We start from the raw sequence: 67,091 nt of genomic DNA, 5'->3' as shown, positions 1-67,091 counted from the left end.
ACCTATACCTTTTTGAATGAATATTTCCTTCAACTCAAGGCCGATTATTGCCAACTAAAACAACAACAACAAAAATAAGTATACTAGAATAATATCTGAATATTAAATCAAATTGAGTTTTTTAAATGGATTAAATCAAAATGATAGAAAGTGTGCATATTATTTTTATGTTTGGAAAGTTATCGAAATATTTTGCTTTATGATTCAATTTAAAAGATTGAACAAGTAGAATATTTGGAATTAATTAAAAATGTTGTTAAGTGAAATAAATTATATGATTGATTCTTTACCATTATTACTTATTATAACATAATCCAAAATATTTCATTTAAAATAGAAAAACATGCAATAGCTTTTAATATATGTAATCTATTTTCTCTAACAAATGAATTTCCCCTCTTTGAAATTTGTTGAGCCTTTCTCATTACCTTGTCCTTGTCCATGACCTCGTCCTCTTCCTCGATCTTCACTACAACCTCATCCTTGTTGGCTTCTATTATTTTGACTACTTTCTTTGTTGGTTGAATAAACATGTGTATTGAGTAGTTGTTCCATGATCCATTTCTTTTTTTAATAAGCTTGTAATGAGCCCAAAATTTGATCAATGGTTATAGCCTACAAATCTTTTGCTTCATCGATGATGGTGACAATATGTTTGAACTTTGGATCTAACGGTCTAAGAATTTTTTTCTCCATAATTTTTAGATCATCAATATTTTCACCATTTCTTTTAAGTTGATTTGTGAATGTTAAAATTCTAGAGAAATAGTCGGAGATGACTTCATTTTATTTCATATGCAACTGATAACTGCTAAATAATTGTGAATTTATAGGAGTTAAATAGTCAAATTTTGGCTTAAAATTAATTATTTAGCAGTTATTTGTAATTAAAAAAACTTCGTACCCCATTGCCCGGAAGCTCTTCGCTATGCGAAGGTATGGGGGAGGGATGTTGTACGCAGCCTTACCCTTGCATATGCAAAGAGGCTGTTTCCGGATTCGAACTCATGACCAACAAGTCACCAAGGCACAACTTTACCGCTGCACCAGGGCTCGCCCTCAGTTATTTGTAATTAAAAGTTGAGAAAATTAATTAAATTGAATTTCTGGTTGCAGATGCGAAAAATGAGGATACATTTAGCAAAAGTGGCAACAGAAAGGAAGAAAAAGAAGAAATTCTGAAGCAGGTCCAGCCCAACAGGGGCGCTAAGCGCGCATCAGGCGCTAAGCGAGCAACTAACTGCAGGCGCTGAGCGTGTCGTTAAGCACGAAGGCAGAAACCGTTACGCGCGCTAAGCCCAGCTAGGTGCCCAGCGCGCGATCCAACAGAAGCACAGGCCCAGCGTGCATGGCGCGCCCAGCGCGCGATCTGAACGCGCTAAGCGCGAGGTGTGGCACTGAGCGCGACTACGAAGGCCCATAAGCCCACTTCAGCAACTATAAATAGAGAGGTAGTCCCAAGGAAACATTATCCTGTCTCAGAGCACTACTCTCAGTACTTTAAGCCTGAGCTTTCCTTCCTCTCTTCTTATTCTTTGTTTTATTAGCCCATTCTTCCTTTCATCCCCAATTGTAAGCCCTCAATGACCATGAGTGGCTAATCCCCTAGCTAGGGCCTGGCAGGCCTAAAAAGCCAACGATGTACAATGAGCTTCAAGAGAGTTATCAATGCAAAGGAATTTATTCCAGGTTTTTCTGTTCTATTTCTTTTCTTGTATTCTTGCATTCATTTTTAGATCTCTTTTTGGGTTTTATTCGCTCGGGAGAGGGTAATTCCCAATAAATATTTAAGATTCAATGCATGCATCAGTTTTAGGGGTTATACGCTTGGGAAAGGGTAACACTTAATAGAACATCTTAAGAAAAGAATCCTTGGGTTAGCATTGCTAGGCATAGAATGATAACCCACTACCCATGCATTCAAACAACATCAAGAACTTAATCTTAATGCATTTTAATTATTGAATCTTCGCAAAGGCATTTGAGAGATAGGTAGTTAAAATAGGCTTGCCAACGTGAGGCATCAGGGGCAAGTAGTCAACAGATGTGGGTAGAACTAATACCATTTCATTGATAATGAATATCATATTTACATGCATCGTAGGTCAATTGGGTTTGTCTGGTCTTGGCATCTTTATCAATAGTTTTTCCTTTTTACGTAATTGTTTTTGCGATAACACTCTATTCCTACTTTCATTCCTGTTTTTACTATTTTACTTTCACTTACAAATTGAAAAGTATTTAATAAGTGCAATAAAATCCCTGTGGACACGATACTCGGACTTCCGAGGTTTACTACTTGTAACGATTTGGTGCACTTGCCAAAATTAATTAACAAGTTTTTGGCGCCGTTGCCGGGGATTTTATTTTCGCACTTAATTACTATCAGTTTGTAAGCCCAACTCTTCTTTTCTTGGCTTATTTTATCAGTGTTTTTCTCTTTACTTCTATTCTTTCCTTCTTTCTTCTATAATTGCACGGGTAGTGCCTTTTTGTTTTTATGCAACTTAGGACTGCATCTGGAGACGTAGTCCCTATCAACTTGGAAATTGAAGCCACTTGTCGGCGTAACAACGCTGCAAGAAGAAGAAGGGAACAAGACACCGAAGGAAGCAGTCGCACATCACCTCCTCTTTCTCCACATCACGCTGAAATGGACGGGGAACCGGCACGAAGAGTCACCTTAGAGGACTTCTCCAACACCGCCACTCCTCAGTTCTTCACGAGCATTGCAAGACCGGAGGTGCAAGCCGCAAATATCTCCTACTCGCATTCCCTTATTCAGTTAATCCAAGGGAATCTCTTCCATGGTCTTCCAAGCGAAGATCCATATGCTCACCTTGCCTCGTACATCGAAATATGCAACACCGTAAAGATCGCTGGAGTCCCAGAAGATGCGGTACGCCTTAACCTCTTCTCTTTTTCTCTAGCAGGAGAGGCAAAACGATGGTTGCACTCTTTCAAAGGCAACAGCTTAAGAACCTGGGAAGAAGTAGTGGAAAAGTTTTTAAAGAAGTACTTCCCAGAGTCGAAGACCGCCGAAGGGAAAATGGAGATTTCCTCTTTCCACCAATTCCCGGATGAGTCCCTCAGCGAAGCACTAGACCGTTTCCATGGGCTGTTACGAAAGACACCGACACACGGATACAGCGAGCCGGTACAATTGAATATATTCATCAATGGCTTGCGACCTCACTCGAAACAGCTACTAGACGCGTCTGCAGGGGGAAAAATCAAACTGAAGACTCCAGAAGAAGCAATGGAGCTAATTGAGAACATGGCGGCCAGTGATCAATTAACAAGTTTTTGGCGCCGTTGTTAATTGATTTTGGCAAGTGCACCAAATCGTTACAAGTAGTAAACCTCGGAAGTCCGAGTATCGTGTCTACAAGGATTTTATTGCACTTATTAAATACTTCTCAATTTGTAAGTGAAAGTAAAATAGTAAAAACAGGAATGAAAGTAGGAATAGAGTGTTATCGCAAAAACAATTACGTAAAAAGGAAAAACTATTGATAAAGATGCCAAGACCAGACAAACCCAATTGGTCTACGATGCATGTAAATATGATATTCATTATCAATGAAATGGTATTAGTTCTACCCACATCTGTTGACTACTTGCCCCTGGTGCCTCACGTTGGCAAACCTATTTTAACTACCTATCTCCCAAATGCCTTTGCGAAGATTCAATAATTAAAATGCATTAAGATTAAGTTCTAGATGTTGTTTGAATGCATGGGCAGTGGGTTATCATTCTATGCCTAGCAATGCTAACCCAAGGATTCTTTTCTTAAGATGTTCTATTAGGTGTTACCCTTTCCCAAGCATATAACCCCTAAAACTGATGCATGCATTGAATCTTAAATATTTATTGGGAATTACCCTCTCCCGAGCGAATAAAACCCAAAAAGAGATCTAAGAATGAATGCAAGAATACAAGAAAAGAAATAGAACAGAAAAACCTGGAATAAATTCTTTTGCATTGATAACTCTCTTGAAGCTCATTGTACATCGTTGGCTTTTTAGGCCTGCCAGGCCCTAGCTAGGGGATTAGCCACTCATGGCCATTGAAGGCTTACAACTGGGGATGAAAGGAAGAATGGGCTAATAAAACAAAGAATAAGAAGAGAGGAAGGAAAGCTCAGGCTTAAAGTACTGAGAGTAGTGCTCTGAGACGGGATGATGTTTCCTTGGGACTGCCTTTCTATTTATAGTTGCTGAAGTGGGCTTATGGGCCTTCATAGTCGCGCTCAGCGCCACACCTCGCGCTTAGCGCGTTCAGATCGCGCGCCATGCACGCTGGGCCTGTGCTTCTGTTGGATCGCGCGCTGGGCGCCTAGCTGGGCTTAGCGCACGTAACGGTTTCTGCCTTTGTGCTTAACGCCACGCTTAGCGCCTGCAGTTAGTTGCTCACTTAGCGCCTGATGCGCGCTTAGCGCCCCTGTTGGGCTGGGCCTGCTTCAAAATTTCTTCTTTTTCTTCCTTTCTGTTGCCACTTTTGCTAAATGTATCCTCATTTTTCGCATCTGCAACCAGAAATTCAATTTAATTAATTTTCTCAACTTTTAATTACAAATAACTGCTAAATAATTAATTTTAAGCCAAAATTTGACTATTTAACTCCTATAAATTCACAATTATTTAGCAGTTATCAACAACGTTTCAAACTTGGCTCTTAATGTTTGTGGTTTGAAGCTTCTCCCATGCTTCTTTTGCCAACTTTCCTTTTGAAACCTTCTCAAAAGCATTGTCATCCAATACTTGATAGATTAGATAGAAAGGCTTCTTGTCTCTCTTTCTTGAGTTTCTCAAACCATCCTTTTGCGTTTGAGAGACTACCCTTATTCCTTGGCTCGGTGTGGCCTTTCTCTATTATCTCCTAAACATCTTGTGTGCCAAGGAGAGCCTTCATCTTCATGCTCATATTGTCATTGTTTCTCTTGTTGAGCATTGGTAACTTGGAATGGAACCATGCTGTTACTTGCCATCTCCTTATAAAGGGCCTTCTAGCTTTGATGCCTATTTGTTGAAATGAAATTTTACTAGTGTAGGAAATATTTGAGAATGGGAGAGATTAGAAATTTTGGAAGAAGAGACTATTTGTATAAATGATTGTTGATTTTTGGCTTGATTTGATTTGATACAAACTCTAAGACATCACCCCTATTTATATTTGAGGCTCCTCCTATACCGATGGTTAGGATTTTGTCAACGCACACTTAATCTAATGACTGCAAATGATTCTCTATAAGTTTCTTCGTAGATACAATCTTACTCACAAATTATAGATCATTCTATATGCTACTTTAGAATTATCTTTTAAAATAGATTTCTCTAGAACATTCTTGTAGAATTTGGCCTAAGGATGTTTCTAGAAATTGGGCCTTTAGACTAATAAGGCTCAAAATCAAGTTTATATTTCAACATCTCATGGGTGAATACATATACTAAACATTCTCCATCAGGGGTTTGTCTTTGATGGAAACTTGAGAAGAAGCATCAGTGAGCTGGTTAGGTAACAAAGGAATTTGCATTCTATTTGAGATCGTAGATTGGGTTACAGAAAAGTGTATATAAATGGCATCGTAGAATATGATGGGGAAGTCATTTCTCTCGGTGGCGTAAACAAGTTGGATGTGAGAGGAGTGTTTGAGGAGTTAAATAGTGGTGGTGTTGGAAAGGAAAAAAGGCTATTGAAATTAATGGAGTAGCCATCGGTGAGTTGAAGTTCTTGATTAGGGGCAGTAGTTGTGGAATTGGGACTAAAGGGAATAAATGTCGAAGGTGGCTATGCCAAGTGTGGTGAAGATTCATAAAAAAAAAATTATTCTTCATCATTCAAAATTAAGATCTAATTTGTCCCAATTTTTTCTATTAAGTTTTTCTTTAATTCTTGTATTTTTTTTCCTGCATTTGTGGGGGGTTTTATTGTGTGTTGATTCTTGTATTTTTTTTTTGGGAATTTATGACAATTTTTAACCTCCATAAATTGTATTTTAAAATTTAAATTAAAAAAATTCACATAGGTTCATATTTATTCAAACCTAATTCCAAGCCAAAAAGTAGTACACTAAAGTTTTACAAGGATGAAAATTTTTTTTGCAAGGACTAAATCCAAACTATGGTAACTTTTCAGGGACGAAAAATATATTTTAACCTTATATTTTCCTATCAAGTAGTACTCATGAAGTGTTATCTTGTTTTACTTTCTTCTTTATATAAAATTATACCTTGTGTGTAACATGCGGAAATCATGAAATTGTTGTGGGAAGATAAAATTGGAGTCATAAGAGAGTTGGATGTTAGTTATTTCATATGCATACTACATGACGATGATGTTTGATGGATGAATCACGGTGATGATGATTGATTCACTCATAATGATGATTGTGTTTAATGATTGAATCTTGATATGATATTGACGAGGTGGTGATTGTTATGATTTTCTTTGATATGTGGATTATGAGACTTATGCTTTGTGTAAGATTTTAACATATTATGTTATATGTGTGATGATGGTAGATTACACATGCTTTAATTGTGAAGTTTTATCTTATTTTAATATACTCCTTTAGCCTTTAAACACAAGAGCTAGAAAATTTATTTAAAGTTTAACAATTAAATCAAACAAATAATATAAAATAATCATATTAAATATTAATTACATGAACCAAATAAAAATCCTTTGTACTCTCTTAAAGTATGTCAACAAACGATAAAAAGTCAAAGGAAACCTTCTATATATATGAGTCTCCAACCGTGAGTTTTGTGGCCATGATAAAAGTAAATCTTTATTTATACTTTTTCGGCTTAAATATCCGGTCTAGGAAAGTTAGTATGAAATTTTCCATCAAATAAACATTGTCTTTTTTTATATATATTTTCAAAAATCATAAAAAAGGCTAGACTTCATAGTAGCTTAAACATGACAATTTTTATTTAAAAACATGTAAAGTGAAAAACGGGATAGATACAACATAGTGAAGACTTATTTTTTTTAATTGCTTATTTATTTTAAGTAAGATTTTAAAAAATAATTACTAATATGTTAGTAATCTATTATTTTTACTCCAATTTTTTTTTATTTAGGGGGGGGGGGGGGTTGGGAAACTTACTAAATAAAATTTTTGAAAAAATTGATGGATCATTGAAAAATTACCCGTCAATTGTTTAGACATGATTCAAAACATAAATATCCCATTGGCTAATATTAAAAATGAATTAAGTTTCATTTTTCTATAAGATTAATTTTTTTTTGTTACGTATGAAAATTTTATTTAAAGACAACTATTTCATTTATAATATTTTTAATTAACAAGGTATTGATTTTGATAATTCATATTTTTATTCATCTGTTGCATAGGTAATCAGATTAGTACAAATTTATTTGAGTGATATTTTTATAATAATTGAAATTTTAATGTAAAGAGACTCTTAGATATTTATAATTAAATTAATGAATAAATTTTTTATAAGAATGATGTTTTTATTTCTTTTTATATCAAAATATCTTCATATTTTTAATGAGTCGTCTATAAAAAATTATATTTTTTAATCATTAATATACTCTTTTTATGTTGCATTAATTCATCTTTATGTTCATTTATGTCACCGAATAATTATATTAGGGTAAATTCATTTGAATGATTAATTTTTTTTAATAACCTTGGGTAATTATATTAGGGCATATTTATATTTAAATTTAATTCATACAACTCTTATATGAATGATATCTAAATTTCTTTTTATACCAAAACATCATTCTTTTTTTAGTTTGAAATTATAAAAATTATATTTTATAAACTATTATATATTATATTTATATTATCCTAATTCATATCTATATTTATCATGAGTATCCATTCAAAATCAAATTTATTAGGATGATTATATATATATATATATATATATATATATATATATATATATATATATATATATATATATATATATATATATATATATATATATAATCATTTGGGTTTTTTATTGCAAGAGTCTTACATATTTCATATTTTAATTTATGTTTCTCTTTATACGAAAACACCTTTCATTTTTTTTTCAATTTAAAGTATAAAAAAATATTTTTTGAATTATTATATATTTTATTTATGTTACATTAGTCCATATTTATATCCATCTATCTAGATAACCATATACTAAGACAAATTCCTTGGGTCTCTTTTGTATTTCTTAATTTGAGGATATAAAAAATTATATTTTTAAACTATTATATATTTTATTTATGCCACGCTAATCCATATTTATATTCGTGTATTACATGGGTGATCATATTAGAATTTATCGATTTGAGTAAATATTTTTTTTTATGATCAAAGATCCCTAGAAGTTAATACAATATTTCATTATTCCATTATATTCATGGATGAAAAAAAAGTATCTTAAAGATGTTATTAGTTTAAATTCACAAGCCTAAGAAGTAATATTTTTAATTAGAAAAGTAGTAGTTGTAATAGTAATTATAAGATAAGTATATTTAAATATACTTATTTTATTGACCCAAAATTTTAGATGTCTCATTGATAAATATTTCAAAACTAATAAAGATTGAAACTATTTACAAGTAAACACATGTATAAATGCTTTTTTGATTTCAATATTAAGCTAAATGGCATCATTGGTGAAAAACAATGTTTCTCTAGTAGAGAATTTCATGTTGTAACAAATAAATTCCATATTATACAAAACTTAAGAGATAACATCACTTTTAACTATAGTAAACTTTTATGATATAAGAAAAATAATTATCTCATTAGAAGTAAACTCTTCATATGGTTGAACAATATATATTTTTATGGGAGTGGTTGGGAAGCTTATCTTTTCTTTAAAGAAAATTTGAATAGATATATTTTTCAAAAAGCTCTTAAAAAATCAAGCAAATAGTTTTAGGGAAAAAAAATTAGGAACTAAACTTTTAGGGAAAATCATTGGATGACTCAAAAATTACACGTCAATTATTAAAACATGATTCAAAATATCGATATACCATTGGTTGTTATTAACAAGGAATTAAATTCCATTTGTTTATAAATTTAAAGTTTTTTTTATTTCTATTGTTAAATGTGAAAAATTTATTTAAAGAAAAATATTTATTCATAATTTTTTGTTATATTTTTTTAATTAACAAGATATTGATCTCAATAATTCATATTTTTATTCATCCGCTGTATAGGTCATTTTATTAGGATAAATTTATTTGAGTGATTTTTTTATTTTAATGTCAAGAGACTCTTAGATATTTATACTTAAATTAATGTATAAATTTTTTATAGGAACGATGTTTATATTTCTTTTTATATTAAAATATCCTTCATATTTTTAATATGAATCTATAAAAAATTATACTTTTTAAATAATTATATATTTTTCTTTTCTTGCATTAATTCATCTTTATATTCTTTATGCACTCAGGGTAACCATACTAAAATAAACTTATTTTGATGATTAATTTTTTTTAATAATCATTGTGTTTTTTATATATTTAGAAACTATAAAATATTTATATTTATATCTTATAAGCTATTATATATTATATTTATGTTATCCTAATTCATACTTATATTTATCTATTACATGAGTATCATACAAAATTATTTGGACTTTTTATTGCAAGAGTCTTAGATATTTATGATATTTTGGTTTATGTTTATTTTTATATTAAAACACCTTTTATTTTCTTTTCAAATTGAAAGTATAAAAAGTTGTATTTTTAAAATTGTTATATAACCTATTTATGTTACATTAATTCACATTTATATCCATCTATTATTAGATAACCATAGACCAAGATAAATCGGTTACAATGTTTAAACTTTCTTGTATCAAAATATTTTCTTAATTTGATTATATAAAAAATTATATTTTTAAATTATTATTTATTTTATTTTTATTATGTTAATCCATATTTGTATTCATATATTACATAGGTAATTATATTAAAATTTATGGATTTGAATAAAAAAATTATAATAAAAGATTTATGAAAATCAATACAATATTTTATTATATAATAAAAATATATATTTTAAAGAAGTTATTAGTTAAAACTCACAGAGGCACTCTAATGATTCCAAAATGCACGAATCCAAGGTAGGCAATCTTTGGCCAGTCTTCGCCTCCTGGTTTCTGGCAACGGTGCTCGAGGTTGGGGCAGCCATTAATCTTAAGACGTGAAATGGATATGGGAAGACCCTCCTCTGGTAGCTGTTGGAGGTTGGGGCACTCCTGAAGACTCAATTGCTTGAGAGAGGAGAGCTGACAGAGCCCCTTGTAGTCCAGTTTTTTTAGATTTGGAAAATCATTGATCCATAGACAAGTAAGAGAGAGTGGCAGCAAACCTTCATCGGGAAAAGATTCCGCATCCAGCTTACTTATCCACAACATTTCCAGAGAGGGATTGTCTCCCGAAGCCCCTTTCAGTGAGGCCATGAGTCCGGACGAGCATCTCATGAGTTGCATATTTTTTAGATTTGATGGCAAACCTCCTTCAGGGAACGACTCAACTCTTGGACAATCAGATATCCTTAGCTTCTTGAGAGATGGAAGGTGCATATGCATGCTTCCAGGCAATGATTCTAATTGAGGGCACTTTCTGATTGTCAGATCTTGAAGATGATTAAGGGTGTGATCCTGTGTAAACATCTGTAGATTACGAAAGCCACTGAGACAAAGGGTCCTGAGTGCTGGGAAGAAATCTAGCGGAAAAGTCTTTAGAGAGTCACGGCCATCATCACTCATTCCACAATCGCAACACATTTCATCTATCGGGCAACAATAAATATACAGTTTTTTCAAAGTATCAGACTTTTCCAGCAACAATGCTTCCATGCTGTGTCCGCCCATGCTGAGCATTTTCAAAGTAGCCCAGTCAAGTTGCAGTTGCAGCTTTCCAGTGTCTTTCAGGTCTAGTACTAGAGCCCTGGGAGCTGAAGCCTCAAGTTGTTTGCACTCACTAATTTCTAGCTTCTTTAAAGGAAGAAGTTGCTCTGGGAGGTCACCTTTCAGCTTGGGACAATACCTTATAGAAAGATATTGAAGACATGGAAAAGCACCTGTCACAGCTTGACATTCCCATTTTTCCCATGCTTTCATAAAGGAGAACTTCAATGTTTGCAACGATGGAAATGAAGAAGTGCTATTCCCATGAAAATCAGCGCCAATGCTCACTATCCCATCAAGACTTGAAATCTCAAGCTTCTTGAGAATTGGCAAAAGTCCAAGGGAAGGCAAACGTTGGCAAGATTGACAGTTGCGCAACACTAAGGACACCACATTTGATAAAGAATTATCGGATAACCAATTTGGGAATTGTTTACCACCATAGTTGATGATTGATAACTCCTTCAGGTGTTTGGAAGGTTGTAGATTCTCAATTACAACTACATCCCTTTCTTTGGCGTGATCATCAGGGTTCCGGTGCGAATTCCATCCAAACTCTAGTTTCACAAGGTCTGTTTTATTTTTCAAATCTGCAGCTAATGCATCTGAGGAATTCTCAATATTCTGCAGCTCGCTAAATGATAATCTTCCATGAAGATTGAGCTCTCCTAATTGCTGAATAGTGAACTCGCTACTTTTGCCAACATCAAAAGAACTCATGGATACTTGAAGATTCTTCAGCTTTCCCAGATGCGGTGGCACCTTTATAATGTCAGTAATTACAAATTCAAGGCGATGCAAATTGGTGAGTTCATGCAAATTCGAGGGCAGCTCCTTCAAATATATACAACCATTCAGCTTCAGTATTTGCAAGTTGGAGAGCGAACATGTTGAATCAGGTAGTTTTTGTATACAAGTACGGGAAAGGTCTAATGAACGAAGATGTTTAAGATCACCTACAGAGTTGGGCACTTGTGTAAGAAAAGAACACGAATCCAAAGATAAAACACACAAATTGGTGAGTTCATGCAAATTCGAGGGCAGCTCCTTCAATTTTCTACAATAGTTCAGCTTCAGTATTTGCAAGTTGGAGAGTGAACATGTTGAATCAGGTAGTTTTTGTATACAAGTACGGGAAAGGTCTAATGAACGAAGATGTTTAAGATCACCTACAGAGTTGGGCACTTGTGTAAGAAAAGAACACGAATCCAAAGATAAAACACACAAATTGGTGAGTTCATGCAAATTCGAGGGCAGCTCCTTCAATTTTCTACAATAGTTCAGCTTCAGTATTTGCAAGTTGGAGAGTGAACATGTGGATTCAAGTAGTTTTTTAATGCCAGTCTCGGAAAGGTCTAACGAACGAAGATGTTTAAAATTGCAAACAGAGTCAGGCAGCTCTATAATGTTTGAGTCAGACAGAGATAAGACGCGTAAGAACTTTAACTTGGAGAACAATTCATGTATCGACATCTTGCAATTCCAACTCCAGCAAGTTTCATTCATTCTCCTGCTTGTTGGCATAAATGTACGCAATTTTTTAGTATCACATGAAGTTCCAAACTCATCAAAATCTCCTTTGGTAATCACTGAAAATGAAAAATGACGGGTTGTTTTCTGTGTACTTTTTTCTCGATCAACTCCCAACCTGAAATAGATGTCCCCACAAACATATTTTGCCAAATCATTTAGAAGGTCATGCATGACAAATCCTTCTTTATATTTGCTTGATTGTTGAAAGAAGGACCTTGATAATAAATCATTGAAGTACAGCTGGCCAACTTCTTCTGGACTCTTACTGCCTTGATGGCAGTTTAGGAAATTTTCAGCCATCCACAACTGAATTAAACACTCCCTGTCAAACTCATAATCCTTGGGGAATAAAGCACAGTATGCAAAGCATGTCTTGAGATGGAGAGGAAGGTGGTGATAGCTCAATGCTAAAGCAGGAACAATACCACTGTCCTTTAATTCCCATATTTCGCTTTTCAACATGCTTTCCCATTCCCAGGCAGATGGTTTGTTGTGTAATAGACTTCCCATTGACTTCAAGGCCAGAGGAAGTCCTTTACATTTTTTAACAATCTTCATACCAATCACTGGGCATCCTGGATCTCGTGGAAGATTATCATCTCTGAATGCATGTTTTGCGAACAATTGCCAGCAATAATCTTCTTGTAATTGCTCCAGCTTGTGTTCTTTTGACCTCATGGTAGAAGCAACTTCCTCATTGCGTGTTGTGACAAGGATCCTACTTCCCTGAGCTCCACAAACAAGAGCATTCTGCACAGCTTCCCATTTAGGCCTGCTTTCGTTCCAAACGTCATCCAAAACGACGAGAAATTTTTTATCTGCCAATTTTTCTTTTAGTCTTCTCTGAACTATTTCTAGCTCTCTACCATGATCAGTCGAATCAGTAATCGTGTCAAGAATTGCTCTTGATACGTTGAAAACATCAAATTCCTCTGAAACACAGATCCAAGCTTTGACATCAAACTTACTCACTATTCTTGGGTCATTGTATACAAGTTGGGCAAGCGTGGTCTTACCCAACCCGCCCATGCCCACGATAGAAAGTATTGATAGCTTTTCATCAGTGTCAGAAGTGATCCAGTCCAAGATCAATTTTTTGTCATCATCTCTGCCATAAATATCACTTTCTACCACCGAAGATGTTGATGGCAATTTCTCTAACACTTTACTACCCGATCCTGATCCAACCCCAACACCACTGGTCCTTGTCAAACCTAGATAACGACTTTGGCTTTCAAGATCATCCAGGTCATCAAGGATTTGTTCCATCCTTGATTCAATTTCCTTGTCAAAAGAGCTCAAAGAAGAAGGTCTGAAGAAATTGCTCACCTGGTTAAGAATGGGCTGGGATTCAGCTTCTACTTGGCATTTGGAGAGTTCATAGTCTATATCAGCCAAGAGATCCTCTACTTCAAACACTACATCTTTGGCCTTAAAAAGCCAATCTCTGACCCATGTATCTCTGAACTGCTTAAGTTCTGCATCATCGGCAAGAACATCGATGGCTAGTAGCTTCACCTTCAAGCTGCTCAGCAGCTTCTTATTGAGTTTTCTTCCACGAAAGTAGTCCACAAAACGAGAAGCCAAACTGTCAATTGTCATCTGAACGAAAGTAGAAACAAGAGCACCAGCAACCATTTCTGCTGCCATGGTAGGAATGAAAGTAGATGAATGGAAATGAGTAATTTGAAAAGAGCAGTTTATGCCAATGACAAAGTGCAGGGAAGGGTCAAAATATTTTGGTGAAATGAGTAATAAGATTTTCTATGAATGATGGTTGGCTTTACTTGAGGAAGGCGGCCGAAAAATTAACATTTTTTTCTTTGATGACCAATAACTGTTGAGTCTTCCGGATAAGACAAAAAAATGTGCATTCCACCCTTCCTATTTATTAAATTATCAAGTTATACATCATTGTACTTTTATATTTAGGAAACAACATAGAGAAAGAGAGGAGGTCTTATTTTTATTTTTAAGTGTATTTTCCAAATTTTCAATTTCTTGAATATTCTCTGACTTGATAAGGATTTCTTATTCAGATATAATATATTACATGCAAATTTGTTTGATATCCTTACTTTATTCACTTAATTAAAGATTTAATTAAGCAAGTTTAGCATATTTAGTCAAATAGTATATTTAAATTTGATGATTTAATTATTATGTCCAATAAATGGTATTAATTTCTTGGAAGTTGGTAGCTCTTTAGTTATGTCTGATTTTGGCTAATTAATGAAAACTTTAGTCTCTCTAGTCAATTTCAGTGGCTAAAATATCATACATGTATATTTAAGTCATAACAGCCTATATATACTGCATCTCAATAGAGGATAGAAACTCTGATCGAATTAATTAAATAACTCAATAAAAAAACTAATTGAATAAATCATTTATTTTTTTCATTTCCCAACCATTTTTCTTTTGGTATATTTTGTTATTTTTATCACATTTTTTCCATCCTTTTTTTCATTTTCTTAATTTTTCATTCACTCTTATTAAGTTTATAAATTAGGGCTGGCCAAACTCAGTGGAGGGTTAATGTACTGATGAAATGTGTAAAAACTAACAAGCTATTTTATGAATGAATGTGTGACTATTATTCTAAGAGGGTAACTTTTGGGATATTTTCCATGACTTGATTAGAAAGGGTTTTGTTTGTACGTACTGTGTGTAACACGTTTCTGTACGATGGCCTGAGATTTTTTTATTTGTGGCAGTCAACCATAGTCTTCCCTAGAAAAAAAGAATTAACTGAAAGTTTGGGTAAAAACTAATCCTGCATTTGCAAGTTCTAAGAATTGTAGTAGGGTTAGACTGAGCAGAATAAGGACCTTTAACACTGATTTGCATTCCCTGAAGACCAAGCTCATTCATGCAGGGTCGATGTACTGATGAAATAAGTAATAAGCTATTTTTATGAACAAGCTTTCCGAGCAAATACAGTAGCATGCATTTTTTTTTTAATTTTTTTAACCAGCAAATATTTTGTTGTTAATTAGTTAATTTTTTTAGTCAGAGGACTCGAATTCATATTCCTCCTTATAGCATGCATTTTTTTATTTTTTAACCCGCAAATATTTAGTTGTTAATTAGTTTTTTTTTTTTTTTTTGTGAGAGGATTCGAATTCATATTCCTCCTTTCCTTCGTCTTTTAGCATATATGCATGTAATGTAGGTGTGAGCTGTATTCCACGAATGAATGGCTATGATTCTGCAAATGGTAGATTTTAGGATATTTTCCATGACTTGTTATTCCAAAGGTGGTTGTGTGTCACACGTTTCTTTACCATTGCTTTAATTTGGGTTGGTGAACATCTTTAATTTTCTCTGATGGCCAGTCAACCATAGAGTCTTCCCTACAATACTTACATTAACAGCAGCTAGCTGTATTTTTCCAGGAATGAATGAAAACAGTTAATTATTTTCTTTACAGTTAAATCAAAAGTTGTTGAAGTAATATAATAAATTATCAAAATAGTTAAATGGGTGATATTGTTATAACTTGAACATGAATACTAAAATTTTACACTCATTTTCTCAAAATCATTAAAACATAGTTTGTATGTGATTATTTGCTAATATTTTTTCTCCAATAATAATCATCACCCCTATTGAGTAAGAGAAATTAATATTTATGAAATGGAATAAGATTGTAGAACAATGATTGCTTTATACAAAATAGAAATAATATGATATTAGATTGTTTGAAAAAAATGACAAAAAAATCTAGATGAAATTAAACCCAACAATTATAATTAAAAGAAGACAAATTAAACAATGAATAAATCGAAGACTAATTAATGTATATAAAACACAAAATAAACCATGAATAAAATACAAATCAAACCCAAAAATTATAATTGAAAGAAAAAAAAAAGGAAACTCGCCTAAATTATAAATAATGTAGGATCACCTAAACTCACCTAAAAAGAAAAAAGAAAACCCACCTAAAGCAAACATGAGTACTGTATCTAATGACTACCAAAACCATATCCAATCTTAATATAACTTAGGTTATTTTATGATTCGACTTGGTAAATATTTTTCTAAATTTTAATGCGCAATAAAAAAATTTAAAACACCAAATGAAATAAAAAAAATGTTGCTTATAGAATAAAAATACTTTTGACCTCTCACAACTTTAACCAAACATGTATTTAAATATACCATAATGATCTTATCTTACTTGACCATGATTTACATACATTTTATTTACTTTGCTCATTCAAGTACAATATATAGAAATAAAGCTGCTTTATTGGGAAGGTAGGGAATAAATTGCACATTCAGTTCCATGTTTGCTTGTCATCTTGCATTTTCATGTCACTAAGCAGATTTTAAGTCTTCAATCAACTATCGGGTCTCTAAAATAATATAGATTACTTTACATGATTTCTGAGCAAAGTTTATTATTATTATTATTATTATTATTATTATTATTATTATTATTATAATAGCCAGTCCCATCAAGCTCGGTTAATATTCATTTTGCATAATTTATGTTGTGACAGAAAATTTATTATTCATAATGAATATTATTGATATTATGTTTATTATAAATTATTTTTGTAAATTATTTTTTAAGTGGTTGTTGTGATGTTATGCTTGTAAAGATAAAAAAATATAAAAAGTCTATTATGATATTATGTTTATTATAAATTATTTTTACAAATTATTTTTTAAGTGATTATTGTGATGTTATGTTTGTAATGATAAAAAAATATAAAAAAACTATTATAAAATTATATTTTATCTATATAAAATGAAATTATTAACATTGTCGTAAAAAATTAGTGATTATTTTCATCCAAATGACCAAAATATATCACAAAATTGACATTTTATTCCAAAAAAAAATACTGACATTTAAGTCCAAATTAAATTACTCACAAATCCATCCACACAAAAAAATTACTAGCAATTTCATGCATAAAATTTTTACTAACGTTTATGTCCAAAAATGATTTTTGGATTGAGATTTCCATCCAATCTAGTCATGGCAATCAATTCTATGATAAATTTATCCTTGTGTGTCACATAGGTAACTTTTTTTAATGGTAACGAAAGAAAGTTAACGGCATAATATTTTTGTCACACTTTTGATAACTAAATTTTGTAGTTAGATATTTCAAGAACATATTTGTGTGAATTATACTTTTAGAGATAAAAATGACTATTTATCCTAATATTTAATAGTATTAGTGATTACAATAATTTTTTTATACACACATGTTACTATAATTAATTTTTTGAATTTCTAACAAATTAACAAAAGTGTTGAAAAATATTTTTTATTATTTTTTAAAACTTTATTTTTTCCATTTTTATATTAATAAAACAAGGAAAAACTCATATTAAAGTAATGAAGTTTAAAAAATTTAATTCAATATATAAAAAATACTTACCGATTCATGAGGTATGTATAAGTAAAATTGTGTAATTTTTTATTATAAAAGATAATCTAATATTTGCCATTGTTTCTCAATAGAACACAATTGATTAGATAAAAAAATTTATTATATGAATTGATTCATTATTTATAATATATATATATATATATATATATATATATATATATTATGTATTAATTGTCTACTAAGTGAAGAAATCTTAACTTTTGAAATTGTTTAGTTTAAATGACGTTTATTTTCTTTCATTTACACACCAATAATATATTTCTAATATCACCCTCACCTATTAATAAATATCATACATTACTGTTTTTTTTCATATTCTTATTAAGGTCAATTAAAACTTTTTTTCACATTTACTTACCAAAAATATATTTCTAATACTGCTCCACCTATATATATATATAAAGATACATCATTCACATAATTTGTATAAATAATATAATATTATTTTTACAAATGTTAATTTTATAGTATAATTTCAACAAATATTTTTACGCTTTTTATTCATATAATTTAATAAAATATTTATATTTTTTCAATACTTTGAATATTTTCAAATTATATCACAGAAAAATATTACCTTACAAATAATCTATGCAATGGATATATTTTATTTTAAATATGTTTTTTTATGCGTAATTCCAACAAACATTTTACATTGAATTACTTTTATAATTTAATGTAATATTTTTTTTAAATATTCAAAATATATATCTCAAAATTATAGCATTTAGATTATTTATAAGTTTAAATATATTTTTATTCCTAATAAATACCTGATTTTTATGTAACAATTTTATTTTATTCATTGATAAATTAAAAAAAATGTATTTGTTCTTTCATAAATTAATAAATTTTGTTTTAATCTTGACTATTAATAAATAAAAATAATTTATTAGAAAAAATATATAATTCACTAATTTATGATAGATTAAAAGAATGTATTAATGACCAAAAACAAAATATATTCAAACCTTATTTATAAACCCAGACAACGGGTGGTTCAATACTTCATTTAAATAATTCTGATAAAAAATGAAAAAATGGGCGGCAACGGATATTCACATATAGCTAACATGAAAATGAAAATTTTGCTGGCCCCTTTTGTTGTACACACTGTTAGCTCATTTAAATAAATTCAAGATATCTAACATCTTACACATATTTAATAAAGACTTTAGTGTGTTTAGTCAATTTCGGTGACTGAATTATTGATAGGGTGCTGAGAAATAAGAAGGAAGCTTCCTGTATGAGGTTAGGAAGGATACCTCTAGAAAACAAGAAAGAAACAGACAAGTTTGTTTGGTAAAATTTCGACATGAAAATTGCCACAATTATGACCCTTTATTTTGACATGAAAATAAATTAAAATTATGGCCATCAACAAAATTTGGTATCCAAACCATCTGTATTATATTTTCACATGAAAAAAAAAAAAGAAACATTAAAAATAATGCTAAATTTATGTATGAAATTATAGTAAAATTAGAAATCAGTAAATATTTCGAAACACTTTCACATAATAATTTTTTAATTTTTTATCACATTTACATTTTCAATTTTATATAAAATATTTTTATAATAGAATTAATTGTGCAATTATCTGATTCAAAATAAATATAATTTCCTTTCGTATATTTACTAGTGTAAAATCTAAAGAAATGTTTATATACATGAAGTGTGTAATTTTTAATTTATAATCTAATGAAAATCATATGGCCTAATCATAAAGTATACCTTTTAGTATAATTAGAATTTAATTTTATTACATATATATATATATATATATATATATATATATATATATATATATATATATATAACAAATGTATAATTAGAATTTACTTTTCTTACATATATACTTATTATTATAAAGAATACCTTTTTCCTATATATTATTTTATAATAAAAATCGGTGAGAACATTACAAATTGATAAAATAATTTATAAATCTTTATTTTTATTTTATTATTCCATCCAACAATATAATTTATCATAATAAAAAAAAATAATCAACGTTTCACATTGTATATTAGTTTAATTCTTATAAAAAAATTACATTTTTCTCTAATAATAATATTGCAGAACATCACAAATTAGTAAAATACTTCATAATTTTTTATTTTTAATTCATACTTAAATCCAATAATATGATTTATCTTAGTAAAAAAATTAATATAACCTTCCACACTCTACACTAATTTAATTCTTAAATTAAATATTGTAATTATTAGAGAAATTAAGGTTATCTTTAAATACAAATTAAATTAGTAAATGAAACAATTGTCTGAAATATGATTTAATAATACTTTAATAAGCATTAAATATCCATCAAATGATCCAATTTAAATTACATGAATAAAATTTATTGTTACATTAAATTATATTAAAAACACTATTTTTAAATATCATAATTTCAATTTTTAAAATATTTATTATTAAAAATATAAAATTCATCCTAATTCAAAATTTTAATTAATTTATATTAATTGTATTTACGTCAAACTTAATTTCTGATAATAAAAACCAATTAGAAAGTTTTTTAATATTAAATTGAATTTGAATATATGAATTTTAAAGAGTAATATTTTGTTATAATGCTAAAAACTTTTAAATTTTATATTCTACAAATTAAAAATAAATATTTTTTCCATTTAACAAATTAAATTGAATTTGTAAAATATATTTTTTATAACTATTTTATTATACTATTTTAGAAAAATTAGAAATCATGGATATTTTTTAAGAAAAATGTGTATTGAGTTAGGATTTTAAAAAAAAATTACATGAACAAATGAGACATATCATAAATAATGATAAATTTAAGTTCATTAGTGACACAAAATTAGACTAAAATTTTGCAATCAATAAAATATTAGAAATGCTTATAACTTATGTACCTAGAAATATTTGTAAAATTGAATTTTTTATTTTGATTTTGATTTAGTTGTAATTTCTTATTAAAATTATAAACATATCTTCTATATTAAACATTATCAAAACTCTAACGAATAATAAATAATTCAAATATTTTATTGTTCACGATGCATTTTTTCTATTTTTAATTAAATTTTAAATTTTATTCAGAATAATAAGTATAAAACAAATTATTGAAGATTTCGATCCTTATATAAACTTATATAAAATTATTTTATAATAACTTTAAATTTGCAATTATCTCATTCAAAATTTAAACATGCTAAACAATATAAAGTTAAATTTTAAAATATTTATTCATATAAATATAGAATTGATAGTAATTCAAACTTAATGAAGTCAAAATAAATTTATCATTTAAATAATAAGAAACATATAAAGATGATAAATGATTTAAATTTAAATTTTAAAAATATTTATTAATTCAATCAATTTAAATTGTTGTTACATACTTATGTAGCTGGGTATCCTCTTAGATCCATGCCTAAAAGTTGTTATACATTCCAATTATAAAACGAATTATATGTGGAAAATGAAAAAGGTAAAATAATTAAAAATAAAATGAGGATATGTCTTATTTAAAAATCGAAAAAGGAATGATGACATGATATGAGCATATGATTTTATATATTAAAAATTTAACGAATAGATGTATGTTAACCTAGCTTAAATGAATCGATTTTGGTAAAAAAAATAAAAGTCTTTCTCTTCAAATACCATTATCAGATATTAAACTTTAAGATAACAATAGAAAAACATTTTTCTTTAAATATTTTGGATGAAAAATAATGTTTTGATTAGAGTTTTGTACACTGTCTCATTTGGATGAAAAATAGTGTAACATAAAATAAAACCAGAAGTTTTCTTATGTCTATCGATATTTAAATAATTAATCGGAAAAAGTTCAATGATTCAAATGATATTTTTATGTTCATTAATTACTATTAATGTTAATGTTTTTGATATTTTGATTTCATTCAATTTTTCTAATCAGTTATTTTTCTGTTAACCTTTTTATTTGACCGTCACATCCATTAACATATATGGTATTTTATTTTTCATATTCTAATTAAGAAAGCAACATAGATGGAGGATGTCTTATTTTTTAAGTGTATTTCTCAAATTTCCAACTTCTTGGATATTCTGTGACTTGGTAGAATTTCTTAATCCGATATAATATATTATATTGCATGCATATTTGTTTGATATCCTTACTTTATTCACTTAATGAAAGATTTAATTAAGTAAGTTTAGCACATTTAGTCTGATAGTATGTTTGAATTTGATGATTTAATTATTATGTCCAAAAAATGGTATTAATTACTTGGTAGTTGGTAGCTCTTAAGTTATGTGTGATCTTGATTAATTAATGAAAAATTTAGTCTGTCTAGTCAATTTCAGTGGCTAAAACACTGTACATGTATATTTAAGTCATAACAGTGTACGGTTATATATACCGCAACTCAAGAATAGAAACTCTGATCGAATTAATTAAATAATTCAATAAAAAAAACTAATTAAATAAATCATTTATTTATTTTTCATTTCCCGACCATTTTTCTTCTAATACATTTAGTTATTTTTATCACTTTTTTTTTTCATTTTTCTTTCATTTTCTTAATTTTTCGTTCACTCTTATTAAGTTTATAGATTAGGGCTGGCCATACTCAGTGGAGGGTTAATGTACTGATAACAGTAGTAGATAACATGTTAGGCTTGTCGGTTTGAATAGTATTTTACATGAATGAATGAGTGGCTATTATTCTGAGAGGGTAGCTTTTGGGATATTTTCCATTATTTGATTAGAAAGGATTTTGTTTGTGTGTCTCATTATAACCCAACATAAATTGAATAGATTTATTTTTTGAAATAATTCAAGAAAAAAGAAATGCTTTGATTTATTAAAGAAATTCAATTAACAAAATTATTTGTACAACGAAATTGGTTAACTAAACTAGTTTTCATTTGAATATTTTATTTGAAAATCAGTTTGAAATTAATCCGATCCTTATAATTAGTTTAAAATTAATTAAAAATCAATTCAGAATTAATTTTTTAAAATTAATTGGATTCTGAACTAATTTCTAAATTAATTTAATTATTTAAATATAAAATTGAACTAAAATAATTTAAAACTAATTCAATTCGAGTTTTTTTTTTTATCAAACTACTTATTGCATACTCGTGAAGTCTGATCCCTTATGCTGATTCCCACTCCAACCTCACCTTTGGGACCAAAAACAGCACTCTGTTAGGCGGTTTTTCCCATTCGGCAGGTTGCAACTGCTTATTAGAACCTAATTAAGAATTATTAATAGAATAAGAACATGAAGAACGAGGGTTTTCCACTCTCTAAAGCCATTTTTAGCTCTCTGCACAACTGCAAAAGGGGTCTGAACTTTGCTTTCCCAAATCATAACAACCTCAATCAACTTTGGCTTCGGATGGACTTAAAATTATAGTACTGTCACACCCACTATAATGTTTTAAAGAAAAAATATCTAAAATAAATGCAAAAGAGACAAAATTTTAATATTATAGAAATGTATTTATACTTATATTAATTTATTATTAATATTAAATTTCACTTGTGCAGAGCACGAGTCACTAGCTAGTTTAATCTTAATGCCCTGTCCATATATGTTTCTTCTATTAGTTAAGTAGCTTAAAACTTTATATTGCCATATCATGAAAAAAAAAGATGAGAGTTTTGAAAAATGTATGAGAGTGTCACTTATATAATCATGAAAACAATATAATCTTTATACCTAACATCATACATTTATATTGAAGCTATGAGAGTGTGTCACTTATATAATCATGAAAACAATAATTAAAAATGTATGTGCAAAAAGAAAAAAAAAACTACATCTTAAATAGTTCGACAGAGCATAGCAAACTCTGATCAAACTAATTATATAACTCAAATATAAACCATTAAGTTTATATATTGGAGGAGGCCAGATTCAGTGCAGGGTCGATGTACTGATGAAATAAGTAATAAGCTATTTTTATGAACAAGCTTTCCTAGCAAATACAATAGCATTCCTCCTTTCCTTGTCCTTTTAGCATGCATGTAATGTAGGTGTGAGCTGTATTTCACGAATGAATGAGTGGCTATGATTCTGCAAATGGTAGCTTTTAGGATATTTTCCATGACTTGTTATTCTAAAGGTTGTGTGTCACACGTTTCTGTACCATTGTTTTAATTTGGGTTGGTGAACATCTTTTTCTCTGACGGCCAGTCAACCATAGAGTCTTTCATACAATACTTACATTAACAGCAGCTAGCTGTATTTTTCCAGGAATGAATGAAAACATTTTATTATTTTCTTTACAGTTAAATCAAAAGTTGTTGAAGTAATATAATAAATTATCAAAATTGTTAAATGGGTGATATTATTATAACTACACAGTTGATTGATGTGATTATTTACTAATATTTTTTTTCCTAATAATAACCATCACTCCTACCTAGCAAAAGAGAAACTAATGTTAATGAAATAGAGTAAGATTGTAAAAGAATGATTTTCCTATATAGAATAGAAATAATATGATATTAGATTGTTTGAAAAAAATGATAAAAAATCGAAATGAAATCAAACCCAACCATTATAATTGAAAGAAGACAAATTAAACAATGAATAAATCGAAGATTAATGTATATAAAACACAAACTAAACCATGAATAAAACAAATACCAAACCCAAAAATTGCAATTGAAAGAAAAAAGAAAATTCACCTAAATTGTAAATAATGTAATATTTCTAGAAACACCGTTGGAAGAATTAAAAAAAAAATCAGAAGATAACACAAATTTAAAAATTCTTTAAAATCAAATTTATTCAAATTTATTTACCTATAGTCGTGCTAAGGTGGAAAGCGTGAGCTACTAAGATGGACAAATTGAGGAACCATGGGCCTCAAAAAGAGAGTGCTAAAACTAAAAGTCACTCTATAATTTCCACTTATATTTGGTTATAGTAGAAAGACATTAATGATAATATTTAATAGTATTAGTGATTACAACAATTTTTTATACACAGTGGTTACTATAATTAATTTTTGAATTTCTAAAAAATTAACTAGAGTGTTGAAAAATATTTTTTATTTTTTTCAACTTCATTTTTTCTGTTTTTATATTAAAACAAACAGGAAAATTTTCATATTAAAGTAATGAAGATAAAAAAATTAAATTTGATAAATAAAAAATAATTACTAATTCATGAGACACATACAAGTAAAATTTTGTGTAATTTTTTTATTATAAAAGATTATTCAACACTTGTCATGACATCTCAATAGAATATTTGACTAAATGAAAAAAAGAATAAAATCATGATTGATTATATTGATTGGTTCGCTATTTATAATAAAAATAATATATATAGAGAGTGAAGAAAACTTAACTTTTCAATTTTTATTAATTTAAATGTCGTTCATTTTTGTCATTTATTCACCAAAAATATTAAGAAAAAAAAACGACTTTTTTATTACAAAACAAATATAAATCTTAGATATACATGAAGAAACACCAACATAGTTAACCTAATTAAATCAAAGATATCTAACATCTTACACATATTTAATTTAATGAAGACTTTAGTGTTTTTAGTCAATTTTGATGACTGACTTATCATTAAAGAAATTCAAAAAACCTAAAATCATATATATAGAGAGAGTTTAATGACAGTACGCCAATGCATAGCAATAATAATTTAAAATGTATGTGTAAAAAAAAACTTAAATAGTTCAGCAGAGCATGGTCAAATCTGATCAAACTAATTAAATAACTCAAATGTACACCATTAAGTTTATATATTGGGGCTGGCCAGACTCAGTGCAGGGTTAATGTAGTGATGAAATTAAGTAATAAGCTATTTTTACAAACGATCTTTGCTAGCAAATACAGTAGCACATGTTAGGAATGTCAGTGTGAGCTTTATTCCATGAATGAATCAGTGGCTATAATTCTACAAAGGGTAGCTTCTGGGATATTTTCCATGACTTTGTGTAATCACTGTGTGTCACGCGTTTGAGTACGATTGCTTTAATTTGGGTTGGTGAACATCATTTTATATGCTGGCCCGTCAACTGTTACCATAGTCTTCCCTACAATATATAATACTGATATTAACAACAGCTGTATTTTGCTTACTGTCTTGACACTTCGGGATATTTTCGGAAAATAATGAACATACTATATTTTATATTTTATTTAGGAGAAAGGTTACTCCAAAACAAACATGAGTTTTGCATCTAATTATTCATAAAATTTTCTGTTTTAATAATTAATGTGAGTTAATATTATAAGATAATTATATTAGTTATTTATTATTAGTGAATTTTATTGTATGTGATCAAATTAAGTAAATTTGTTAGATAACCAAATCAGATAATATGAATTTAAATGAATATATGTGAGTGTTGATTCACTAGGAGATAATGAAAATCCTATTAAATTAACACATTATAAGAAGGTTATGGTCCCTAGTATATCAAGCCGTCGACACACAGATAGTTTTTGTTTTTCCCATTTGAAGAGTTATGAAAGTTCTATGAAGGATTAAAGAGATTCGATTGAGGAAGAACCATGAAACTATTGATTACGCGGTTAGCATTGTGTAACAGGTCCTACAAAGAACATATAGATAAGAAATCACATAAGAATTTAGATTCCGCTCGTTTGTTTCATCAATCATGATGAATTAGGTATTCCTAAAACTCTTGATAATATGTTCTTAGTGGTTATATTTTATTGGTATTTTATAAGAATTCCCTAAAAATTTGCAACAAATGGTATCAGAACCACTATTACTGTTAGATTATTGGGATTAAAGTATAGAGTGTATTTTACATTAATCCCTCTTTTAAATTTTATGAACCCTAAATTAATTCTTTGGGGATTTTTTTTTCTCAACCTCACTTTTGTGCACAATTTTTTTTTTGTGTGTTCGTGCTTACTGCCTCTATGCACTGTTTTTTTTTTATTGGCACTTATGCCGGTGCCTTTGGTATTTTTTTGTGTTTGTGCCAATGGATCCATGCTTCTTTTGTAAGATGAATATTGGAAGGAGGCCATAGAAATTATTATTGTATGGATTTGAATTTGGCATTGAGATCAGAATGATCGACTTTCACTTCAGAAATCTCTAATAAGGAAAAAATTGAAGAATGAGATTGTTCCAATCGAATGTGTGTTATGATCATGAAAGACTATATTATAAAAGTGTTTCTGAGCAACATTTACTTTGCCAAAAATGAGAAGACAGGAACAAGTAACCTTTTGGCTAAACTCATCTCCATGATCTTTAAGGGCAAAAGTTATATAAGGAAGTTTTTGCTCATGTAATTTTTGTTTTTGTTTTATTTATTATTATTATTGTTGTTGTTTTTTTGTAAAAAAAAAAGGGGGAAACTAAGGGTGTTGTGAGCAAAAGATACAAAAGAAAGATGCAATATTTACTTGGGGTATTTTTTAGTACAAATCAATGATAACATTAAATATAATTTAAGGATATTATTGTAATTAATGTTTTCTTTTTTATTTTGCTATCATGATGGAAGTTAACTTAACAGTTCATCTCCATTTATTTGCATATCTAGTGATTTTTTTAATTAAATTGATTGTCATGATATATTGTCAAAGTAATCCCTATTGTGAATATTGATTTGATTAAAATTACATAAATTTTTGTATAAAATTATTTATGTGAATTGTGTTCGGACCAAAGGAAGATGCAATTTGACCAAATAATATTTTATACCTGTGATGACAAATGTGTGACAATTATAAGGTGTTTTCATGTGAATAATAGTCGATCCAAAGAAAGACTATTATTTGACATAATTTATTATTAATATTTGATCATTGCATTGAGAGTACCAATTACAATTTAATTTCTCTAGAAATTAATGTTGTGGTAGGTATCTTGTGGTGGGTGTGTTCTATAAAATATTTACATTCTCTTATATATATTTTTTATATAACTAAATTATATGTGAAAGTTGTGTAATTTTAAGACCTCATTTATTATATTAAATTGTCTTGTATTTTTTTTTGTTAAATTGATTGAAACAACATGTTGTCAAAGTAACATTTGTTGCAGAATTTGATTTGATTGAATTTACATGGATGTTGCATAAAATTATTCATGCGAATTGTGCTTGGCCCAAAGGAAAACACAATTTAGCAAAATAATTACATGCTTGCAATGACAAACATGTGGTGATTATAAATAGTTTGATTTTCCAAGTGAATAATGAAATATTAAAAGACAATCATTATTTGACGGAGATAATTATCATATAAGTTTTTCATGTGAGCAGTGGAGTGTCCAAAGACAACATTTGTTTGACAGGACTTATCACCAATGTTTGATCAATGCGTTGAGAGTACCACTTGCAGTTATTTTTTTTGATCCAAAGATTGAGGATTAATGGTGCGTTAGATATCCTGTTTGACTCTTGAAATTTACCATAAAGATTATTTTTGTATTGTATGTTTATTTTCTTTTCTTTAATTGTTGTTGTTACTAATATGCTTTAAATTAATCATATTATTTAAATCCCAAATATGCATGTATAAAATAATTTTTGTGAAAGTCCTAAGGTGATATATGATTAATCTTGGTATGCAAAACTACAAAGTAGTACAACACATTATGCGTTAATTGAAGAGAACAAGAAGTCACATGTTTTCATATCAAAAGCATAGAAGTTTAGAGATCATTGAGTATTCTGACTTTGATTTTTTCGAAATGTCTTAATAGCAATCACTCCACATAAGGATCCACATTTAATCGTGTTGGTGAAGTTAATATTTAGGTATGAGACATCATACTATAATCTATGGCTGCTAAATTATTGTAACTCGCTTGCTTGTTGTTGTCAACACTAAGTAGCCATCGAATGTTTATTGGGACAATATCTTAGCGATGCAATTAAGGATTCAACTATGTACAAGTTTGTTGATATAAAATATTTGATTCTTAAATAAAGAATTCAGAAAATACAGATTTGTATAGAACATATAGGAACTCATTCCATGATAGCTGATTCACTTACTAAAGGTATGACCCTTAAAGTTTTTCATGAGCACATTGTTCATATGAGTGTAATTTCTGATAGTTCCTTAGTTTAGTGAGAGTCTTACTTATGTTCTATATCTTACGGTTTACAAGCATGTTGTGCTTGGATTGATCTATATAAATAATAAAGTTTGAACCAGTTAGAAATAGACATGACTAAGATCACATTGCATGTAATTTTCATGTTCCTTATCCATGTTGACCTATGTCATTGAGTGTATTGATGTGTGGTCATTGAGTTTTAGTTACATTTGTTGTAGTGACGAAAGTCACAATGATTCCATTATTGATACATGAGATGGACCAGGTTGTTAAGGTGAAAGTTTAAAAATAAATAACATACATATGCACGCTTAAGGATTTTTTATATAATTTTTACAATATGTAGTCCAAGTGGGAGATTCTTGAAAATTTCTATTTCAATAATTAATGTGCATTAATATTATAAGATAATTATATTAGTTATTTATCATTAGTGAGTTTTATTTTATGTGATCAAATCAAGTGAGTCCTTTAGACAACCAAATCATATTATATGAACTTAAATGAATAAATGTTAGTGTTGACCCTTAGAGGATAATGACAACCCTATTAGGTTAACACATTATAAGAAGATTATGGTCCTCAATATACCAAGCTACTGCAGATAGTTTCTCTTTTCGCCTGAAGAGTTACGAAGGTCCAATTAAGGAATAAAGAAGTTTCGGTTGAGGAAGAAACATGAAACTACCGGTTACATTGTTAGCATTTTGTAACAGGTCATCCTACGAATAACACATAGATAAGAAATTACATAAGGATTCAAATTTTGTCGCGTTTGTTTCATCAATCATGATGGACCCAGATATTCTTAAAATTCTTCCTGATAATCTAAGATAATGTGTTTTTGATATATTTTATTGGTATTTTATAAAAATCCCTCAAAATTAACAGCTATCACTACCAAAATCAAAACCAATATATCCAATCTTAATATAACTTGGGTTATCTTAGGATTGGAGTTGGTAAATATTTTTCTCAATTTTAATGCACAATAAAAAAAATTAATACACCAAATGAAATAAGAAAAAATGTTGCTTATAGAATAAAAATAATTTAAACCTCTCATAACTTTAACCAAACATGCATTTAAATATACCATGACGATCTTATCTTACTACATGATTTACATACATATTGGTTACTCTGCTCATTCAAGTGCAATATATATATAGAAATAAAACTGTTTTATTAGGAAGTTAGGGAATAAATTGCACATTCAGTTTTCAACTTGCTTGTCATCTTGCATTTTCATGCCACTCGCAGATTTCAAATCTTCATTCAACATTTTCTATATCATTAATAAATTATAGCCCATCCCATAAAGCTCCGTTAAAGTCAATTATAAAACCAATTGTATGTGGGAAATGAAAAAGATAAAATAATTGGAAAATATGTCTTATTAAAAAATTAAAGAATGGTTGTAGGTTAAATAGAAGGAAAAAAAAATTCCAATCAATGTTTTTTGGCATCTACCCAATCTTTTCATTTCACCATCACATCCATTAACATATATCATGTGTTATTTTTCATATTCTAATTAAGACTCATTAAAGCCTATTGATTTTTTTTCTTTCACTTATTTGCCAAAAATATATTTCCAATAATATTCTCATGCACATACTTCCTTTACATACATACATATATATATATATATAATATACCTATTAAACAAAAAATATATATCGTAAATTTAAGATATAAAATAAAAGTAAAATTATTATAAGATATAATATTTATAGTATAGTAGTAAAAGTACAAATATAATAACAAAAAGATTATACAAGATAAAATATCAACAAAATGACAAAAAAAGAACAAAAAATGTAATTAAATCAAATGTTGTTGAATTCAAAATTATTTACTTATAGTCGTGTTAGGGTTGAAAGCCTAAGCCACTAAAAGAGGAGAGAAATCGAGGTATAAAAGGGAGTGCTGAAACTAAAAGGCAGGGTATAATTTCCCCTTATATTAGTGTATAGTAGAGAGACATTAATTATAATATTTAATAGTATAAGTGATTACAACAATTTTTTTTTATACACAAAGGTTACTATAATTAATTTTTTGAATTTCTAACAAATTAACTAAAGTGTGAAGAATATTTTTTTTTATTTTTTAAAACTTTATTTTTTCCATTATATATTAAAACAAACAAGGAAAATCTCTTATTAAACTAATGATGTTTAAAAAATTAAATTCAATATATAAGAAATACTTACTGATTCATCGGGTATGAGTAAAATTTTATGTAATTTTTTATCATAAAAGATTATCCAACATTTGACATTGCCTCTCAATGAAATAAAATTGACTAGATGAAAAAAAACATAATTGATTATATGAATTGATTTTCTATTTATAATGAAAATAAAAATATATATAAAAATAAAATCTTATTCTTATGTATTAATTATCTATTCAGTGAAGAAAACTTAACATTTCAAATGTTTTAATTTAAATGATATTTATTTTATTTCATTTAGGCACCAATAATGTATTTCCAATATCACCCTCACCCATTAACAAATATCATACATTATTTTTTTTCATATTCTAATTATGGTCAATTAAAACTTTTTTTTCACATTTACTTACCAAAAACATATATTTCTAACACTGCTCCACCTAATTTCTGTGATATATATAAACAATATTATTTTGACAAATGCTAATTTATAGTATAATTTCAACAAATATTTTTACACTTTTTATTGATATAATTTAATAAATTATTTTTTTTCTTCAATAATTTTAAGTTTTTCAAATTATATCACATACAAATATTAATTTATAAATAATTTATACAATGGATATATTTTATCTTAAATATATTTTTTATGCGTAATTCCAACAAACATTTTACATTGAATTACTATTATAATTTAATGTAATATTTTTTAAAATATTCAAATATATATCTCAAAATTATATCATTTAAATTATTTATAAGTTTAAATATATTTTTATTCGTAATAAATATCTGATTTTTATGTTTATTTCCTAATAAAACAACAATTTTATTTTTCGCCCTTCTCATATTTTATTTTAGTCTTTTGATTAATAATTTTTTTTATGTTTGTTCTTTGATTAATTAATAAATTTTGTTTTACTTTTGACTATTAAGAAAAGAAAATAGTTTATTAGAGAACAAAAATAAAACTTACTAATTTATCATAAATTAAAAGAAAGTAACAACCACCCAAAAACATTATTTTATCAAGTACCAGTGCAAAGAAAAAATTTAGAAGAAAATAAATTCAATTATTTTTATTTACTAAGAATCCAAAATATATTTAAACCTTATTTTAAACCCACGGGTGGGCCAATACCTAATTTAAATAATTCTGATAAAAAATGAAAAATTGGCAGCAACCGATATTCACTAATTAAAGCTAGCATCAAAATGAAAATTTTGCTGGTCCCTTTTGTTGTACACTCTGTTAGCTCTATGCAGAAGACCGAGTATTTTGTGTTGCTTCGCATAATTTTCTTAATAGAATTTGGAATCAGTTTCAGTTTGATTTTGCCACCTTGCTTTTTTATGCCTCCGGCAGATTTTAAGTCTTCGATCAACTCTCGGGTCTGCAAAATAATATCGATCATTTTACATGCTTTCTAAGACGATTGTTGCATGAAGATATTTTCTCTCATTAAAAAGAACAATTTTTTATTATAAGAAAACAAATATAAATCCCAAATTTACATAAAGGAACATGAACATAATTTAGTCTAAATAAATCTAAGATATCTAACCTCTTACGCATATTTAATGAAGACTTTAGTGTGTTTAGTCAATTTCAATGACTGACTAATAGACTAATTGATAGGGTGCTGAAAAATAAGAAGGAAGTTTCCGGTGTGAGGTCAGGAAGGATACCTCTAGAAAAAGAGAGAAACAAACAAGTTTGTTTGGTAAATTTTCGATATCCCTTCTGTCAATTTCATTCATATATCATATATGTATAGCTCTACACACTTAGACATAAAACAGAAAAGCTCTAACACATCCTATCATTGCTTGACACCTGTACCACTATGTGATCCCTTAATACAGAAAGCAAAGATGATGCAATTCCACTTATTTAGCACTACTAGAGTAATTGCATAGAGTAACAGCCTAGTGAATGTATTCCTCCCCATCCGTGGGCTTTCGGCTAGTGCGACTGGGCCTCTGGTGCTGAGTGCTGTCACTTACCAATAAAGAAATTCAAGAAATCTAATGGTCAATTAAATTTGCTAAAAATTTCAGACTTTCATGTGAATCCACATAAAATATGGTGAGCGATGCTTGTTAACAGACATTTAAAAACCTTTTAAGTGAATCCACATTTAATATTTCATGTGGTATTTTAATTTCTGTATTTAAAAACTAATTCTGAAATTTAAATTTCATTTTTTATAATTAAGAATTTAAACATATTAAATCTATGTAGCAATTCAATCTAATTCATACAACATACTAATACTTACCACAAACATAGATATCTGTGTGGATGATCCAATTGCTACTCCTAAGGAAATGTCCTGCAGAAATGAAACTCATTAAAATAAATATATGTGCGCAAATATTTGAGTACAAGAACTGAAACCTCACAAGTTTATCTTTCATGCAAATGTCATAAAATCAACAATACAAGAAATTTCATATAAAAATAAACATTTAATGATATCTTAGAGAAGTCATCTTTCTTTTAAAAATATACAAAGGACAAATGACATTTCATTTGAAAAGCAAACCAAAAACTTGAATGACCTCAAATAGGTAAACACAAAGGCAAAGATGAGCGGATTTGATACTTAGACAAACCATTTGACAGATAAATTTGAGACTGAAATGGACTCATATTAAGCTGCAAAAGTAGACGAGTGGACTTATGTTTTTTTAAAAGGAAAATCAATCCAATGAAGCATCATTATCAGAGGAAGGTTTAGTAGAGCCACCGATTGTGATGCAAAGTTTTACAGATTATGAAATACATGGAGATGGCTTTCACGGGAGGAAATATCGGCAGAAGGTGGTGAAGGGAAATCCATATCCCAGGTTTATACTTGTTCCTGTTCTATGCTCTCATAAAGTAATTATTTTAAATTATTTGCTTCAATATCGCTTTGAAAGGAATAATTTTGGATTCAGCCATGCATTGCCTTATTCCCCTATTTCATAATGTTTTCTAATAGCACCAACTAATTTGTCTTGCAGAAGTTACTATAGATGTACTAATATCAGATGTAATGTTCGCAAACATGTGGACATCATGCTAGCGGGTTAAGGGGGCAATTAAAAAAAGCTAGACCACATGAAATACAACCGCTGCATGTAAACCTGGACCAAGATATTTGCTTGACATGCTCCACCACTGCATCAAAATCAGGGGTCTTCTGAAAAATAATAGAATTTGTATGTAGCCATAAACACCACCAAGTGGCGTGCCATATCAGTTTCAGATTGGTAATGTTTTGATTGAAGGAAAGAACCATTTGAGAAACTAATGAACCTTATACCAATATGCTTTATTCTTCCATAATTATTTAATCTTAGATTGACTCTGGTTCTTTCTGAAATTTGTGTCATGTTTACAAGAAGCAATGTTCATTCATGAAACTCCAATTGCCACTGATTCAAAGTGCACAAAAGTTAATGGACAGTCAACAAAGAAGCTATTTTGTTAATTACTTTAGCTATAGTTAAGATGGACATGCATACTGAACAATTTAGGTGCCAAAGCTTATGCACAAGTTAAGTAGATACTATCTAAAAAGTAATATAAGAAAAAAAAAAGATAGAAATCAGGCATACTTCTCATTCACTCCTTTTGTATTAGATATCTATGACATTCACGAGATTGTTGGAATCATATGTAACATGATGTGGTGTGTGGCTCAAAATCACAAAAGGCACAAGTGGGAAGGTTTCAAGTGGTGCTGTCATAACTAACTTCAGTTATTGAATTCAGTTATTATAACTGAATTCAGTTGTCATAACTAAATTGGTTTTTTGGCACCATAAAAAAGCTTGGCTCCTAGAGTTAGGAGAGAGGTTTTTCCTGATCATGTTATTCTTGGAGAAGAGTTTTTTTGCAGCAGAAAAACAGAGAGAGTTCAATGGAGAAAGAGAGCTAGGAGATTGTGAGAGGTTTTGTAAAAGAGAAACCAAGAGAGATCAAGCTAGCTGCTGCTTGTATTGAACTTGTAATATTTCACGATCAATGTGATGATGATGAGCTGCCATTTCTCGTGGATGTAGGCACATTGCTGAACCACGTAAATTCGGTGTAGATTCTTGCTTATTGTTTTGTTGTGTTTTCTGTTTTATTGGTCTTGTGTAGGTTCTATTGGTGTAAAGAACTGATAAAAGAACCAACAAGTGGCGCCGTCTGTGGGAACAAGATCAAGATCAAGATCAAGAAAGATGGGAACAACAAAGTACGATATTGAGAAGTTCTCAGGGGGAAATGACTTTGGGTTATGGAGGATCAAGATGGAAGCAATCTTGATTCAACATGGCTGTGCAAAAGCTCTTAAAGGAGAAGAAAAATGTCTGAATCTCTAAGCTCAAAGGAGAAATCAGAAATGATTGATAGAGCTAGAAGTGCAATCATATTATGCCTTGGAGATAAAGCTTTAAGAGAAGTTGCAAGAGAAAGGACAACAACCTCAATGAGGTTGAAACTGGAATCCTTGTATACGACAAAGTCTCTTGCAAATTGGCTATGCTTTAAGCAACAATTGTACACCTTCAAGATGATAGAATCAAGAATAGCCACTGAGCAATTGGCTGATTTCAATAAGATCCTTGATGATTTGCAAAATAATGAAGTAAAGCTTGAAAAGGAGGATAAAGCTCTTTTGCTTCTTAATTCCTTACCAAAATCCTTTGAACATTTCAAGGATGCAATCCTTTATGGCAAAGATCAAGACATTGCCCTAGAAGAAGTCCAGACCTCAATAAGGACCAAGGAGATGCAGAAACAACAAACTCCAAATCTGAGGATAATGGTGAAAGCCTAAATATTTGAAGGGGGAGGACTAGAAAGAAGGGACCAAGAGGAAAGAAGTTCAAATCAAGGTCAAAAGATTCGAAGAATGGGCAAAAAACAAAGTTCAAATGCTTTAATTGTCACAAGAATGGTCATTTCAAGAAAGACTGCCGTCGCAGGATCAAGAAAGGATCTATGGACTCTGCTGACATAGTTGAAGCTTCTGAAGGTTATGAGAGTGCAAGTGTTTTAGTAGCTTCAAATACCAAAACACAAACAGAATGGATTATGGATTCTGGATGCTCATATCACAGCAGCCTGAGAAAGGACTATTTTGAAACCTTGGAACTGAAACCAGCAGGAGCTGTACTGCTATGAGACAACTACCCCTGCAAGGTACAAGACATTGTAATTGTGAGACTAAAGATGTTTGATTACAGAGAGTACTTATTGAAAAATGTAAGGTACATTCCTGAACTTAAAAGAAATCTTATCTCCATAAACATGTTTGATGATCTAGGATATTCAACTAGAATTTTGAATGGTGTTCTTAAGATTTCAAATGGATCTTTAGTCATAGCTAAGGGTAACAAGAACGAAAGTAATGGCTTGTTTATTCTTGAAGGTTCCACTATTATTGGACATGTATCAGTAGATACATTGATTGATAAAGCTAAACTTTGGCATTTGAGATTAAGTCATGTTAGTGAAAGGGGATTACATGACCTTAAGAAACAAAATTTGTTAGGAGGTGATAAACTAGATAAACTTGAATTTTGTGATGATTGTGTGCTTGGTAAATCACATAGAATAAGCTTTGGCATTGGTATTCATGTTTCATCTAGGTCTTTTGAGTATGTGCATTATGATTTATGGGGACCATCTAGAGTGAAAACTGATGGTGGAAGCTCATACTTTCTCACCATAGTAGATGATTTCTCAAAAAGAGTATGGATGTATGTTTTGAAAAAGAAATCATAATCGTTTCAAAAATTCAAAGAGTGGCATACTCTTATTGGAAATCAACTTGGTACAAAACTAAAAGTTTTAAGGATTGACAATGGCCTGGAGTTTGTTTCAGAGCAATTTAATGAATTTTGCAGGAAAATAGGTATCAAAAGGCATAAAATAGTCCCTCACACACCACAGCAGAATGGATTAGCAAAAAGAATGAATATAACCATTTTGGAAAGAGTGAGGTGCATGCTGCTAAGTGCAGGGCTGCCCAAGACCTTTTAGGGTGAAGCTGCAAACACAACATCCTATATAATTAACAGATGTCCTTCATCAGCTTTTGACTTCAAGACACCAATGGAAGCTTGGAGTGGTGAACTGCCTGATTACTCAGGATTGAAGGTGTTTGGATCACTGACTTTTGCTCATGTTAAGCAAGGAAAGCTGGATGCAAGGGTTGTAAAGTGTTTGTTCATTGGCTATCTTGAAGGAGTTAAAGGGTACAAGCTATGGAAATTGAAATCTCGTGAGACAAGATGCATCATCAGCAGAGATGTAACCTTTGATGAGAGCAGAATGACAATGCTAAGCAAGGAGGAGAAGCATAACAACTCAAGTAGTGAGAGTACCAATTTTGAGGTGGAGCATTCTGAGATTTCAGATCATGGTAGTAGATATGCTATTGATCACACTGATCAAGCAGAAACTAGAGATAATGAAGAGCTGACTACTCAGCATGACTTGTCCAATTATCAATTAACTAGAGATAGAGCAAAAAGGGTGACAATGTAGACAAAGGGTCAAGCTGAATGTTTTGATGAGAGGATCAAGCTGAATGTTTTGATGATGCCAAAGGATCACATGGATCACATGCTTCTCAAAGATTTATTAAAGACAAAGAAATTAAAGATATTCAAGATGGATGATCAAGACAGTCTCTAAGAGTCTTAGGAAGGGTATATTAAATAGGAAGGGAATTCCTAAATGAAGTAGCAAAAGGTTTGGCCAAGAAATTTAAGTTAAAAAGGTTTTTTCAACAGATTTACTCTCTGGTAATCGATTACCAGAGGATGTAATCGATTACCAGTGGCCAAAAACGATTTACAACAGCTATTAAAATTTGAATTCAAAATTTGCACTGTGTAATCGATTACACATATATGGTAATCGATTACCAGCAGTTATTGAACGTTTTAATTCAAATTTTAAAGCTTGTAATCGGTTACACACATACTGTAATCGATTACCAGAGAAGTTTTTCAGAAAATATTCTCAACAGTCACATCTTTTTACTTGATTCTTGAATGGCCATCAAAGGCCTATATATGTGTGACTTGGGACACGAATTTGCTAAGATATTTTCAGAACAAAAAGGTCTTATCCTCTTAAAAAGCAAAATCGTTTTATCCTCTTTCAAATTCCTTGGCCAAAACACTTGTGATTCAATAAGGAATTATTTGAGTGCTCAAATTGTTCAATCTATCTCTTTCAAGAGAGATTTCTTCTTCTCTTCTTCTTTATTCTGAAAAGGGATTAAGAGACCGAGGGTCTCTTTTTGTAAAAGAATTCTAAACACAAAGGAAGGATTGTCCTTGTGTGTTTAGAACTTGTAAAAGGAATTTACAAGATAGTGAAACTCTCAAGCGGGTTGCTTGAGGACTGGACGTAGGCATAAGGGTGTGGCCGAACCAGTATAAATCTAAGTTTGCACTTTCTCTTCTCTTAAACTTCTTTATTTATTATTGTTTTATATTCATATTCAAATTTTTCTATTTGAATCAATATTTAAGAAGTTCATTATTAAGGGAATTTATAACTTGATAGAATTTTAATTGGGGAAATAGTTTGTAACATCTTAATTCAACCCCCCTTCTTAAGATATCTGAGGCCACTTGTCTAACAAGTGGTATCAGAGCTTCATTCTTGTATAAAGTTTAGAAGCTTCAAGAAAAATGGCCTCAGCAAACTCCTTATTTCCAGAAGGAAATTCTATCAATAGACCTCCAATTTTTAATGGAGAGGGTTACCACTACTGGAAAACCCGAATGCAAATTTTTTATTGAGGCAATAGACTTAAATATTTGGGAAGCCATAGAAATAGGGCCTTATATACCCACCACAGTAGAAAGAGTTACAATAGATGGTAGTTCATCAAGTGAAAGCATAACAATAGAAAAACCTAGAGATAGATGGTCCGAAGAGGATAGAAGACGAGTACAATACAATTTAAAAGCCAAAAACATAATAACATCTGCCCTGGGAATGGATGAATATTTCAGGGTTTCAAATTGTAAGAGTGCTAAGAAAATGTGGGACACTCTACAATTAACACATGAAGGAACTACGGATGTTAAAAGATCTAGGATAAACGCACTAACTCATGAGTATGAACTGTTTAGAAAGAATGCAAATGAAAGCATTCAAAACATGCAAAAGAGATTTACACATATAGTAAATCATCTAGCAGCCTTAGGTAAAGAATTTCAAAATGAGGATCTCATAAACAAAGTGTTAAGATGTTTAAGTAGAGAATGACAACCTAAAGTAACGGCCATTACTGAATCAAGAGATTTATCTAACATGTCTCTTGCCACTTTATTTGGAAAGTTACAGGAACACGAGATGGAATTATTGAGATTACACCAACATGAAGAAAATGACAAGAAAAAGAAAGGAAATGCTCTTAAAGCATCATCCTCAACTCAAGAAGAAAGTGATCAGGAAAATGATCCAGATGATGATGATGATCTAAGTCTTTTTGTAAAAAGATTCAACAAGTTTCTTAAAGTAAGAGGAAATCAAAGGCGACCCAATTTTAAATCTAAGAGAAGGACATAAACTTCATCCTCTACTTTAAAATGCTTTGAGTGCAATCAACCTCGACATCTGAGGGTTGATTGTCCCATCTTCAAGAAAAAGATGGAGAAGTCTGAAAAGAAAAATCTTAGTGAAAAGAAATTGAAGAAGGCATACATCACATGGGATGAAAACGATATGGAATCTTCTGAAGATTCAGAAAATGAAGAGATAAATCTCTGCCTTATGGCTAAAAGTTATGAAAGTGATGAAGAGGTAACATCTTCAAATAACTTATCTATTTCTTTTGATGAATTGCAAGATGCATTTGCTGATCTGCATAAAGAATCAATTAAACTTGCAAAGTTAGTTTCATCTTCTAAGAAAACAATTTCAAATTTAGAAAATGAAATTTCAAAATTAAACAAAGAATTAGATCATCTTAGAAAGGAAGTCTCAATTTCTAAAACAAATGAAAAAGCTCATATCTCTACTATTTTTGACAAGAAAATATCAGATTCTTGTAGTTGTTGTGAAAAATATGAAAAAGAAATTAAAGAGTTGAAAAACTCACTTGCAAAATTTTCTTATAGTAAAAATAATTTAGATATCATATTAGGTAAACAAAGATATGTTTCCAATAAGACTGGACTAGGGTATAAATTTGAAAAACAAAAAAAGTTTCATAAAAACTTCTCCACTTCCACACAAAAATATAATTCTAATTCTATCACTTGTTTTTACTGTGGAAGAAAAGGACATGGCATATCTACTTGCTACTTTAAGAAAAATTACAGCAACATTAAAATGATATGGGTCCCAAAAGGATCCTCAGTTTATACTAACATACAAGGACCCAATAAAGTTTGGGTACCTAAGTTAAAAACTTGATTATGTAGGTGTCTTTGAGGAAGAAGTGGTACATAGATAGTGGATGCTCAAAACATATGACTGGAGATGCATCAAATTTTACACATATCTCTCCAAAGAAAAGCGGGCATGTAACATATGGTGACAACAACAAAGGTAGAATCCTTGGAGTTGGTAAAATAGGTACAAATTCTTCAAACTCCATTGAAAATGTTCTACTTGTTGAAGGCCTTAAGCACAACCTGCTTAGCGTTAGTCAATTATGCGACAAAGGCTATCTAGTATCATTTGATTCTCAGAAATGTCTTATAGAACATAAGCATGACATTAATATAAAGCATGTAGGACATAGAGTAAATAATGTTCACATGATAGACTTAAGCCTAAAACTAGAAAACAATCATTGCTTTCTTAGCAAAGATGATGATCCATGGTTATGGCATAAAAGAATTGCTCACATAAACATGGATCACTTAAATAAATTAATTTCAAAAGATTTAGTAGTTGGTTTGCCTAAATTAAAATTTGAAAAAGATAAATTATGCGATGCATGTCAAAAGGGCAAAAAAACAAGAGTCTCATTCAAACCTAAAAATGTTGTTTCAACCACTCAACCCTTACAATTATTGCATATGGATTTATTTGGTCCGTCTAGAACCATGAGTTTTGGAGGAAATTACTATGCCCTAGTTATAGTTGATGATTTCTCTAGATATACTTGGACATTATTTATTACACATAAAAGTGAGGCATTCCAAGCATTTAGAAAACTTGCTAAAGTTATACAAAACATGAAAAATCTTAAGATAGCATCCATTAGAAGTGATCATGGGGGTGAGTTTGAAAACAAAGATTTTGAATCATTCTGTGATGAACATGGTATTGAACACAATTTTTCTGCACCAAGAACCCCTCAACAAAATGGAGTTGTTGAGAGGAAAAATAGGTCATTGGAAGAAAATGCTAGAACTTTATTAAATGATACTTTTCTTCCAAAGTATTTTTGGGCTGAAGCGGTCAGTACTGCATGTTACATCATGAATAGGGCCTTAATAAGACCCATTTTAAAGAAAACCCCATACGAGTTATATAATGGTAGAAAACCTAACATTTCTCATCTACATGTTTTTGGTTGCAAATGCTTTGTGCTCAATAATGGTAAAGATAATCTAGGAAAATTTGATGCAAAATCTGATGAAGGTATTTTTCTTGGATATTCATTACAAAGCAAAGCATATAGGATATATAATAAAAGAACTATGAATATTGAGGAATCCATTCATGTTACCTTTGATGAATCTAATGCTATCTTGTCAAGGAAGACTATGCTAGATGACATTGCAGATTCTTTAGAACAAATGCATATTCATGGACAAGATTCTAAAGGAAATGATAAAGGAAACAATGAAGATCCTCCAGAAGAAGTCAAATCCAATGATGAACTTCCAAGAGAATGGAAAGACTCAAGAGATCATCCCCTCGACAACATTATTGGTGATATTTCAAAAGGGGTAACAACTAGACATTCTCTTAAAGATTTATGCAATAATATGGCTTTTGTATCTATGATTGAACCTAAAAATATAAAAGAAGCCATAGTAGATGATAACTGGATCATTGCCATGCAAGAAGAACTGAATCAATTTGAAAGAAACAATGTATGGAAACTAGTAGAAAAACCTGAAAATTATCCTGTCATAGGAACAAAATGGGTTTTCAGAAATAAATTAGATGAACATGGCATAATTATTAGAAATAAGGCTAGGTTAGTAGCAAAAGGGTATAATCAAGAAGAGGGAATAGACTATGAAGAAACATATGCTCCTGTTGCAAGATTAGAAGCCATTAGAATGCTCTTAGCATATGCATCCATAATGGATTTTAAGCTTTATCAAATGGATGTTAAAAGTGCTTTTCTAAATGGCTTAATTCAAGAAGAAGTATATGTTGAACAACCCCCTGGTTTTGAAATCCCGGATAAACCAAATCATGTTTATAAATTGCAAAAGGCTCTTTATGGTTTGAAACAAGCCCCTAGGACGTGGTATGAACGATTAAGCAATTTTCTCCTAGAAAAAGAATTTTCTAGAGGAAAAGTGGATACCACATTGTTCATAAAGAGAAAGCATAATGATGTTTTGTTGGTTCAAATATATGTTGATGATATAATTTTTGGATCCACTAATGATTTATTGTGCAAGGAGTTTTCCCTTGATATGCAAAGTGAATTTGAAATGTCAATGATGGGAGAACTAAAGTACTTCCTGGGATTACAAATCAAGCAAACTCAAGGAGGTATATTCATCAATCAAGCCAAGTACTGCAAGGAATTGATCAAAATATTTGGGATGGAAAGTGCAAAACACATGGCTACGCCGATGAGCACTAGCTGTTACTTAGATAAAGATGAATCTGGTCAGTCTATAGACATAAAACAGTATCGAGGTATGATCGGATCTCTTCTCTATTTATCTGCTAGTAGACCTGATATTATGTTTAGTGTATGCATGTGTGCTAGGTTTCAATCCAACCCCAAACAATCACATTTGAGTGCAGTAAAGAGAATCATGAGATATCTATTGGGTACAATCAATTTAGGATTATGGTATCCTAAGAATTCAACATGTAACTTAATAGGATATTCTGATTCTGATTTTGCCGGATCTAAAATTGATAGAAAAAGCACAAGTGGAACTTTTCAATTCATTGGATCGGCTCTTGTCTCATGGCATAGTAAGAAACAAAACAATGTTGCTTTATCCACTGCTGAAGCGGAGTATATCTCTGCCGACAGTTGTTGTGCACAGATTTTATGGATGAAGCAACAATTGTCTGACTATGGCATCCTTCTTGATTGCATACCTATTAGGTGTGATAATACTAGTGCCATAAATCTATCCAAAAACCCTGTACAACACTCTAGGACGAAACATATAGAAATTAGGCACCATTTTCTAAGAGACCATGTTCTAAAGGGAGATTGTTTGCTAGAGTTTGTTGATACAAAGAATCAGCTTGCTGATATCTTTACAAAACCTCTCCCAAAGGATATATTCTTTTCAATAAGAAGAGAATTAGGACTTTTAGACCTTAGTGATTTGGATAGGTAAAGTTTATGATTGATTGCTTGTGTTTTGATTAAGTATGATGCTTGTTTCTGTTTTGATTGATTGATTGTTTGTAGTTTAATTTAGTTTACTTTTCTTATTAGTATAATTAACTCTTAAGATAGTATAAGTTTTTAGACTTAAAAATAAGTTTTCCTTTAGGAAAAGGCTATTGTTTTGTTCTGGTAATCGATTACATGAATACTGTAATCGATTACACTAGAACAGATGGCCTGTAATCGATTACAATATTCATGTAATCGATTACCAGTAGGCTGCCTCCACCTGTAATCGATTACCATTACTTGTAATCGATTACAATGCGTCCGGATCTATAAATATCACGTTTTTTAGAAACCCCTGCGCAGCCCCTTCCTCCTTGCGACGTTCCTCCATTCCCAAACCTTCAATCCTTCCTATCTTACTCATTTCTTCATCAAATTGACTCCCGTAACTTGCAATCTTCCTCATTTTCAATTTTCTTTTGATTTCACCGATTGAAATCTGCAAAAACTCCATCATATGGCATAATCATCAAAGAAACGTAAGGGTTCATCCGCCTCCGCTTCGGCTTCAAGAGCTCATCGTTCCGAAACCGCTAGCGCATCCACAGCACCAATTCCACCCTCATTATCCTCTTCCAAACTGTTTTCTTCCGAGGAACAGCAGAAACGGTACTCAAACCTTTTCTCATCTCGTTCCATTATCGACCCTAAGTTCATAGATATGGAATTCTTTTCTGCTGAAAGCTTTGATTGCATTCAAGCATTTCAGAACTTAGGTCTCATACCTTTCATGTCATTACAATTGCCTATTTATCCTGAATTAGTTAAAGCTTTTTATTGTAATCTTGAAATTCAGGACAACTATTTGATTTATGAGGTTTTTGGGATAAAAATGGTCATTGACCAATCCCTTTTCCATGACTTAACCCAATTGTTCAGTGATGGTGTACCATTTGAAGGTACACTGAATGACGACTAGAAATTTGATTTCTCTGCACATGATGCCCGCCAGTTGGTTTGCACCAACCATGCGGATATGACCGGACGCCTTCTTTCCAGTTCATTGGCTTTTGAAAGCCGCATCCTTCACTATTTAATTGTGCGTATTCTGCTTCCATGATCTTCCAACCTTGCCTAGGTTTCTGAGGAAGATCTTGTTATCATGTGGGCCTTTCATACAGGGCGTTAACTTGACTGGGCACACTTAGTCAGATATCGCATGCTTAAGGCATTGCGATTAAATGCTCCATTGCCATATCCACAGCTTGTTACTCTCTTTCTTCGCCATTTTGGAATTCCTCTTGATTCTGAACCTTATGTTCCAATCAAGAGATCCTTTTTAATTGGTGCTGCTATGATTGCCTCTTTTGGTTACCGCAAAGAGCATGATGGCTCTTGGGTCAAAAAGGGTGCTCAACCTGCTGATGATGAAGGCAACCTACAAGTTGAAGATAATTCCTCTCTTATTCGAAGGCTTATGGACAAGTTCGATGGTCTTCAGACTTTTGTTGGTGACAAGTTTGATGCCATGGAATTGCAAGTCGACATGAGGTTCGATGCCATGGAATCAAGAATTACCAAGGTTGAAGAAGATGTCTCCTTCATCCGTACTTGCTTTGATCCACCACCACCGCCTCCATCATCCTCTTAGCTTATTTGTTATTATTATGATTAAGTATTATTAGTACTTAGTTTTATCGCCGTGTATTTGGCTTTTTGCTGCTTAAATTATCGTACTCTTGCACTTTTATTATATTTTTCGCCTTTGCTTTGGTTGTTTATGACAATGTATGGACTTCTTTTGGTTTAATGTTTGGCTTTATTTGATATTGATTGTTTTGCTTAGTTCTTTTTGATGTTGCCAAAGGGGGAGAGAACTTAGAACTTGGGTTAGAAATCAATTAAATCATTAAAGTTAGGCATACATGCCAAAAGATAGGGGGAGTACGGGTTATGTGAACGTGCTATCATCTTGTATATAGCTTGTCTTGATTTCAGGGATTGTCATCATAAAAAAGGGGGACATTGTAGACAAAGGGTCAAGCTGAATGTTTTGATGAGAGGATCAAGCTGAATGTTTTGATGATGCCAAAGGATCACATGGATCACATGCTTCTCAAAGATTTATTCAAGACAAAGAAATTAAAGATATTCAAGATGGATGATCAAGACAGTCTCTAAGAGTCTTAGGAAGGGTATATTAAATAGGAAGGGAATTCCTAAATGAAGTAGCAAAAGGTTTGGCCAAGAAATTTAAGTTAAAAAGGTTTTTTCAACAGATTTACTCTCTGGTAATCGATTACCAGAGGATGTAATCGATTACCAGTGGCCAAAAACGATTTACAACAGCTATTAAAATTTGAATTCAAAATTTGCACTGTGTAATCGATTACACATATATGGTAATCGATTACCAGCAGTTATTGAACGTTTTAATTCAAATTTTAAAGCTTGTAATCGGTTACACACATACTGTAATCGATTACCAGAGAAGTTTTTCAGAAAATATTCTCAACAGTCACATCTTTTTACTTGATTCTTGAATGACCATCAAAGGCCTATATATGTGTGACTTGGGACACGAATTTGCTAAGAGATTTTCAGAACAAAAAGGTCTTATCCTCTTAAGAAGCAAAATCGTTTTATCCTCTTTCAAATTCCTTGGCCAAAACACTTGTGATTCAATAAGGAATTATTTGAGTGCTCAAATTGTTCAATCTATCTCTTTCAAGAGAGATTTCTTCTTCTCTTCTTCTTTATCCTGAAAAGGGATTAAGAGACCGAGGGTCTCTTGTTGTAAAAGAATTCTAAACACAAAGGAAGGATTGTCCTTGTGTGTTTAGAACTTGTAAAAGGAATTTACAAGATAGTGGAACTCTCAAGCGGGTTGATTGAGGACTGGACGTAGGCACAAGGGTGTGACCGAACCAGTATAAATATGAGTTTGCACTTTCTCTTCCCTTAAACTTCTTTATTTATTATTGTTTTATATTCATATTCAAATTGTTCTATTTGAATCAATATTTATGAATTTCATTATTAAGGGAATTTATAACTTGATAGAATTTTAATTGGGGAAATAGTTTGTAACATCTTAATTCAACCCCCCCTTCTTAAGATATCTGAGGCCACTTGTCTAACAGACAAAGCCTACAAAAAGGTATGGCCATGCTGATATTATCTACTATGCCTTGAATGTTGTTGAGGAGATCCAAAATACAGAGCCAAAGACCTAGAGGGAAGCAATTGAAGGAGAAGACAATCAATTGTGGCTTCAGGCAATGAGTAAAGAAATGGAATCTTTGAGAAAGAACAAGACCTGGATACTAGTGGATCAACCCAAAAAGCAGAAGGTTGTTGGATGTAAGTGGATTTTCAAGAAGAAAGAAGGCATTCCAAGAGTAGAAAGTGTTGGACCTTGTGGCCTCAATAATCTTAAGAGGGATAGGCTTAGAATACAGAAGAAACAACAACAATCAATTTAACAATGTTCTTTAAACATGCAAGACACAATTGATTGCAACAAAATAAATAAGATAAGGGAAGAGAGAATGCAAACACAGTTTTATACTGGTTCGGCCACAACCCGTGCCTACGTCCAGTACTCAAGCAACCCACTTGAGATTTTCACTATCTTTGTAAAATCCTTTACAAAGTCTGAACCACACAGGGACAACCCATCCCTTGTGTTCAGATGCTTTACAACAAGAGACTCACAGTCTCTTAACCAATCTCATTGAATAAGAAGAATAGAAGAAGAATTCTCTCTTCAAGAGAAGAATATTACAATGAAGATCATGCAAGAATCCTTATAGATTTTGCAAGTGTTTGGTCAAGGATTTCTTTTGAGAGAGCATTTGACAATGAAGTTCTTTTGGAATCTCTCTCATTGTCTTTTGAGAGGATAAGACATTTTGGACCAAAAATACTCTCTATCTAATATTCGTGCCCAAGTCACCTATTTATAGGCCTTTGATGACCATTCACAAATCTAATGAAAAGATGTGACTGTTGGCAGATTTTCTGAAAACTTTCCACTGGTAATCGATTACAATGTTTGTGTAATCGATTACACAATTATAATTTGAAGGGTTATGACTTTTGAATTTGAATTTCCAAAGTTTCGTTGCTGGTAATCGATTACAGACATATGGTAATCGATTACATGTTGAAAATTCAAATTCAAAACCTTTTTCAACAGCTATTTCTCAACCCTGTCTTCTGGTAATCGATTACACTTCATGGTAATCGATTACCAGAGCCTTGCATGTCTTGAAAGCACATTGTTTTAAGGCAAGGCTTGGTCTTTAGTGAATCTTGAAACAAGGCTTTGTTTGTTGAAGCAATCTTGAATTATTCTTGAAGCAAATGCTTATCATTTGAAGCAGCCTTGTTAGATTCTTCTTTGACATCATCAAAATCATGTATACATACATTCACATTCTCCCCCTTTTTGATGATGACAAACATGTGATTTCTTCTTGACACCATCAAAGCTTGCATGATTTACATCTCCCCCTTTCTCAAGCAAATTCTTCTTGATATCATCAAAATCTTCATGATTTACATTCTCCCCCTTTTTGATGATGATAACCACCTGTAGGTTAGGAGCAACAACAAAGAAAATATCTATTTGCATATAGTTTACTCCCCCTTGGTTTTACAATGATTGCTTATATGAGACAATTGAAGATTTCATATTTTTCATATATAAAAAGTTGTCTCATAAAACAATAGATAATTTTTCTTACTATTTTATCTTTTATCTTTCTCTCCCCCTTTGTCAACATCAAAAACAAATCATGAATAGAGAGGAGAAAGATGTTACCACTTGTTGCAATGTATGAGAATCAAGTGATATCAAAAGGCATTAAAACAATCATTCAATATTAATCAAGCAAAAACAAGTACAATAACACATCAATCAAACACAATCAAACACAATCAATCATCAAATATTTCAAATCAAATTAATTAAATTAACAATCAACTAACTATACACAATAATTTCTATTATTAAAAAAAATTCAAATTTCAAATTTCAAATTTTTAAAATTTAAATTTTAAATTTTAAATTTTAAATTTTAAATTCCAACTTCCAATTTCAACTTTTAGTAACTTCCCCTTCCAACTTCCAACCTTCATTTTCAACTTTCAACTTCCAATAACTTTCATTTCCAACTTCCAACTTCCAGTAACTTCCACTTCCAACTTCCAACTTCCATTTTTAACTTTCAACTTCCAATAACTACTTCCAACTTCCAACTTCCAAATTTTAATTTCAAATTTCAAATTTTAATTTTCAATTTTCAAATTTAACTTTTCAAATTTCAATTTTAAAATTTCTTTTTCTAAATTTGAAATAGTTTTCTTAAAACATGAAAATAATTTGAAAAGTTTAATAGATTCTTTAAAAACAATCAAAAACTTAATCAGGAACAAACATCAAAGACAATCAAACACACAATAAAAAATACAATCAATCAATCATCAAACACAGTCAATCAAATTCAATCACAATCATCAAGGACAGTCTAAACTCAAGTAGAAAACAAGCATCAAAAGTAATCAATCAAAGACAAGTGACCTGTTGATATCATTTGATATTACTTGTTGCGGTTGTTGATCAAGTGGCCTTTGTTTGTTGTCTCCATAAATCGCATATTCACTTTTCTTGGGGAGAAATGTGGCCTTCGTTTGTTGTCTTCATAAATCACATATTCATTTATCTTGGAGAGAAATATGAATAAACTTTGATGCATGCCATGTGTTTGGAGAAATTGCTATCAATGTATCGACTTTGCTCTTCTCCATTTTCATAGTCTTTCATCATGATACCCAGACTTATGATATTCTTCTTTTAAACACAGGACAATTGAATCTCATGTGCCCAAGTTGATTGCATTCAGCATTTTGGGGCTAAAGAGGAACCTTCTTCTATCTTCTTTCATCATCATTTTCTTTCTTCTCTAGTTTTTTTTTTTATGTAGTTGCATTTCTCTCAACCTTTGTAGGAATGAATGAATCAAATTCAATGGCTTCCCATATCTTTAGATCTATGGCTTCTATAAAGATCTGCATTCAGGTTTTCCAATAATGATAACCCTCACCATTGAACATAAGAGCCTATAGATAGAATTTTCCTCAGAAAATGGAAATTTGGTTGAGGCCATATCTATTCTTGAAGCTTTTAAACTTTATACAAGAATCCCGCTCTGATACCACTTGTTGGACCTTGTGGCCTCAATAATCTTAAGAGGGATAGGCTTAGAATACAGAAGAAACAACAACAATCAATTTAACAATGTTCTTTAAACATGCAAGACACAATTGATTGCAACAAAATAAATAAGATAAGGGAAGAGAGAATGCAAACACAGTTTTATACTGGTTCGGCCACAACCCGTGCCTACGTCCAGTACTCAAGCAACCCACTTGAGATTTTCACTATCTTTGTAAAATCCTTTACAAAGTCTGAACCACACAGGGACAACCCATCCCTTGTGTTCAGATGCTTTACAACAAGAGACTCACAGTCTCTTAACCAATCTCATTGAATAAGAAGAATAGAAGAAGAATTCTCTCTTCAAGAGAAGAATATTACAATGAAGATCATGCAAGAATCCTTATAGATTTTGCAAGTGTTTGGTCAAGGATTTCTTTTGAGAGAGCATTTGACAATGAAGTTCTTTTGGAATCTCTCTCATTGTCTTTTGAGAGGATAAGACATTTTGGACCAAAAATACTCTCTATCTAATATTCGTGCCCAAGTCACCTATTTATAGGCCTTTGATGACCATTCACAAATCTAATGAAAAGATGTGACTGTTGGCAGATTTTCTGAAAACTTTCCACTGGTAATCGATTACAATGTTTGTGTAATCGATTACACAATTATAATTTGAAGGGTTATGACTTTTGAATTTGAATTTCCAAAGTTTCGTTGCTGGTAATCGATTACAGACATATGGTAATCGATTACATGTTGAAAATTCAAATTCAAAACCTTTTTCAACAGCTATTTCTCAACCCTATCTTCTGGTAATCGATTACACTTCATGGTAATCGATTACCAGAGCCTTGCATGTCTTGAAAGCACATTGTTTTAAGGCAAGGCTTGGTCTTTAGTGAATCTTGAAACAAGGCTTTGTTTGTTGAAGCAATCTTGAATTATTCTTGAAGCAAATGCTTATCATTTGAAGCAGCCTTGTTAGATTCTTCTTTGACATCATCAAAATCATGTATACATACATTCACAGAAAGGCCTAGGTTCAAGGCAAGATTGGTAGCAAAAGGCTTTACATAGGTTGAAGGAATTGATTACAATGAGATTTTTTTCACCAGTTGTGAAGCATTGTTCAATAAGAATCATACTTGGTTTGATAAATCAATATGATTTGGAACTTGAACAGCTAGATGTTAAAACAGTTTTTCTCCATGGAAATCTGAAGGAAACCATCTACATGAATCAGCCTGAAGGTTTTGAAGAAGGGGAGAACAAGGTGTACTTGCTGAAAAAATCCATGTATGGACTGAAGCAAAACCCTCGAATGTGGTATCTGAAATTTGATGAGTTCTTGATCAGATATGGCTTCATTAGAAACATATATGATAGTTGTGTATATATCTTGAAAAAAAGGAAGTTTGTGTTCTCTATCTTCTCTTGTATGTGGATGGCATCCTCATAGCAAGTGCTAATAAGGAAGAGATTAGGCAACTCACAGAAAGCTTGAACACAGAATTTGAGATGAAAGATCTAGGGTCAACTAGAAGGATACTTGGGATTGACATTCGTAGGGATAGAGCAAAGGGTGAACTATTCTTGTCCCAAAACAATTACCTCAAGAAAGGGGTGGAAAGGTTTAGGATGCATTAAAGCAAGCCTGTTAGCACACCACTTGGCCATCATACAAAGCTATCTGTTACTCAAGCACCAAAGACTACTGAAGAAAGGTCTAAAATGAATCAAACACCATATGCTAGGGGTGTTGGAAGCGTAATGTATGGAATGGTCTACAGCAGACCTGACTTGGCTCATGCAGTGAGCATAATAAGCAGATTCATGAGAGATCCTGGCAGTGCACACTGGGAAGCTTTGAAGTGGACACTAAGGTATCTAAATGGATCTTTGAAAGCTGGATTAAGGTACAACAAGACAGCACACGAGGCAACAATCACAAGCTATGTAGATGCAGATTTTGTAAGAAATGTACACAAGAAAATCCTTAATAGGATATGTGTTTACTTTGTTTGGAACAACAATTAGTTGGAAAACAAATCAACAATCAGTTGTTGCTCTTTCAACAATTGAAGCAGAGTACATGGCCTTAGCTGAAGGAGTGAAGGAAGCAATCTAGCTTAAAGGTATGGTAAATGAACTTGGAATAGCACAAGCTTGTGTCATACTTCACTGTGACAATCAAAGTGTCATTCACTTGGCAAATCACCAAATTTACCATGAGAGGACAAATCATGTAGATGTGAAACTACACTTCATCAGAGATGTGATTGAATCTGAGAAGGTGAAGGTGGAGAAGGTTTCAAAAGAAGAAAACCCGGTTGACATGTTCACAAAGTCCCTATCTAGTGTCAAGTTCAAGCACTGCCTGGACTTGATCAATTTTGAAGATGCCTAAGGAAGTCTAATAGAAGTGCAGCCCTGAATACAAAGATATACACTTGCTGGTTTGGAATCAAGGTGGAGATTTATGGTGTGTGACTCAAAATCACAAAAGGCACAAGTGTGAAGGTTTCAAGTGGTGCTGTCATAACTAACTTCAGTTATTGAATTTAGTTGTCATAACTGAATTGGTTTTTTGGCACCATAAAAAAGCTTGGCTCCTAGAGTTAGGAGAAAGGTTTTTCCTAATCATGTTATTCTTGGAGAAGAGTTTTTTTGCAGCATAAAAACAGAGAGAGTTTTGCAGAAAAATAGAGAGTTCAATGGAGAAAGAGAGCTAAGAGATTGTGAGAGGTTTTGTAAAAGAGAAACCAAGAGAGATTAAGCTAGCTGCTGCTTGTATTGAACTTGTAATGTTTCATGATCAATGTGATGATGATGAGATGTCATTTCTCGTGGATGTAGACACATTGCTGAACCACGTAAATCCGATGTAGATTCTTGCTTGTTGTTTTGTTGTGTTTTCTGTTTTATTGGTCTTGTGCAGGTTCTATTTGTGTAAAGAACTGATAAAAGAACCAACACATGAAATCTTGTACAAGCATTAATGAGAGTTGGGTCGCAGCTCTGCAACACGATGCTGGGGTTAGAAAGCCTGCTTCTCACAGCATGCAGAGCGTTTCCTACACTGATACACGGGAAAGAAAGGAAACAATTATGTTGAACAATTCATTTCAATGTGATTCAAATAAAGTGTTTTGGAACTTTCACATGATTGAAAAAAGCTAATGATTTTGGCAAAATGAATTGAAGGCCATCACACTTTATAAAAGCAGTAAAAGGAAAGTGCATCATAAGTAGGCATTTGAGTAGGGTGTCTTAGTGGGGATCGGTGTGGGCCAAAACTAGATCATAGAGGGCAAGATGAGAAGTAGTACTAATTCTACATTAATTATGGTCATAACCAACTCCATATAATCGCTTGATTTCAACTGCATGGCCTGTGGTGAGCATAGCATCCAAGGACACAGTTCCCTTTCGTAGCCTCAAGAAAAGCAAAATACTAAAACAAAACAAGATATGGGAAAGATCCAAAGAGGTGAGTAATGCTGCCATATATGAATTATTTTGTCCTTTTGTTTCATGTCCCTTTCTTACCAAGTGGACCACCGAAGAAACAGTATACAAGAAAAAGCAAATGCAACCGCTTAAGGGATGGAACATGAATAATCAATCTTCTGGCACAAAAAAAATGCTGCATTGACATTTGAAACACACACAACACAACACAGTCTTAGTTGTCAAGAACCTTATAATGTTAGAGATCTCACGAGTGTAGTTCCCTTCATTTACTCAACAACATAAGGTGGGATAGCAACACCCTTTGCAGGAGTAGTGATAATAACCTTCTTGGCACCTGCTTGGATATGTTTGCCAGCCCCAGGGCCATCCACAAACACTCTCATTCCCTGAAAAAAAATTCACTTATTAATCATTTTAACAGATCTTCAATAAATAAACAATATTGGATCATGTTTAAAATAAGTCATGTAATGGGGAGTTACCTCTATAACACTGACAATTCCAAGCTCAGCCCAAGGAAGCTTAAGAGGGTCCTTGCTTGAAACAACCTTGATGGGCTTACCATCAACAGTGATGGTTTCATTGTCTAGTAATTTCACATTTTTTAAAGGTTCCCAGCATAGAATCATATTACAGCATGTGCAAAGCCTGCAGGAATATATGTGAAGACGAATAACACTAATCAATTTCATAACAGACAATTAGCAACCTTTATGCAACAATTATACTAAGACTCAAGCCTATATGCAATGTGCTATCATGCGAGTGAAAAACCATCCTAGGGCGTTTAAAAGTACATAACCAGACACACCACACAATGGATATGTCAGGTCAGTCTCGTTAAGTAAAATCATAAGGTGACCAGTCAGGGTCACTCAAATCTAGTGTCTTTACCCCTAAGCCCTAAACTCCGAAGAATCCGTTAGGGTCTCACCTTCCTAATTTAGTTTCAACCCCTTAAATAATTTTTGCACGCAGACACAACTCATAAATTATTCAATATCCACAACCTCACACTCGTGTTTCAAACACGTTTAACACATTATGCTATAATTTAACACTCGTTCCTAACTAGGAAACCTACACTTTTCCTTCAACACCGTGCATACACGTTTTTCTCAAGATAAATACTAGTCGAATTATTGTATAATTCATAGCTCACAACATAAATATTGTCACATCCAGTGTTAAACATACACTTATTCACACCCAAATCTCATGTCCACAATTTAACATCTCATAATATCACAATCCACCATCACAAGTTTGCATGTATTTCACAAATTAACACATGTTCAACTTTGTCAATTTACTAAATCTTAATAACAATGTTATAATCTCAAAGCAACATGTTATTTCATAATTCATTACATATCCAATTTATCACTTATACACAATTTCATAATGCTAATATAATTGTTTATCACGCTAATGTTATCCAAAACACAAACAAATTATACAAAAATGTTTCTCACAAAACGATGATTAAAATCCTTCAAACAATTTCACATAATCATACAGAAAGAATTATAATACAATAAATATTCCAAAATAAACCTCAATTTGATCCCCTAAGGATTCCTACACATTTTCATTCTTACTCCAATTATGATAAACTCATCCCTTACCTCTAAGTGGACTCACATGTGTGGTCCGACAATGATAACGACGTCTCTAGGAGTTCCCTAAGATTTCTCAAATTTTTCCTTTGTTTGCTCTGGTAGGGTTTCCAAGCATTAGAGAAAAGGGAAATAAATTGTAGTCTCCATTTTACTGCGAGACTAATTTCACTATGAAGAAACTCTATTTCACAAATCCGAATGGTAGAACTAGGCGAAAATGTGTTTCAAAAGTGGTGTCCAAATTGCACAATGATCTAACGGTTAAAGAGTCTGAGATTGTAGTTTTACTCGGACAGGTTTTGGGTATCTACGGGAAAAAAGAAAGCTCAGTGAGAAAGGAACATTTATTCCACCACAGACATTGTCTTCGAAATGACAATGGTGGGTATGTGCGTAAATAAGTTCCGAACCTTGTTTTAAAATGTCACTATGATCCAATGGTTAACGAGTTTGAGATCATCATTTTACTTAGACAAGTTTGAGTGTAAGCGGGAAAAAGAAAGAGTTTTGGGAGGGGAGAAGGGAAAACAAAATTGAGAGTAAGAAGAGGTGTAAAGAGTATTGTCAGTCTGAAAACTGACCTAATATGTCTTTATTTATAGCTAGGGTACTCACAACCCTTGGATCTCTTTTGTATTTCTTAATTTGATGATATAAAAAGTTATATTTTCAAACTATTATATATTTTATTTATGCCACGTTAATTCATATTTATATTCGTGTATTACATGGGTGAGTAAATATATATTTTTATAATCAAAGATCCTTGGACATTAATACAATATTCCATTATATCCATGGATGGAAAAAAAAAGTATCTTAAAGATGTTATTAATTCAAATTCACAAGTCTAAAAAGTATGATTTTTAATTAGAAAAGTAGTAGTTGTAATAGTAATTATAAGATAAGTATATTTAAATATACTTATTTTATTGACCTAAAATTTTAGATGGCTCATTGGTGAATATTTTAAAACTAATAAAGATTGAAACTGTTTACAACTAAACACATGTATAAATACTTTTTTGATTTCCATATTAAGCTAAATGGCATCATTGGTGAAAAACTATGTTTCTTGAGTATAGAATTTCATGTTGTAACAAATAAATTCCATATTACACAAGTAAAACTTAAGAGCTAACATCACTTTTAATTATAAAAAACTTTTATAATATAAGAAAAACAATTATCTCGTTGGAAGTAAACTCTTCATATGGTTAAACAATATTTTTTTTTTGGGGGGGGGGGGGGGGTGGTTGGGAAGCTTATCTTTTCTTTAAAGAAAACTTTAATTAGATACATTTTCCGAAAAGCTCTTAAAAAATTGAACAAATTGTTAATTTTTTAACAGAATATTGAAAGGGAAAAAATTTAAGTTAGTAACTGAACTTTTAGGGAAAATTATTAGATGACTCAGAAATTACACATCAATTGATAAAACATGATTCAAAACATCGATATACCATTGGTTGTGATTAAAAAGGAATTAAATTCCATTTGTCTATAAATTTAAACTTTTTTATTTCTATTGTTAAATATGAAAAATTTTGTTATAATTTTTTTAATTAACAAGATATTAATCTTGATAATTTATTTTTTAATCCATTCGTTGCATAGGTAATCATATTAGGACAAATTCATTTGCGTGATTTTTTTTATAATCATTGATTTTTTTAATGTCAAGAGACTCTTAGATATTTAAACTTAAATTAATGTATAAATTATTTACAAGAATGATGTTTATATTTCTTTTTATATTAAAATATCCTTCATATTTTTAATATGAATCTATAAAAAATTATACTTTTCAAACAATTATATTCTTCTTTTATTGTAGTAATTCATCTTTATATTCTTTATGCACCCGGGTAATCATACTAGAACAAAATCATTTTGATAATTAATTTCTTTAATAATCATTGTGTTTTTTTATATTAAGAAAATATAAAATATTTATATTTAAATTAATTCATACAACTTTTATATGAATGATGTCTAAATTTTTTTTATATCAAAGCATCATTTTTTTTAATTTGAAATTATAAAAATTATATTTTATAAACTATTATATATTATACTTATGTTACCCTAATTCATATTTATATTTATCACACACACACACGAGTGTCATGTAAAATCATTTGGGCTTTTTATTGCAAGAGTCTTAGATATATATTGTATTTTAGTTTATGTTTATTTTTATATTAAAACACCTTTCTTTTTCTTTTCAAATTGAAAGCATAAAAAATTATATTTTTAAAATTATTATATAACATATTTATGTTACGTTAATTTATATTTGTATCCATCTATCATTGAGTAACCATAAACTAAGACAAATTTATTGGGATGTGTGAACTTTTTTGTATCAAAACATTTTCTTAATTTGGTTATATAAAAAATTATATTTTAAAAATATTATTTATTTTATTTTTATCATGTTCATCCATATTTGTATTCATGTATTACATACGTAATCATATTAGAATTTATCGTTGAGTAGAAAAGAATATTTATAATCAAAGATATGTGAAAGTCAATACAATAGTTCATTATATTCATGGATGAAAAATATATATCTTAAAGAAGTTATTAGTTTAAACTCACAAGCTAAAAAGTAATATTTTTAATTATAAAAGTTGTAGTTCTAAAAGTAATTATAACATAAGTATATTTAAATACACTAATTGACCCAAAATTTTAGATGATCTCATTGACGAATATTTCAAAATTAACAAAGATTGAAACTATTTACAAATAAACACTTATATATAATTTTTTTTTTTTGGATTTGACTATTAAGATAAATGACATCATTGGTGAAAAATAATATTTCTTGAGTATAGACTTTCATGTGGTAATAAATAAATTTCATATTACATAAGTAAAACTTAAGAGATAGTATCACTTTTAACTATAATAAACTTTTATGATACAAGAAACACAATTATATCATTAGAAGTAAACTCTTCATATTATTAAACAATATACAAAAAATTTGTCATCAATAATAATAAATTCTGCTAAGAAATTATATATAAATTTAAATGTGAAATATTTTATCCAATAATAAAAAAAGTAATAAAAAAACTCGTCTTGCCACAATGCATATATAAAAATTATATTTTAAACTAAGATATACTTATTTGTATCAAAACATTATCTTAATTTGATGATATAAAAATTATATTTTTAAACTATTATATATTTTATTTTTATCATGTTAATCCATATTTGTATTCATGTATTACATAGCTAATCATATCAATGTTTATGGATTTAAGTAAACATTATTTATAATCAAAGATATATGAAAATTAATACAATATTTTATTATATCCATGGATGAAAAAAAAATATCTTAAAGAAGTTGTTAGTTAAAATTCACAAGCTTAAAAAGTAATATTTTTAATTATAAAAATAGTTGTTACAAAAGTAATTATAAGATATGTATATTTAAATATACTCATTTTATTGATTCAAAATTTTAGATGAGCTAGTGGGTGAATATTTCAAAATTAACAAAGATTTAAATTATTTACAAATAAACATTTGTATATAAAAGTTTTTGAATTTAACTATTAAGATAAATGACGTCATTAGTGAAAAATAATATTTCTTGAGTATAGACTTTCATGTTGTAACAAATAAATTTCATATTACTTAAAGTAAAACTTAAGAGATAACATCACTTTTAACTATAATAAAACTTTATGATATAAGAAATATAATTATCTCTTTAGAAGTAAAGATTATTAAACAATATATCAAAAATTTGCCATCAATAACATAATAAATTCTGGTAAGAATTTATAAATAAATTTAAATATGAAATATTTTATCCAGCAATAAAAAAAAACTTGTCTCGCACACAATGCATATATAACTATGTAAGTGTAAGAAAACAACTATTTAGTAATTTCCTTTAAAGCACAAATCGTGTAGAAGGTTGATGATAATTCAAGATCAACTAAAAAAGAAAAAGGTTCATGATAATTCTTAAAAATCAGCATCACTATCATATACTACCTAATATCCACGGTTGGAATATGAGCAATCTTTGGCCAGTCTTCGCCTCCTGGGTTCTGGCAACGCTGCTTGAGGTTGGGGCAGTCCACAATAGTAAGATGTGAAATGGATTTGGGAACACCCTCCTCTGGTAACTGTTGGAGGTTGGGGCAGTGTACAAGATGCAACTTCTTGAGAGAGGAGAGTTGACAGAGCCAATTAGGGAATTGTTTACCACCATAGTTGCAGATTGACAACTTCTCCAAGGGTTTGGAAGGTTGTAGATTCTCAATTACAATTACATCCCTTTCTTTGGCAGAATCATCCCTGTGCGGATTCCATACAAACTCTAGTTCCACAAGGCGTGTTTTATTTTTGAAATCTGCAGCCAATACATCTGAGGGGTTCTCAATATTCTGCAGCAACCTAAATGATAGGCTTCCATGAAGGTTGAGCTCTCCTAATTGCTTAATAGTGAACTCGCTACTTTTACCAACATCAAACGAACTCATGGATACTTGAAGATTCTTCAACTTTCCCAGATACGGTGGCACCTTTATAATTTCAGTATTTACAAATTCAAGGCGACGCAAATCGGTGAGTTCATGCAAATTCGAGGGCAGCTCCTTCAAAGATCTACAATGATTCAGCTTCAGTATTTGCAAGTTGTAGAGTGAACATGTGGATTCAGGTAGTTTTTTAATGCCAGTATGGGAAAGGTCTAACGAACGAAGATGTTTAAAATTGCAAACAGAGTCAGGCAGCTCTTCAATGTTTGAACAGTGAGACAGAGATAAGACGCGTAAGAACTTAAACTTGGAGAACAATTCATGTATCGACATCTTGCACTGCCAATCATGATAATTTCCATTCATGTTCCTATGTGTTGGCATGAATGTACGTAGCCTTTCAGTGTCACATGAAGTTCCAAACCCATCAAAAGGTTGATTAACAGCGACAGAAAAATGACGGGTTGCTTTCTGTGCAATTTTTGTTTGATCAACTTCCAACATAAAATAGATGTCCCCACCAACATATTTTGCCAAATCATTTAGAAGCTTATGCATGACAAATACTTCTTTATTTTCGCTTGATTGTTGAAAGAAGGACCTTGATAGTAGATCATTGAAGTACTGTTGGCCAACTTCTTCTGGACTCTTACTGCCTTGATGGCAGTGTAGGAAATTTTCAGCCATCCACAACTGAATTAAACACTCCTTGTCAAACTCATAATCCTTGGGGAATAAAGCACAGTAAGCAAAGCATGTCTTGAGATGGGGAGGAAGGTGGTGATAGCTCAGTGCTAAAGCAGGAACAATATCACTATCCTCTGTTTCCCATATCTCACTTTTCAATATGTTTTCCCAATCTGAAACAAATGATTTGTTGTGTAATAGACTTCCCATTGACTTCAAGGCTAGAGGAAGTCCTCTACATTTTTCAACTATCTTCATACCAATCTCGTTGCACTCTGGATTTAGTTGAGGATTACCACCTCCAAATGCATGTGTCGCGGACAACTTCCAGCAATAATCTTCTTGTAATTCCTGCAAGTGGTATTGTTCTGACCGCATGGTAGAAGCAACTTTCTGACTGCGTGTTGTGACAAGGATCTTACTTCCCTGAGCTCCGCAAACAAGAGCATTCTGCACAGCTTCCCATTTAGGCCTGCTTACGTTCCAAACGTCATCCAAAACGAGGAGAAATTTTTTATCTGCCAATTTTTCTTTTAGTCTTCTCTGAACTATTTCTAGCACTCTACCATGATCAGTCGAATCAGTAATCGTGTCAAGAATTGCTCTTGATACGTTGAAAACATTAAATTCCTCTGAAACACAGATCCAAGCTTTGACATCAAACTTACTCACTATTCTTGGGTCATTGTATACAAGTTGGGCAAGCGTGGTCTTACCCAACCCGCCCATGCCCACGATAGAAAGTATTGATAGCTTTTCATCAGTGTCAGAAGTGATCCAGTGGAAGATCAATTTTTTGTCATCATCTCTGCCATAAATATCACTTTCTACCACCGAAGATGCTGATGGCAATTTCTCTAACACTATACTACCTGATCCGGATCCAACCCCAACACCACTAGTCCTTGTCAAACCTAGACAACCACTTTGGCTTTCAAGATCATCCAGGTCTTTAAGGATTTGTTCCATCTTTGATTCAATTTCCTTGCCAAAAGAGCTCAAAGAAGAAGGTTTGAAGAAATTGCTCACCTTGTTAAGAATGGGCTGGGATTCAGCTTCTACTTGGCATTTGGGGAGTTCATAGTCTATTTCTTCGAAGAGATCCTCTGCTTCAAACACTACATCTTTGGCCTTAAAAAGCCAATCTCTGACACGTGCATCTCTGAACTGCTTAAGTTCTGCATCATCAGCAAGAACATCGATGGCTTGTAGCTTCACCTTCATTTTGCTCAGCAGCTCCTTATTGAGTTTTCTTCCACGAAAGTAGTCCTTAAAACGAGAAGCCAAACTGTCAATTGTCATCTGAACGAAATTAGAAACAAGAGCATCAGCAACCATTTTTGCTGCCATGGTAGGAACGAAAGTAGATGAATGGAAATGAGTAATTTGAAAAGAGCAGTTTATGCCAATGACTAAGTGCAGGGAAGGGTCAAAATATTTTGGTGAAATGAGTAATAAGATATTCTGTGAATGATGGTTGGCTTTACTTGAAGAAGGTTGCCGAAAAATGAACATTTTTTTTCTTTGATGACCAATAGCTGCTGAGTCTTCCGGATAAGACAAACAATGACACCAGCATTCCACAATTCATATTCATTAAATTATCGAGTTATACATCATTGTACTTTTATATTTAGGAAACAACATAGAGAAAGGGAGGAGATCTTATTTCTTAAGTGTATTTCCCAAATTTTTAACTTCTTGGGTATTTTTCTTACTTGATAAGGATTTCTTATTCAGATATAATATATTGCATGCAAATTTGTTTGATATCCTTACTTTATTCACTCAATCAAAGATTTAATTAAGCAAGTTTTGCACATTTAGTTAGATAGTATGTTTAAATTTGATGATTTAATTATTATGTCCAAAGAATGGTATTAATTTTTTGGTAGTTGATAGCTCTTTAGTTATGTCTGATCTTGGTTAATTAATGAAAACTTTAGTCTCTCTAGTCAATTTCAGTGGTTAAAACACCGTACATGTATATTTAAGCCATAATAGCCTGCCGTTATATATATTGTAACTCAACAGAGGATAAAAACTCTGATCAAATTAATTAAATAACTCAATAAAAAAAATTAATTGAATAAATCATTTATTTTTTTCATTTCCCGACCATTTTTCTTTTGGTATATTTTGTTATTTATATCACATTTATTAAGTTTATAGATTAGGGCTGGCCAAACACAGTGGAGGGTTAATGTACTGATGAAATGTGTAAAAACTAACAAGCTATTTTATGAATGAATGAGTGGCTATTATTCTGAGAGGGTAGCTTTTGGGATATTTTCCATGACTTGATTAGAAAGGGTTTTGTTTGTACGTACTGTGTGTAACACGTTTCTGTACGATGGCCCTCATATGATTCTTGCGTGAAGATATTTTCTCTCATTAAAAAGAGCAATTTTTTTATTATCAGAAAACTAATATAAATCTCAAATATAAATAAAGGAACATGAACATAATTTAGTCTAAATAAATTCAAGATATCTAACATCTTACACATTTAATGAAGACTTTAGTGTGTTTAGTCAATTTCGGTGACTGACTAATTGATAGGGTGCTGAAAAATAAGAAGGAAGCTTCATCTGTGAGATAAGGAAGGATACCTCTAGAAAAAAAGAGAGAAACAGACAAGTTTTTTTGGTAAATTTTCGATATCCCTTCTGTCAATTTCATTCATATATGTATAGCTCTACACCCTCAGACATAAAACAGAAAAGCTCTAACACACCCTATCATTGCTTGACACCTGTACCACTATGTGATCCCCCCTAATACAGAAAGCAAGGATAATGCAATTCCACTGTAACATAATTGCTTTATTTAACACTACTAGAGTAATTGCCTAGAGTAACAGCCTAGTGAATGTATTCCTCCCAATCTGTGGGCTTTCGGCTAGTGTGTCTGGGCCTCTTGTGCTGACTGCTGTCACTTACCAATAAAGAAATTCAAGAAATCTAATGGTCAATTAAATTTGCTAAAAATTTCAGACTTTCATGTGAATCCACATAAAATATGGTGAGCGATGCTTGTTAACAGACATTTAAAAACCTTTTAAGTGAATCCACATTTAATATTTCAAGTGGTATTTTAATTTCTGTATTTAAAAAGTAATTCTAAAATTTATTTATTTATTTTATTTTATAATTAAGCATATAAACATATTAAATAATTTTTTAACCGTTCACAAAATTGAAGCCCTCGGCATCAGCATAGGCCTTAGTGACCTATGCAGTCTTGTTTTACTTTTTACTTTATTTTCATTTATCAAACATAAATAAAAACTTGTGTACACAATGCATAGAACATTACATATTCATCATCAACAAAGCAGGACTTAGTTCATGCAAAGCATAACACTGCATACACATTAAATTTTTCAAAACTGTATGTTAGACTTCAGTGTGAATGAGAAAAAGATAAACTGCACTTGGTAACTGAGTAAATGAATCTAGAAACTGAATTACAACAGATAATAACTGGGCTCAGGTATTTATAGCTCCCCAAAGACTACTTCAACAGAAAACAAATACAGAAGTTAAAGTATCATTTTATTACATGAGTAACACTGTAATACCCCCAAGCTCGAGGGATGTGATGCAGAAGAATCACACAGCTGAACTTGCTCAGAGCAACAAAACTAGTGGGAGAGAGAGCTTTTGTTAGGATATCAGCACACCGATCAGAAGCTAGCAAGGTGGATTTTAGTCTGCCAAACCAGATCTGGGAGCCTGCCTGTTTTAACCCAGTGAATATATAGTTTTTTAAGTCAATGTGAGGATGAGCAGAATTGTTCATGAAACCCCTTCCCTAAAAGTCTATTTATTCTTATTTACTGTACAGTCAGTTTCTTCACCTAAATACCCACTTGCAGCCAATCGGTACCCTGTCATAGGTTTGACTATGCCAAACTTAGCTCTATGCATAGGGTGAGTTTTCTGTGGTTTCAGAGACAGGTGAGACCCATGAAAGTGTGCCCATAGGCAAGAGTCTTAGTTTCCTTTCCTATGCCTACCGCCATCTCTTTACAATCAAATTTGAATCAGAAATTCAGAATATCACCGGATAATTAAATGAGATAGATGCAATCTAAGATTTTCCTTTCAACAACAAATAATACTCAATGAATTTGCAATTAAAAGCAATCTAATAAGTATAATATAAAATAAAGGCAATTTTCTAGTAAGAAAAATATTACCATCACTACTAAAAAAACATTTTTAAGAATGGTTAAAAATGACTTGTAAGAACCGCTGTACAGACGTAGAAAGTTAGTTAGAAAGTCGTGTAATAGAAAATCATAGACTTTTTAGAATGGATCATATTGGGACCGTTCTAAACATTTTGTCATTTTAGATCTGCTTGTGAAGAAAACTGCTCTAAAAAGTCACTCTTAAAACAGTTCTTTTCCAAAACCGATCTAAATGGTATCTGCATAACGATCAGGAAAACGTGTAGGATAAAGGGCCATGAATGCTGCATCAAGCCATCAACTACTACATAAAGGAAGAAGCTGAAAACATTCAGTTGTTTCATCACTTGGGTTCAACCGTACTATTATGTTACATATCCTACTAAATTTTGCTTTTTCTTATTTGGACATCATGCCAATCTTTCAGCATAGTGTACTCCAACAGAAAAAATCATGACTAAAGTTCTGTGTGCAGCACTCACATTAATTCTACCTGAATATATGCAATTATGCATGCTTAGATATATAAGAAAGCAAAGACTGTCACACACTTGCATGAAAATCGAAATTACAAAAGCATTGTCTATTTACCATAGCAACAGTAATTCTATGTAGCAATTCAATCTAATTCATACAACATACTAATACTTACAACAAACATAGATATCTGTGTGGATGACCCAATTGCTACTCCTAAGGAAATGTCCTGCAGGAATGAAACTCATTAAAATGAATATATGTGCGCAAATGTGTGAGTACAAGAACTGAAACCTCACAAGTTTATCTTTCATGCAAATGTCCTAAAATCAACAATACAGAAATTTCATATAAAAATAAACATTTAATGATATCTTAGAGAAGTCATCTTTCTTGAAAAATATACAAAGGACAAATGGCATTTCATTTGAAAAGCAAACCAAAAACTTGAATGACCTCAAATAGGTAAGCACAAACGCAAAGATGAGTGGACTTGATACTTAGACAAACCATAAGACAGATAAATTTGAGACTGAAATGGACTCATATTAAACTGCAAAAGTAGATGAGTGGACTTATGTTTTTTTAAAAGGAAAATCAATGATATTATAAACAAGGGCCCCGAAATGTGACCAAGAGACAAAACAGAGCAAGAGAACAAAACACAAAAACAGAAGCTATTCTAACATCCCTAAACATGTTTGCGGGTTAAGGGAGCAATTAACAAAAGCTGGACCAAGATATTTGCTTGAATGCTGGTGGAGTAAGCAAGGAAAACTCATGTGCTTTGTGTGGGGAATGTGAGGAAAGAAGCAAGGGATTTGAGGCACAGGAAGAGGAACCCAGATGTAAAAGAAAGTAAAAACTATTCCCTAAAACTGTACTTTAGTATTTATCCATAGTCTGCAATAACTCTAATATCATGTGACATGCGTGTGACTTACATGATATTTTGGGATGCATGATTCATAACACCCTTCTTTTACAATCTCCAACCTGTCAATAACCAAAAATTGTCCATCCAGTAACATATTAGTATAATTTTCATTTTTGGGCTAACTGCATTATTATTTACAATTTTTAATAAGGTAATTTATATTGAATGATTCTCGTTGTTCAGGAAAAATGGGAATCAATCCAATGAAGCATCATTATCAGAGGAAGGTTTAGTAGAGCCACGGATTGTGATGCAAAGTTTTACAGATTCTGAAATAAATGGAGATGGCTTTCACTGGAGGAAATATGGGCAGAAGGTGGTGAAGGGAAATCCATATCCCAGGTTTATACTTGTTCCTGTTCTATGATCTCATCAAAGTAACTATTTTAAATGATTTGCTTCAATATCGCTTTGAAAGGAATAATTTTGGATTCAGCCATGCATTGCCTTGATGATCTTTTGACTTATAAATACTGTTGCAACATTGTAGTTAAGGGATGCAAGAGGATTCTAAAGTACACCCTGCCCTTATCTTAGTCTCATAGGTTTCTAAGATACAATAATTCCTGGAAATTAAGAACTCAATTGAGTTTGAGTTCCTATTCAAATAACTACAGATCACTAGTGTCTGTTTTCATTCTCCTATTTCATAATGTTTTGTAACAGCGCCAACTAATTTGTTTTGCAGAAGTTACTATAGATGTACTAATATCAGATGTAATGTTCGCAAACATGTGGACATCATGCTTGCGGGTTAAGGGGGCAATTAACAAAAGCTAGACCACATGAAATACAATCGCTGCATGTAAACCTGGACCAAGATATTTGTTTGACATGCTCCACCACTGCATCAAAAATCAGGGGTCTTGTTCTGAAAAATAATAGAATTTCTACATAGTCGTAAACATCACCAAGGGGCGTGCCATATCAGTTTCAGATTGGTAATGTTTTGATTGAAGGAAAGATCCATTTGAGAAACTAATGAACCCTATACCAATATGCTTCATTCTATCATAATTATTTAATCTTAGATTGACTCTGATTCTTTCTGAAATTTATGTCATGTTCACAAGAAGCAATGTTCATTCATGAAACTCCAATTGCCACTGATTCAAAGTACACAAAAGTTAATTGACAGTCAACAAAGTAGCTATTTTGTTAATTACTTTAGCTAGTTAAGATGGACATGCATGCTGAACAATTTAGGTGCCAAAGCTCATGCGCAAGTTAAGTAGATACTATCTAAAATGTTTTATAAGAAAAAAAGAAGATAGAAATCAGGCATACTTCTCATTCACTCCTTTTGTATTAGATATCTATGACA

The 67,091-nt window shown here is 31.1% G+C and overlaps 2 protein-coding genes and 1 long non-coding RNA gene across 3 annotated transcripts; 2 read left to right on the top strand and 1 right to left on the bottom strand.

Moving 5' to 3' along the window:
* Window positions 1-10,048: 10,048 nt before the first annotated feature.
* On the bottom strand, window positions 10,049-61,696 carry LOC114387255 (putative disease resistance RPP13-like protein 1). The gene is made up of 2 exons (XM_028347404.1): window positions 59,586-61,696; window positions 10,049-12,302 (listed from the first exon to the last, which is right to left on the bottom strand). Exons 1-2 carry the CDS (start codon window positions 61,668-61,670, stop codon window positions 10,071-10,073), a joined length of 4,317 nt encoding a protein of 1,438 aa, XP_028203205.1. The 5' UTR covers window positions 61,671-61,696; the 3' UTR covers window positions 10,049-10,070.
* On the top strand, window positions 33,627-34,696 carry LOC114387257. The gene is made up of 2 exons (XR_003661280.1): window positions 33,627-33,958; window positions 34,118-34,696. It is a non-coding gene; the product is annotated as an uncharacterized LOC114387257 (long non-coding RNA).
* Window positions 61,697-64,634: 2,938 nt separating the features above from the next.
* Window positions 64,635-66,610, top strand: LOC114386182 (probable WRKY transcription factor 4). The gene is made up of 4 exons (XM_028346172.1): window positions 64,635-64,712; window positions 65,561-65,688; window positions 65,951-66,109; window positions 66,456-66,610. Exons 1-4 carry the CDS (start codon window positions 64,635-64,637, stop codon window positions 66,523-66,525), a joined length of 435 nt encoding a protein of 144 aa, XP_028201973.1. The 3' UTR covers window positions 66,526-66,610.
* The last annotated feature ends 481 nt before the right edge of the window (window positions 66,611-67,091 follow it).

Source organism: Glycine soja, chromosome 15, assembly GCF_004193775.1.
Source record: "Glycine soja cultivar W05 chromosome 15, ASM419377v2, whole genome shotgun sequence".
NCBI lineage: Eukaryota > Viridiplantae > Streptophyta > Magnoliopsida > Fabales > Fabaceae > Glycine > Glycine soja.
The sequence above is the reverse complement of the archived record's forward strand: the minus strand, read 5'-3'. Positions and strand labels throughout refer to the sequence as shown.

Excerpts from the sequence above, each read along its gene's own strand:
- LOC114386182 (XM_028346172.1), top strand. The coding sequence starts at position 64,635 with ATGCTGCATCAAGCCATCAACTACTACATAAAGGAAGAAGCTGAAAAC. Across the intron at positions 64,713-65,560 it reads TTCATCACTTGGGTTCAACC|CTGGACCAAGATATTTGCTT; the intron begins GTACTATTATGT and ends AATTAACAAAAG. Across the intron at positions 65,689-65,950 it reads GAACCCAGATGTAAAAGAAA|GAAAAATGGGAATCAATCCA; the intron begins GTAAAAACTATT and ends CTCGTTGTTCAG.
- LOC114387255 (XM_028347404.1), bottom strand. The coding sequence starts at position 61,670 with ATGTTCATTTTTCGGCAACCTTCTTCAAGTAAAGCCAACCATCATTCA. Across the intron at positions 12,303-59,585 it reads ATCATTGTAGATCTTTGAAG|GAGCTGCCTGACTCTGTTTG; the intron begins GAGCTGCCCTCG and ends TCAAACATTATA.